The sequence below is a fragment of the Quercus lobata genome, chromosome 6 (genome assembly GCF_001633185.2).
Source record: "Quercus lobata isolate SW786 chromosome 6, ValleyOak3.0 Primary Assembly, whole genome shotgun sequence".
Taxonomy (NCBI): domain Eukaryota; kingdom Viridiplantae; phylum Streptophyta; class Magnoliopsida; order Fagales; family Fagaceae; genus Quercus; species Quercus lobata.
In genome coordinates, this window is record NC_044909.1 from 7,868,889 (window position 1) to 7,940,977 (window position 72,089).

Sequence of the window (72,089 nt, forward strand, 5' to 3'; positions counted from 1 at the left end):
TTGTTTTTTTTTTTTTTTTGTTTATAAAAGAAAAGTTTCATTTTTTCCATAAAAAAAAATATTTTCTTTTTTCTTTCTATTAAGACATATGAATGTTAGGAATATATGTCAACATTTTATGTAATTGGCTAATCCTTTAACAAAACGCACTTTACTTGTAATTGGGTAGATCTAGGATGTATTTAATGCTTCAAGAAACAAGGTTTCAAGTTCAAGTTTTAAAGACATGCAAGTCTGTCCAAGAATTTAGTAATGAAGTGTTGGATTTTAAAGCTCGATAGCTATCATCTATCGAGGTTTAAAAGCTGCTGAAACCCATGGCTTGACAACTAGTTCGATAGATGGTTATCTATCGAGGTAAACTTAGTTTTTCAAAATTGTTTTTCATCAAATCTGTGGGTATATGTTTGGGCTTTCTTTTCTCACAACCCTAAACATAAATAAGGATTATTTTGAGGGCCGTAAAAGGTTACACAAGTTGCACTAGAGTACAATTCCACAAGTGTGAAGAAAAGTGTAATCGGAAATCTAGTTTGTCCTAGTTAATCTTTTTCTTGAAGAAGTTGCTGTGTTTGTATACCGTAAGATTTTGTAACCAAGGAGCTTCTTGATCTTCATCATGTGATGAACTAAAGAACTTTGCAGTGTGATGAACTGAAGAACTTTGCAACCAACATTCTTCTCAAGTTGGTGATTAAGTCGCGTATTAGGATCTGCATAGCTATTGGTTAGTCACGTACTAGGAGCCGTGCATTGAAAGGAGAGATTGTCACTACAGAACAAGTACAATTGGGTATTGGGGTAAGGGTTCAACTATAGGTTGATATAAGGTACTGAGATTCCTTTACTTGTAACCGTTTGTTTTGATAATAGTGGATTCTTGGGAGTGATGACCTTAAAATCACTCGGTGGGGTTTTTGTCGTGTAGGTTTTCCCCATTCGTAAACAAATCATTGTGTCAATTTATTTTCTGCTGCATACTTAGTTTAATTGGTGATTTGTTTGTGCTACCATGCATCTTGCATGTTAATTTGATTAATTAATAAACTTGGCTAATTAATCAATTAATTCATCACAAGGGGTCAATACATTCTTGGCCTATCACTTTCTATTCATATGACTTTTTTTTTTTAATCCACCTTTTATGGGATTTATGAGATAGCAACAAACAAATTGATTAGAAATCTTAATTCCAATAGGATTTAAATTCTATATCAAATGAAACTCCACCTATATATATATATATATATATATATATATATTCTTTTTGAAGTGAAGTTTATTCCAATATGTGAATGCCTAAATCCCATGACAGGTGTGCATTCTTTCTTCATTATTATTTTTTCATTTTGTTTAAGTTATTTTTCTTTAACTTCAAAAAAATCAATAAAAACTTCTCACATATGTTTTAACCCAATTCATAATATTAAACTCTTGTACTCATTTATTCTCTTCTACAATAATTGGTTCAAGTTTTAGTTACATACTCACACTTTCATCTCTCAAAGTGATAAAGAAAATAAATAGGTTTGTTTTTTGTTCTTTTTCTAAATTTATATCTTAATTTATAATTTGTGTTAATTTCTTAATTTAAAATTATGAACAAGTTTGATTATATTCTTTATATTGAATGTAAATTGTTGTATATAGGTTTTTGGTTGTGCTATATTCTTTGGAAAAAAAGAAATAAAAAGATTTTATATAAATTTGGCAACAAAACTAAATAGATAAGCCTAAGAAATGTTTACTAATAATAGTTTTTTTAGTAACTTTTTATTAACATGATTTAAAAAAAAAAAAAAATTGAATATAAAGATAATTTATTAACATGATTTAAACTCCACAAAATTTTTTTTAAGGGATTGGTTTAAAAAACTTTCAAATAATTTTCTAATTATTAACTACTATGCGCTAATTTCTAAATACCAAAACCCACAATAGAAATACTGATCTGTATGAGATACCACTTTCAAAGATTAATATCTTAGCTATTATTTATTATACGCTGACTTTTTTTTTTCTTTCAAAAGAAGGGTTTCTCTCTCTCCCTGCAAAATAAAGGGATTGTAACAAAAATTAGCTAGACAGGGGTAACACTACACTACCTCTATTGTACAATAAATGTTAAATTTAGATCATTTTTTATGCATATACGCTACACGGAGGGATTAGAACAAGAATTAGCTAGACATGAGTAAGACTAAACCACCTCTTTTCTACAATAAATGTTAAATTCAGATCATTTTTGATGCATATACACACACTACACAAAGGGATTATAACAAGAATTAGCTAGACAGGCGTAAAACTACACCACCTCTTTTCTACAATAAATGTTAAATTTATATAATTTTTCATGCACATATACACACATGTAGCATGCAATGCGCAAGACTTAAACTTGGGTAGGGTGAAACTCACTCAAGTTTCAGTGCCTTCTTCCATGCTTTCAAGGACGAAAATTAAGTTCTCATGTGAGTCTCTCTGTACTTCAAATTTTTAAATATTTAATAATTTAGATTGTTCTTAATTATTGAATTGAGATTTCACTTAAACATGATTTCAATTATTGTTTTGGATAGTTTTTAACTATTAAATTCAAGGGTTTTCCATTTAAATATATATGTGATTAATTGAGTCTTAAAGTTCAATATATTATTGAAAATCATTATATATATATATATATATATATTTTAGGTACCTCTACCATCTTCCATTCAATTATATATATATGGGTGAGGATTTTGTTCCACGCCCCGCAAGCTTATTGTCCTCTTTGGGGAGCCAAGCCCGCAAGGTTTTGTCTCTTGGCCCCGAGTATGGAAGTCTAGGATTTTCACCTCAGGCCAAGGGCTTTGCCTTGTAGCCATTTTGGCTTGACACCTTTGTCCCACATCGGTTGGAGATGCGGCCCACTCATGGCTTATAAGCCCTTGGAGGAATCATGAGTGTACCACTACCACACATGAGTGAGGCGCATCTCCAACCAATGTGGGACAAAGGTGTCAAGCCAAAATGGCTACAAGGCAAAGCCCTTGGCCTGAGGTGAAAATCCTGGACTTCCATACTCGGGGGTCGAGAAACAAAACCTTGCGGGCTTGGCTCCCCAAAGAGGACAATAAGCTTGTGGGGCGTGGAACAAAATCCTCCCCCACAATATATATATATATATATATATATTATGATACCTTAGTTTCACACAATATGCATTCATTATGTAACTTAAAAGTAAAATATTCATTTGTTTTTATTATTTATTTTAAGTAAATTAAAAAAAAATTATTTACATATAAATTTTGATTAACCTAGGCATCGCACGGGTATAATGTTAATATTATATATTTTAATGTGTTGTATGATAAAATAAAAGTTGAGATATTAAATATATTGTTAAATAATATAGTATAATAAATAAAATAGTTTTTAAAACGGTAAAATAAGAGAGATTCTAAATACCGGATGCTAATGCTCAAATCATGGGCTTGAAAAATATTTTTAAAGCCTTTCACCGCTTCCATTCGGCCTCAAAGTAGGCTCTAACTCTTGCCCAATACAATGCCACGTCAAACACGATGCCATCGCCCATCGGGTGAAGAAAACTAGTGCTTTAGATGCGCGCATGCATCCAGGAGATACGAGTTGGATGGATCACGTATTCTTATTAAAATTTGCATCGACCGACTAGTCCTTGTCGTTTATAATGAAAACATCAAGAAGAATAAATTAAATCACCAAGCCCCACCTAATTCTCCAAATCGTCACCGCAAACGTTGTTAATACTCTTTCCCAGTCCACTTTAGTGCGTATTTTTTAATATTATAAAAAATTTCACAATTTTTGCTATAATTATTTTACATTATCACTGATTGCCTATCATTTTTTTATGAATTCAGTAATTACTTTTTCTCTATTACTTATAGTTTATTATGTGTACGATTCTGATGAAAGTTGTGACTTAAAAGCTAAAAAATTCTGCTCCATTTTTAAGCGTTGCCCATCCTCACATGCATTGGTCCTTCTATATAAATCTCACAGATCTAAAGTACAAAACAACTATTCTGTTTTTGTTTAGACTATTTACAACCCATATCGAATATCAAATAATCATGTTGAAGCAACAATTTGTCATAGTCACATTTCCTGCGCAAGGCCATATAAACCCTGCCTTCCAATTCGCAGAACACCTCATTCGCTTGGGAGTTCATGTCACATTCTTCACTACCATTGGCGCCCACCGTCGAGGCATGATCAAAAGCCCTCCTACTGATGGCTTGTCGTTCACCACCTTCTCTGATGGCTATGATGATGGAGTTGTACCTATGGACGATGCCAAAAAACAATGGGATCAGCTCAAGCGTAATGGCTCCAAAGCTCTCACTGACCTCATTGTCTCCACCGCCAATAAACAGTGCATAATCTACACAATGCTTTTGCCTTGGGTTGCTGATGTGGCTCGAGAGCTTCATCTTCCTTCTGCCCTTCTTTGGATTCAGCCTGCAATGGTTTTCGACATATACTACTACTATTACAATGGTTTTGCTGATGTTATTGGGAACGAAAGCGATGACCGGCCCTTTTGTTCGATACAGTTACCAGGTTTGCCATTACTTGCTACTCGTGACCTTCCCTCCTTCTTGCTTGCTTCAAACCCATATGCTCTTGTACTCCCTCAATTCCAAGCCCAACTTGAAGCTCTTGAAAAGGAGAGCAATCCTAGAGTTCTAATGAATACCTTTGATGCACTAGAGCCCGAGGCTTTAAAAGCGCTCGAAAAACTTAACTTGGTTTCAATTGGACCGCTAGTTCCATATTCTATTTTGGATGGAAGAGATCCGTCTAATGGCTCCAAAAATTACATCAAATGGCTCAACTCGAAATCTGAATCATCAGTCATTTACGTTTCATTTGGAAGCTTATTGGTGTTAAAAAAGCAACAAATGGAGGAAATTGCACGCGGATTGTTGGATTGTGGGAGGCCCTTCTTGTGGGTCATAAGAGCTAAGGAAAGTGGGGAAGAAGAGGAGTTGAGTTGTAGAGAGGAATTGGAACAAATGGGAATGATAGTGCCATGGTGTTCCCAAGTGGAGGTTCTGTCACATCCTTCACTAGGATGCTTTGTGACACATTGTGGTTGGAATTCAACTTTGGAGAGTTTGGTTTTAGGGGTGCCAATGGTAGCATTTCCACAGTGGTCTGATCAAGGGACGAATGCGAAGCTAATTGAAGATGTGTGGAAGACAGGAGTGAGGGTGACAGTGAATAAGGATGGGATTGTTGAAGGTGATGAGATTAAGAGATGCTTGGAATTGGCTGTGGGAGATGGAAAAAGAAGGGAAGCAATTAGAAGGAATGCCAAGAAATGGAAGGAGTTGGCTATAGAGGCTGCCAAAGAAGTTGGTTCTTCCTATAACAATCTCAAAGCTTTTGTGGATGAGATTGGTGAAGTTAATGTCGCTGTTAAAAGAGTATAGGTTTGCTGATGTGAAGCATCATAATAAGCTACAAGACTTGAGTGCCCATAAAATTGCTAATAAGAGTGTATGTTTGCTGATGAAATAAAAGAGTAATTATAGAAAGTGATTCCAAGACATGTATAGATTCCCTCTCATCTACTAAGGACAGTAATTCTTGGGGACTATATCATTTTGTAGAGGCTATCTACGTGGTATGTTCCTTGCTAGTTTCAGTTTCTTTTAGTTGGATTTATGATGAGGCAAATATGGCTGCTCATAAATTAGCTATAGGGAGGTTGTCTTTTTTGTTTCCTTGTAATTTGCTTTCTATTGAGTAACATTTTCAGTTCTTTATAAATAAAAAATGTTTGTTTTACATCCATAATTTTGTATATTAAAACGTGTAATTTTTTGCATTAATTCTGTGTATTAATATAAAATAGTAGAGATAAACAAGTGTAACAAGATATTTTGTATGCACGGTTGATTTATGTTTTTTTGCCTTTGTCTTATCTTGTCTTTCTTTATTGTTGCTAGGTTGGCAAATCAACTAAACAGTATGGAAAATATATAATTATGGTTTGGTTTGTCCAGTAGCTATATGCTTATTACGTCTTCTAAGCATTTGTGGACCTCACATTGTGTAATATAAAATTGGTCGATAGCAATTAGCAAATTACATCTTAATGAAATTTCTTGTACTTCACTATCTAAAACTAAGCAAAACCTGTTTCTATCCCAAAAATTAAAAAAAATTATAATAATAAAAGATTAAGCAAATCCTACTTGTGATTTTTTTAATGGCAATTGTCACTTTTAAGTTTGAACATACTAATACATAAAAAAGTTTCTGATGGTTGAATAAAAGATCTAGAGTTCAATTTCTACCTACACCGAAAACCGATTAATGTCTTGGTCTAATGATAAAAAATATAATTACCAAAAGCGGATGGTTGAAACTCTATAAAAATAATTTTTTTTTTTAAAAGTGCAAATGCAAATAAACAACTGAAGCCAGTAACACACAAGTGTGTTTTATATGTTGTATGGACAAAGGTCATTTGTTCATATTTGTATGGCAAAAGAAAGAGAAAATAATTACTTGCATATTATTGTTTTATATGCCGTATGTACAAAGGTCATTAGTTCATATTTGTATAGAATAAGAAAGAGGAAGATAACTACTTGCATAGGTTTATTGCTGGTTTTTTTCCTCTCTCTCTCTCTATAGATTTTTGGGGTATGAACTATGAAGAGTTTATATGTGTGAAACTTCCTCTCTCTCTTCAATTTTTTTTTTCCTTTTATTGTTAATCAACTTCTTTTTTACAAATTCAGGAAAAAAAAAATAACAATAACAATAAACTCCGTTTTAACAAAAACATCCACAGTCCACAGACCATCAGAAATTCAAGACATATCGCACTAGAGAAATTTAAGCTTGCTAAGTTCCACTATTTTCTTTAGTATAGAACTCACCAAGAATATCATCCTTTGTGGATAAATAATGATAGTCAGAAAAAATTCCAACAACAAAAATCCATGGGCATCTCATAAATTAGCCTTTTCTTCCCTTTCTGCTGAGCATGGAGGCATTCATAGCTCATTTGTCAAATGTTTTGTTGTGAAATAGATGTCATATTTAGTAATGCTATAGTTTTTTGTTTCACAATTTACAAATTAATAAGTTGTATTTGAATCCAGCAAAAAAAAAAAAAAATTGTGATTGATGAATAATAAATACCTACTCACAACTCATATTAAGTACCAATTACCTCATATTATCTCAATAATTAATTGTAGAAAAAATAATTAATAGCAACTAATTAATGACCATACATATATGGAATGCCTTGACACGCAGAAAGATTCATTTGCTATGCGAACAGGTTTAAGTTGGCTTATTCACAATGCCAAGTAAAACACGATAGGTGAAGAAACCCATTTTGTTTTGATATTGGGGCTATTACGTACCAACTACCATATCAGATTTGGTTCTTGCTTTTGAATTTTCTTAGGAGTTTATCTTTATCTTAGCGATTGATTGTTATCTAATATTTCAAGTATTTGTTATTTATTGGGATAACAATTGCCTTTATCCTTATCAGATTAGTAGGCTAGATTGTAGGAATTGTTTCTATCGTTTAGGTGTTGGGTTTGTTTTTACGTTCAGTTGTAAGCCTATATAAGGCCTATTATGATTAATAAAGGTGTATGAGAATATTTTAGTAAAAACCAAGCTTTGCTTGTTAAGGAGGTCTCGGTTATCCCTCGAAGTATAACCATAAATTTCCTCTTGTCTATTGTTTATTTCTGAAAATCCTTAGATCTAACCATAGCCCCTTGAGGGAAAAGAGGATTTGCACGCGGCCGTGGAGGGGGTCATATCAAATTGGTATTAGAGCAGGTTATGGTTGAGGATCATGTGGACAAATTGGAGGGTGAGGTTAACAACCTACTTCCATGGTTTCAGAACAACAGAAGATGATGAAGGAGATACAGGGAATGCTTGCTACAATGCATACTCGTTTTGACAACCTTTAGAGTAATCATAGCAGTGAGAATTCTCACAAGCATGGTGAGGGGGAAAGGTCTTCAAGTAGATTCAACTTTGGACCATCCGGCTCACATAGTGCTGTCATTCCAAGGGTGACAAAACTAGATTTCCCTCGCTTCAACGAAAATGAAGATCCAATTAGGTGAATCTGCCATGCAGAGCAATTTTTTGAATTCCAAAATATTGCTGAGGAAGAAAAAATTTCATTGGCTGCTTACCATTTAGAGGGGGAAGCATAATTATGGTATCCATTACTAAAGGAAGAAGAGAAAGTGATCGCTTGGCCTCTCCTCAAAGAAGGCTTGTACACACGTTATGGCCCAACAGAGTTTGATGACTTCTTTGGTGATCTAACGAAGCTTAAGCAAATGGGATATGTGAGAGAGTATCATAGCCAATTTGAAAGATTGCTTAGCAAAGTAGGAAAATTACCACTGGCACAACAAGTGGGTTGCTTCATTAGTGGCCTTAAAGAACATCTACAAATTGATGTTCAAGCCCTCAAACCAGCTTCCTTATCTGCTGCAGTGGGCTTAGCTCGCCTCTATGAAGCCAAGTCCCAAATTCAACATCAACAACCTCCATCTAAAGAAAATGAAGAGCCTTTGCCTCTATCTCTTAGCAAAGTGAGTCCTACTACTAAGACTATCAAGAAACTTAAACTTATTGAACTCAAAGAAAGGCAAGACAAGGGCTTGTGCTTTAATTGTGATGAGAAATTTGCACCACGACATCAATGTAAGAAGCTATTTTTTATTGAGGTGGGTTGGCCGGATGAGCATGGAGAAGGATCCCTTGAGGACAAGGGATGATTTTAAGGGAGTGTTACGTACTAGCTGCCACATCAGATTTGGTTCTTGCTTTTGAATTTGCTTAGGAGTTTATCTTTATCTTAGCTATTGATTGTTATCTAATATTTCAAGTATTTGTTATTTATTGGGATAACAACTACCTTTATCCTTATCAGATTAGTAGGCTAGATTGTAGGAATTGTTTCTATCGTTTAGGTGTTGGATTTGTTTTTACGTTCAGTTGTAAGCCTATATAAGGCCTATTATGATTAATAAAGAGGTATGAGAATATTTTAGTAAAAATCAAGTTTTGCTTGTTAAGGAGGTCTCAGTTATCCCTCAAAGTATAGCCACACATTTCCTCTTGTCTACTATTTATTTATGAAAATCCTTAGATCTAACCATAGCCCCTCGAGGGAAAAGAGGATTTGCACGTGGCCATGGAGGGGGTCATATCAAGGGCCCACATAGAAACTAGTGCTGTAGATTCATCCACAAGAAACAAGTTGGACAAATCATATATTCATATTGCGTGCATAATGAATTGGATTGTTTTTGTTAGACCAACTTAAACCCTTAAGCCAATAGTCCTTGTCGTCTCTAAACTTATTTAATGAAAACAACGAGAAGAAGAAATTGCAAATCACAAAGTACCACTTCTCCAAATTGTCACCACAAACGTCATTAAGAGCAACCACATCAATTCTTGCAAAGTCTTACAAAATACAAAAAGTAGCTTATTTTACACATTTTGACCAAAAAGGACCCACATAAGTGATGTGTAAAATTGTGATAAATGCACAAGTGCTACAATAACTGTGCATATATTCATGGTTACAGTAACTCTTTTATACATTATTTTAGTATTATTTCTCTCCCTTCACATTCTCTCTTCCATTTACTCTCTCTCTCTTCAACTCATAAAAATATTATTTATATAAAATATAGTGTATAATAGATGAACTAATGTGGGTGTTTTGTAAAAATGATAGTGTAAAATAGAAAAAAGTAGGTTTTTTGTGTAAAATAGATAGAATCTTTTAGAATAGTTGATGTGGTTGCTCTTACACCATTCCTTCTATTTTGAGTAATTCTAGTACTATATAAAATGTCACAAATTTTGCCACAATTAGCTAACATGGAAAACTGTAATCGACTGTCTATCACTTTCAAATAAATTCACTACTCACAGTTTGTCACATAGATAATTGTAGCAAAAGTTCTTATTTTAGTTGTGCTCCTAAAATTTTTCGCTCCATTTTTTAAGCCTTTCCCATCCTCACATGTACTAGTCCTTCTATATATATCTCAATGATTCCAAGCACAAAACATCTACTTTGTTTTTACTTTAGAATATTCACAACCCATATCAAAGTATCAAATAATTTTGGCAAAGCAGCAGCAAAGCCACTTTGTCATCGTCACATATCCCGCGCAGGGCCATATAAACCCTGCCATCCAATTCGCCGAATGCCTTATTCGCTTGGGTGTGAATGTCACCTTCTTCACCACCGTTGGCGCCCACCGTCGATGCATGATCAAAAGCCCTCCTCCTGACAGCTTGTTGTTCTCCACCTTCTCTGACGGCTATGATGACGAAGTTGTACCTATGGACGATGCTGAAAAACAATGGGATCAACTCAAGTGCAACGGCTTCGAAGCTCTCATTGACCTCATTGTCTCCACTGCCAATAAACAGTACATAGTCTACACAATGCTTCTACCTTGGGTTGTTGCCGTGGCTTGTGAGCTTCATCTTCCTTCTGCCCCTCTTTGGATTCATCCTGTAATGTTTTTGGACATATACTACTACTATTACAATGGTTTTGCCAATGTTATTGGGAATGACAGCGAAGGTTCGATACAATTACGGGGTTTGCCATTATTACTTGCTACTTGTGACCTTCCCTCTTTCTTGCTTGCTTCAAACCCATATGCTTTTGTACACCCTAAATTCCAAGCCCAACTTGAAGCGCTTGAAAAAGAGAGCAATCCTAGAGTTCTTGTTAATACCTTTGATGAACTAGAGCCTGAGGCTTTAAAAGCGCTCGAAAAACATAATTTGGTTGCAGTTGGACCGCTAGTTCCATATGCTATTTTGGATGGAAGAGATCTGTCTAATGGCTCCAAAAATTACATCAAATGGCTCAACTTGAAGTCCAAATCATTAGTCATTTACGTTTCATTTGGAAGCTTATTGGTGTTAAAAAAGCAACAAATGGAGGAAATTGCATGCGGATTGTTGGATTTTGGGAGGCCCTTCTTGTGGGTCATAAAAGCTAAGGAAAATGGAGAAGAAGAGAAGTTGAGTTGTGGAGAAGAATCGGAACAAATGGGAATGATAGTGCCATGGTGTTCCCAAGTGGAGGTTTTGTCACATCCTTCACTAGGATGCTTTGTGACACATTGTGGGTGGAATTCAACTTTGAAGAGTTTGGTTTTAGGGGTGCCAATGGTAGCATTTCCATAGTGGTTTGATCAAGGGACGAATGCGAAGCTAATTGAAGATGTGTGGAAGACAGGAGTGAGGGTGACAATGAATAAGGATGGGATTGTTGAAGGTGATGAGATTAAGAGATGCTTGGAATTGGTTGTGGGAGATGGAGAAAGAAGGGAAGCAAGTAAAAGGAACGCCAAGAAATGGAAGGAGTTGGCTATGAAGGCTGCCAACGAAGTTGGTTCTTCTTCCTATAACAATCTCAAAGCTTTTGTGGATGGGATTGATGAAGTTAATGTTGTTGTTAAAAGAGTGTAGGTTTGATGATGTTAAGTGATGATGCCAAGATCGTCAGTCGAGATGATCGTCCAATAGGATTGCTGACCAAGATCATCTAAAAGCCTTGCAAGAACAAATGAAAAGAGGGAACACTAGTGTGGTGCCTACCACAGAGCCTCCGATGGTTAAGTCAAATAATTGAGAGAGGAAGGAGAGTTTGGATACCAAAATATTAGAGTTTCTGTATTAGAATTTCGTACCCTTTAGGTCTTGAGATACTTGTATATATACCTACTTCCTTTCCTAGCCGTTGGAGGTGCTCTAATGGTGGTTTAAATGTGGTATTTGTAACACTTCTTGAGGTGTTAATGAGAGGATCTTCGTCTCTCGAACGGTAAGGAGAGTTATTGCAGTTGTGTAACGTATTGCCATTATTTATGAACTAGTGGCCCTTCCTTCGTCCAATGGATTTGGATAAAGATGGAGATTGATGGAATGGTTCCTTCATCCATTGGCTCCTCTCCTAGACGAGAAGGTTGCCCAAGGGAGTTGTGTCAAGTCCATCATGAAGCATCATAATAAGCTACAAGACTAAGTGCCCATAACATTGCTAATGAGATTGTATGTTTGCTGATGAAATAAAAGGGTAATTATAGAAACTGATTCTAACACATGTATAGATTCCTTCTCATCTACTAAGGACAGTATTCCTTGGGGACTAAATCATTTTGTAGAGGCTATCTATGTGGCATGTTCCTCGCCAGAGTCAATTTCTTTTAGTTGAAGTTATCGTGAGACAAATATGGTTGCTCATAAATGAGCTATAAAGAGGTTGTCTTTTTTGTTTCCTTGTAATTTGCTTTATATTGAATAACATTTTTAGCTTTTCAAAAAAAAAAAGTGTTTGTTTTTACATCCATACTTTCGTATATTAAAATGTGTAATTTTTGCATTAATTGTGTGTGTGAGGGATTTCACAATTTGCTCCAATACCAATAGGCTTGATCTGCGATCGAATGCTATAAAAGATTTGTACCCCCTCATCCTTCACCAATTAGTCGTTGGATGGATCGATAAGGCACGCGGTCCGACAATGTGTATTAATATAAAATAGGAGAGATAAACAAGTGTAACAAGATATTTTGTATGCACAGTTTATTTATGTTTTTTTGCTTGTTATCTTGTCTTTCTTTATTGTTGCTAGGTTGGCAAATCAGCTCAGCAATTTGGAAAATATATAATTATGGTTTGGTTTGTCCAGTAGCTATATGCTTATTACGTCTTCTAAACATTTGTGGATCACATTCTATAATATAAAATTGGTCAATAGCAACTAGCAAATTACATCTTAATGAAATTTCTTGTACTTCACTATCTAAAACTAAGCAAACCTGTTTCTATCCCAAAAATTAAAAAATTACAATAATAAAAAATTAATCAAATCCTACTTGTGATTTTTTTTTAATGGAAAATGTCACTTCCAAGTTTGAACATACTAATACATAAGAAAGTTTCTAATAGTTAAATAAAAGATTTGAAGTTTAATTTCTGCCTACACCAAAAACCAAGTAGTGCCTTGGTCTGATAATAAATACTGCAATTATCAAAAGTGGACAGTTGAAACTCTATAAAAATAAATTTTTTTTTTTAAAAGTGCTAATGCAAATAAACAACTGAAGCCAGTAACACACACAAGCGTGTTTCATATATTGTATGCACAAAGGTCATTCATTCACCTTTGTATGGAAAAAGAAAGAGAAGATAATTACTTGCATATTATTGTTTTACTAGTGTTTAACCCGCGCAATGCGCGGGATCATTTTACATATTAATGATCTTTGCATCCAGCATATACTTAGTTCTCATACTTCTACTACATACATTCGAATCTAAATAATTTAGTATATTTAACCATATAGTATCCAATATCCCCTAAAAAATTTAAACATTACTCTCTTCAATTCACATCACGTATGTACTTCCATTCTCCAATAGACCATTCTTCAAAGCAATTAAAACTTTACTTACTTTGACATCATAACTTACTTAGAAATAAGGGGAAACAAATAATAACAATTTATTAAAGTGGAAATCATTTATCCAAATGAGTTGGTATAACATCATTGTCTAAACATTTGGGACTAATCTTCAAAGTTGAGTCAGTACATTGAGGAGGATATTCATCAAGGGTTTGTTGAAAATAATATTGGTGTAAATGCTCTTTTCGTCCCTACATTTTGGGGTCATTTCTATTTTGGTCCCTACATTTCTATTTTACCATTTTTAGTCTCTAATCCAATTAACGCTTGTTATTTTAGTTCTTTCTGTCACTCAACTAACAGAAAAAGCTGATGTGGCAAATGGAGTGCACTGTTGACACAATAAATGCTGACGTGGCGAATAAAATAATAATAAAAAAATTATTTATTATTTAATAAATGCCAAGTCAGCATAAAATAATAATAATAAAAATATTTTTTTCATTTTTTTTCTAAATTCTTTTAAAATAAAATAAGATAATTAAATTAAAAAAATTTATTTCTTTCATTATTTTTTTCTGAAGAACATGTTCATGTTCCTTGGGTTCATCCCCATAAATTTTCTTGAGAAACAAACACACAAAGAAACCCAAAAAATTCAGCTCAAAAAAGAAATCATAAGCTCAAAAAAGAAATTCAGTCCTCATTTTCAATCCCAGCAAAATCATCAAATCCCTAGGCCATAAGCCCAAAAAGTTCAAAACTAGAAAATCATCAAATCCTAGAAGCCAAAACCCACACTTCTTCAATCACCAAACTCACATTGAAACCCAGAACTCGACCAGGACAACTTCGTCACCGCAGAACCCATAACCTAGCAACCACTTCAACAACTTCATCCTCTCGCACACCATCTCCGCCACCGCAGGCTTCACCTCCACTAGATTCTCCACCGTCGTGAGCGTGCTATACACCGCAGCCATCTCATCGGGATCGAAATCCATCTCATTGGGATCGGAAGCCATCTCATCGAGATCGAGATGGTGGGTGCTGGGTTCGACTAGGTTTGTTGGGATTTGGCCTTTCTCTTCGGCTTTGATCGATGATCGTTGGTGGGTTTGACTGGGTTTGATCGGATCTAGATTTAGAGAAAGAGATGGCTTCTCCGCCTCTATCACGTAAAGCGAAGCCGAAACGATCGGCGAAAACCCCTCAGTCCTCGTCGTGTTCGAGGCCTGCCGTCGCGAGCTTCACACCACTCCGTCTCCTTAGTTTCTCGGCCTTAGGAATTAGCGCAGTCTTTGGTCCAATTCTGGTTACGGCTCTGATGTCATTATTGGTCTTCTTGATACCGAAATCTGGCAAGAGCGGCGTAGCTTTTTCGATAGGAATCTCAGAGCTTGCTGGTGGGTGTTGGGTTCGACTGGGTTCGTTGGTTGGGATTGCAAGGTTTGTTGTTGTTGTTGGTCTGATTGATGCTCTTTGATTTGGTGATTTTTTTTTCTTTTTTTTTTTCTTTCTGTAGGTTTGATGTTCATGTTCTTTGATGTTCATGCTCTTTGACTCTGGGTTTGCTCTTTGGTTCTAGGTTTGATGTCGTTGCTAGGTTTATTTCTTGATTTAAGAAGAACATTGAAGAACAAGTTCTTATGTTCTTAGATCTGTAATTTTTTGTTTTTAATTTTTTTATTTAATTAAAATTAATTTAGATGTTGATGTGGCATTTTTTAATATCAAAATAGATTTTTTTAATTATTATTTTAATGTGCCGTTAGCTACGTTAGCTTTTTCTGTTAGTTGAGTGACGGAAAAGACTAAAATAACAAGCGTTAATTGGATTAGGGACTAAAAGTGGTAAAATAGAAATGTAGGGACCAAAATAGAAATGACCCCAAAATGTAAGGACGAAAAGAGCATTTACGCCAATAATATTATGATAGGACATTTGTTCTTAATCTTTGAGGGCCTATTTCTAATAAGCCACCTAAAAATTAAGCGAATCCAAAATATCACGGTAAGAAATAGTTATAGCACCGAATTTGTTAGGAGTTTGATGAAACCTAACACAAAAAATGAACACAATGATTACAAAATGGCAAGATAATAGGCATGTAATTTAGATAATATATAAGCCATCAAGAAATTATATTAAAAGGCAACCTTTATAAAGAATAGTCCATTTCGACTCATCTCTATTCAGTATTAATAGTATTATTACAAACTCATATAATGTGTCCTCTCCTGTAATTCCAATTCACATGAAAATTACTCTAGGTATTGTAAATTCTATTGCAATTTTGTTACAAACCGATTTGGAAGTTGAATTATGATGCCAAACATAAACGGTCGGCAAGTCCACATCAATTCACAGCAGAAATGTACTTAATGTCTAATAGTATAGATCGTTGTGAATTAAGTTCAATGCATAATTAACCTTTATTCCTCACTAAAACAACCACAATAAACAGGACCCAAAAAGATCTAACCTTGGCAACTGAATCCAATACAATTGACATAAAAAAGTGTAGATAACATTAGATATCCATGCCCATCATTGTAAATTCAGTTCAATATATAATTAATCAAACACCCATTAACCATTATTCCTCACATAAACAAACCCAATAAAATACCAAAAAAAAAAAAAAACCACATTTATAAAATTTATATCTAGACTATGGCTTGCATAGTACACTCTGCAATGGAGTGCTCTATGGTTTTGGCTTTCAATAGTCCACCCTTTACTAATCTCACTAACAATCTGCAAAGGTCATTTTATTTTTAAAGCATTTACTAATTTGTTCCAAGCAAGAACCTACAAAAATGATACACAAAAACAAACTAACCTAAGTAAAAAAATTTACAAACCACATAAAAGCTTGAAACACACAAATCTAAAACTTACATGACAATTTCAAACGCCATATTTGCTATTCCAAGGAACCACAGTGAATCACACCAAAGTAAAACTTAAATGACAATATTAGTTAGAGCCTTTAAGGTATGTATCATAATTTGTGTGAGTGTATGAAGGAGAATATAAAAAGTTAAAATAAAAGAAATATCTCTTATTGTTTCTGTAGATTAAACCCAATTTATCACCACTTAGCCCCATTCCCCCCCTTTTCTCTTTTGGGTATTACGAAAAGTATTGGAAAATTTTAGCTCACAAACATTCTCATAAACTAAACATAATTTCACAAATGATGATTTAAAAAATAGAATATTATTCAGGAATTCCTTATATTACCTAATTGTGCTAAGTGCTAACATATCCTAGATTGTACAATAACTCAAAACAATATATTAAAGCAATCACAATATAATGCACACACAATGAACATGATAAATCAACTCTAAGATTTGTGAAATCACCCAACAAGAAAAACTCACGGATTTGTGTAAAATCAAGTCTTGATAGTCACAAATTTACAATCAATATTGTGGTATCCAAAACCATTGTCACTGTCCCATATGCTAACACATTCAAAATAGTAAGAGCTTCTGTGTCCACATGGTCTTTTCTGCATTAAGTAACATGGTCTTTCATTTTTCATCCTCTCATAACTAACACGATTTAAAATAATGAAAATCTTCTTCAATTTTCATCCAATTATGACTGCTAAGCTTTAATAAATGATTTTATAAATTATTCAAAGGATTAATTAACAAGCAAATATTTTCTACATTAGATACCATATCCATATGCTGGACTTAAATTTAGAAATACCCTTTCCCTTAGTAGATCTTATTTATACAATTAAAATATAATTACTTCAAATTCGTTAGACTACAAAGTACAAAGAGGCCAAACACAAATATGAATAAGGATTTCCTAAACTCTACACCACAAAACGCAATACCACTTCCAAAATGACAATAAAAAGTGACATGCCAGTTAGGAATGAAAAAAATAAAAAAAAAATAAAAAAAAACTGATTTATCTCTTTTAATATGTACATGTGTCAGAATTCTAAGCGTGGTTTTCTCCTAACTTGGCAGCACCTCCTCCTATTACCTATGCTATGCATGGGGTACCCTTTTATTCAAAGAAGCCATCTCTAGATAGATGCTAAGATTTGAAAATATTTGACCCAATACACTAACATATTCCATAAAGTTTCAATTCCTATGAAAATCAAATACCTTTATCTAAAATCTAAAATTCCCAGGAAGAGAGAGAGAAAGGATAGATACAGCTAGTTTATGGTATATTAATAAACATCCAATTCCATGCAAACCAAGAAAAGAAGACATACTGGACTTCAACCAAAAGGTTCTCTCCATTACACTAAGCAGGAAAAGAAATGATAAAAAACAGCTATTCACATGTTTTTAATCATGACATATTTAGTAATCATGTGCCTTGTGTAAATGATTTAATGAATAATACAATTTAATAGATGTAGGTGGTCATCTAAATCGCTATGTAATGTAATTGATTGGCAGAGATTCCTTCAAAGAAATTTGGTAGAAAAGTTGTCCAAGAAAGAAGGCAGCATATTCTAGCAAATACAATTGCAAAGAGAGCACCAGAACAGATGAAAAGCTTTGCAGTTCTCCACTATTGAGAAACTGAAGCACCACTTCAAAAACCAACAAAAGATTTTTAATTTCTCAAAGCTTTTCTAATCAATCTAATGAATCACAAAGTCAAGCAAAAAACAAAAGTTAGCATCTTGTTATATTTTAATAATTTTCCTCGCACTTTTAATAGCAATTGAGAGACTACAAATGCCTACTTTTGGATCAGCACAGCATCAATGTAAGAAAAGGGAAAATGGAAAGTTTGAAGGGAGGATTTTTAGGCTTGTCATGATTCTTCTCATAGCAATTAGTTTTTAAATGATCAAATGTGTTAGTCCAACTCAAAGACAACATAACTTCAAGTTAAATAATATGATGGTAATTTTATTACCAATAAGAACTACCTTAAACATTAAGAACTTCCAAACAAACTCAATGGTATTGGACATCCTTCGAAATGACCACATCCTTCAAATGACTTATATTTATTATTTAAGAAAACTTGCTAATAAAGTTATTATGATTTATGAAACCACTAGCAATTATGATAGCATCACACAATAAATTTTAAAATTTCAATAATAATTGATAGAAATGATCATCAAAAAAAAAAAAAGAAGCCTATTCGGACAAATTCTAGCAAGGGAATTCCATAGTTGGCTTGAGTTTCGATCGTCCATCTAAAACATACATGGGAAGAAAAATACAAATTTTCTCCCATTTCCATTGAAAAATCAATACATAAAAATTAAAAAAAGAGGGTTAAAAAATTGAACAAATCTAACCTAGATTCTTCAATTGAGATATGATTCCAATATCTTCAATCACCTATCCCGATGATTGCTAACCCTTTTGAAGCAATGGACAAACAAACACTACCTGTTCCTTTATGCAGCCAAACTCTCTGCATAAAGCCAATTTTTCAACAAATCCATTAGAAACAAATCCATATCAAGAAAATCATATAATATGAATAATCCAAACAGGAAATAAGCCAAAGAACCATATCTGGGAGGTACCAAAACTTTACCACAACAAAACCAAATAATTTTATTCCCCTCTCAATTAATTAAAATAAAGTCTAAGATTTCTAAGTTAAAATTTATTTTCTACCCCTCATTTTCTCAAAACCTAATAGACGAAAACCCCATCATAGGGCCGTATTTATTTCCTAATAAAAGAAAGCCCCATCACAACCAATCAAAAACCATATCTAAAAACTCGAAACTTTTAATTTTCCCATACTTTCTCAGCAATCAGCACCCAAACAAAAAACAAACAGATACACAGAGATAGAGAGAGCAATAACTTAGTACAATCATCGAACACTTTCCGAAGAAGAACTTCATAATTGGAGGGCAACTTCAATTCCCAGAATCAAAGACCCAGAAAAAAAAAAAATGAACGCAGATATTAGAAAACAAGGAAAGGCTTAGTGATTTCTATAATCCAAAAAAGGAAAAAAAATATCAAAAAATTGAGAAAACAAACATTTTCATGGAGAACCCAAAAACCCAGAGCAAAAAGGAATCAAAACCAAGATGAAAAGCCAAAACTAAAATCAATTGTTTTTTTTTTTTTTTTATAATTTCTGTAAGTTATAAAAAGAAAAAAAAAAAGAAAAAGAAAAAACCTATCCTATCAAAGATTTTTTTTTTTTTTTTTAAATTTCATACCTAAATGTTATAAAAAAAAAAATTCATACCTAAATCTAAAAGGGGGAAAGAATGTACCGGCGCCAGTTCTGATAATCTGATAGTGGCAACGACATTCACGAACACTATCTCTGTATCCCTCTAAATTCTCAATCATTATGCGTTTTAAAAACCTGAAACAAAAACAAGTCAAATCTAAAATTATCCAATAGGAAAACTTAAATAAAAGTAACGTTTCATAGCCAAATCTTAAAAAAATTTACCAGTGTTGATGGGCCATAGATTTTTCTTTCTATGTGCTTGTGGTTTCGGTGGTCTGATTTTGCCTCTTTCTCTATTTCTTTCTTCGTGCCTCAGGCCTCATCGCCTCTCTCCATTTCTATCTTTGTGTAAATCGTATCTCTCTTGGCACCATACAAACTCTTCGAATCCTCACCGTACTTCGCATCGAAATCAACAACGGTTACAGAAGGCTGATCGGAAGCCTCTCATCAGTTGGTTCTTCCTCTTCTTCCACTTCGAGGCGATCTAGTGGGCATGACAGCATTAGTAGTAGTGTCATCGTCTAGGGTTTGTTTAGGGTTTTCTTCTGTAGCAGTAGTAGGGTTGAGGTTGAGTTGGTCTGATGAATCGGTGGCCATTGTGTGAGAGAATCAGAGATTGTGTGAGAATGGCACCTTTGATCGCTTACTTCTTTCTCATCTAAGTTTTGGATTTTGATTTTGGGGGAAGGAGATGGTTTTGATTTTTGGGTTTTTGAGAAGACAGAGGAGTTATGGGTTTTAATTTCAGTTTTTAGAAGAGAATTAGGTTTTGTTTTGCAATAAATGGTGTTTTGGGTCTGCAAAATCATTTTTTGAAGCTTTTTGATTTCATTGCCTCACTTTTTCTCTGTTACTCTCCATGTCCTCATCGCTCCTCTCTATTTCTATCTTGGTACACATCTAATTTTAACCGGTTAATTTTTTGATATTTCTAATGAGAGGCTTTTAAACAGTGTGTAGCATTGCCAAACAATATAATGTATCGCTTTTTAAACTTAAACGTGTCTGAATTTTAGATAGATAATTATCCTATCTGTCAGCACCTCCTTAATTGTAGAAATCAACTTTCTCTCAGCTTCTGCTATAATATATAGTATATGATATGATATATGATATGATATGTTGTATGCACAAAGGTCCTCTGTTCATATTTGTATAGCATAAGAAAGAGGAAGATAATTACTTGCATAGGTTTATTGCTGGTTTTTTTCCTCTCTCTCTCTCTCCAGATTTTCGGAGTATGAACTATGAAGAGTTTATGTGTGTGAAACTTCCTCTCTTTCTCTTGATTTTTTTTTCCTTTTATTGTTAATCATCTTCATTTTTACAAATTCACAAAATGATAAAACTCCATTTTAATAAAAACAACCACAAACCATCAGAAATTCAAGACATATCACACTAGAGAAATTTAAGCTTGCTAAGTTCCACTATTTTCTTTAGTATAGAACTCACCAAGAATATTATCCTTTGTGGATAAATAATGCCAGTCACAAAAAATGCCAACAACAAAAATCCATGGGCATCTCATAAATTAGCCTTTTCTTCCCTTTCTACTGAGCATGGAGGCACTCACAACTCATTTGTCAAATGTTTTGTTGTGAAATAGATGTCATATTTAGTAATGCTATAATTTTTTGTTTCACAATTTACAAATTAATAAGTTGTATTTGAATCCAGCAAAAAAAAAAAAAAAAAATTGTGATGGATGAATAATAAATCCTTGCTCGGAACTCCTATTAAGTACCAATGACCTCATGTTATCTGAATTAGGAATGGCAATTTTTTCCCGCCCCGCTTAACCCGCCCCTCCCCACTTTGCCCCACGCTGGTTTTCCCCGCCCCGCAAAGGCGGTGGGGCGGGGATGGGGCAAGATTTTAGCCCCGCACCACAGGGCGGGGTGGGGATGGGTTTAGAATTTTTAGACCCACCCCGCCCCGCCCCTCCCTGTCCCCACCCCGCCTCGCCCCACGTTACTAAGGGCTGGGGATGGGTTTAGACTTTTTAGACCCACCCTGCCCCGCCCCGCCCCGCCCAGCCCAGCCCAGCGTTACTAAGGGTTATAATTGTAAATTTTTCATACCCTAAAACCCTACTATTTAAACAAACATATTAATATTAGCATATTTTATTCTACCCAATGTGATTCTCTGCCTTTATTTTGTTATATGTTATACTATAAGATTTTTATTTTATTTTATTTTATTTTTTTATGATTGTCTTGTTAAACACTTGGATATATTATTCAATTTTTTCTAAAAATTGATTTGATTTGATGAGATAAATTTAGTTCAAATTTCAAGTATATTTTTATTAATGAAATAGGTTTCATTAAAAAAATTGTACTAGTTGTAGGGCAAATTAACAAAAACTAGAGTTTTACGGGGTGGGGCAGGGCTTCGTGGGACCCCAAGGGGCGGGGATGTAGTGAGAAATTATTCCCCGTCATGCGGGGCAGGGCAGGAATGGGGCAAGACAAAACCATGCGGGGCGGGGATGAAGACCTCATCCTTCGGCCCCACCCTGCCCCATTGCCATCCCTAATCTCAATAATTATATAAAAAAAACTATAAAAAATTTCGAGTCAATGATAATTGTTGGGTCCCAAATAATACTATCACAAATATTAGCAATCCAAAATAGCAATCACACACAAGAACACAAATATTTACGTGGAAAACTCTTTTTCTTTGAAGGGAAAAGCCACGGGACAAACTCCAAAAAATTTCACTATTGTCAAATCAATTACAATAATTTTTGTGTATGCCTCACAGCTAAAGAAAAAAAAATCTCTCTTATTTTTCTTTGCTCTCACTCACACAAATTATCTTTCTTAAAGACGGCAATCATTTTTCTCTATTCTTCAATATGTGGAAATCTCTTTCTTTTTCTAATGCGGCTCCTTCAAAACCACATATAAAACCTTATTTAAATAACCCCACCCGCAAACCTATCCTAGTAGCACACAAATACTAAATCCACTTGAACTAGGAATACTAGCTAGCCACGGAATAATAATACAAGCTCATCTGTGGGCTTTTGCTTTGTAGGCTGGACCACTTGCTTTATGCATCGAACAATAATTGTAGAAAAAATAATTAATAGCAACTAATCAATGACCATACATAATGGAATGCCTTGACACCACCAACTTATAGTTAGAATCAGAGACTCATGGAAAGATTTAGTTGCTGCACGAATAGATTTAAGTTAGCTTATTCACAATGCCAAGTAAAACACAATAGGTGAAGAAACCCATTTTGTTTTGATATTGGGGCCACGCAGAAACTAGTGCTTTAGTTGCATCCACAAGAAACAAGTTGGCAAGGCGTAGCCAGGATATTTTGCTTGGGGGCCGAATTATATATTCCTATGTTAAATTTATAAATATATGGTATACAAAATGATCAAATTTAAAATATAATAATATTATTTCTAAACTCAAATTCATCTAAAACTAAAATTAAAATATAAAATTAGCTAGGGAATATATGAGCTGATGACGAAAAGATCAAATTTGTGAAGAAAAAAACTCATAAGTTTGTGTTGCCAATGCACAAAATATACAAAGGAAACATTGTACTTTTTTTTTGGGTAACAATATAGTGTACTTTTGGATTCAAGGAACACAATGCACTACACTTTTGTAAGCTTATAAAAAAGGACACATGGCATCTACGCATTTGTTGTGCTTTGATAAAAGTTTATACTTTATTTGGGTGGGGTTTACTTGATAAACTAACAGTAAGGCAAACTAATTAAATGGGTCATCCTTTGATTTTAAAAGAAAGAATAAGCAAAATGACATAGACTGGGATCTATGAAATTTTTGTGGGGGCCAATCATTACAATTTTAAAAGCCTAACCTATTTTTATATATTATTATAAAGGGATTTCAAACTTTTTCGGGCCACCATGCCCCCAACGTTACATTTGCCAAGTTGGACAGATCATATATTCATATTAAATGCATAAAGAATTGGATTGTTTTGGTCAGACCAACCTAAGCCCTTAAGCCAAAAGTCCTTGTCCTTTCTAAACTTAATTTAATGAAAACAAGAAGAACAAATTACAAATCACAAAGTCCCATCTTCTCCAAATCGTCACTGTAAATGTCATTAATACTCTTATGCAATCCCTTCTATTTTGAGTAATTCTAGTATTATACAAAATGTCACAAATTTTGCTACAATTATCTTATATAGAAAATTGTGATTAACTGTCTATCACTTTCAAATAAATCTACTACTCACAATTTTCCATGTAGACAATTGTGGCAAAAGTTCTGATTTAAGTTGTGCTCCTAATATTTTTTGCTCCATTTTTTGAGCCTTGCCCATCCTCACATGCACTGGTCCTTCTATATATATCTCACTGATCCCAATGCAAAACATCTATTCTGTTTTTACTTTAGAATATTCACAACCCATATCAAAGTATAAAATAATTATGGCAAAGCAATAGCAAAGCCACTTTGTCATCGTTGCATATCCCATGCAAGGCCATATAAACCCTGCCATCCAATTCTCTGAACGCCTCATTCACTTGGGAGTGCATGTCACCTTCTTCACCACCGTTGGTGCCCACCATCAATGCATGATCAAAAGCCCTCCTCCTGACGGCTTGTCGTTCTCCACCTTCTCTGACAGCTATGATGACAGAGTTGTACCTATGGACAACGCTGATAAACGATGGGATCAAATCAAACGTAATGGCTCCAAAGCTCTCACTAACCTCATTGTCTCCACCGCTAATAAACAATGCAAGTCCACACAATGCTTCTACCTTGGGTTGCTGATGTGGCTTATGAGCTTCATCTTCCTTTTGCCCTTCTTTGGATTTAGCTTGCAATGGTTTTGGACATATACTACTACTATTACAATGGTTTTGCCGATGTTATTGGGAACAACAGCGATGACCGGCCTTCCTATTCAATACAGTTACCGGGTCTGTCATTATTACTTGTTACTCATGACCTTCCCTCCTTCTTGCTTGCTTCAAACCCATATGCTCTTGTATACCCTAAATTCCAAGCCCAACTTGAAGCGCTTGAAAAGGAGAGCAATCCTAGAGTTCTAGTGAATACCTTTGATGCATTAAAGCCCAAGGCTTTAAAAGTGCTCGAAAAACTTAACTTGGTTTCAGTTGGACCGCTAGTTCCATATGCTATTTTGGATGGAAGAGATTGCTCCAAAAATTACATCAAATGGCTCAACTTGAACTCTGAATTAATGAAACTCGATTTCACCTCGTTAGTATGTTCCTTGTCAGTTCGATGGACGACATGAGATCCTGTATAGAAAAAAGCACCAAAAAGATAATGGCATCAGTTTGGGTCTTGCTAAGGACCCTCCAATGATGAAGTTAGTTTCAACTTATTTGAGAATCTCAATTTTGGTTTTTGTGTTTCAGTGTGTCCTTTTACCTGTCTTTCTTGGCTTTATATAGCATTAAACTGAGTTAATGCTCAGTCTAACGTTACTCTGTAGCTAGCAGATTTAATGCTCAATGATGGTCATTTAATCCCCATATTTTCTATCCATAACCGACCTTTAAGTGCACATTATTGGATGGGGATAACAGTCCTATGCCTATTTATCATTCGATCATTGAATGCCGTCTGGAATTAATGTGCTCACGCTCGTCTGTACTTTTACTCATTGTTGTTATAGATAGTTTGCAAGTTACAGACGACCATTCATATGATACTCGTCAGTTGCCCCCTTTATTCCTTTGTTGTCCTTTGCTTGGACGAGCAAGGGAATATGGAAAGTTTTTCTCGGGCGCATCATTTTATTCGTGCCCCGAGATTCTTGTCCCATCATATTTATTATGGGGCAACTTTTTCGTCAAATGAGTGCCACGTTTCTCTTCCGTGTTGGCTGCACATGTGTCTCTTCCTTGTGTTTCCCATGCACTGAGTTCGTTTGCTTTCTTAGGAAAAAAACTCCTCCTATTCTCCTTCTTCTTCATTGTTGAACTTGGAGGTTGAGAACAAAAGAAAGCTTCTACACTCTTTGTACGGTAAGACTTTCTTTACTTCTAGATTCCATTAAATGGTTGATTTTACTTTCATTAGGCGAGAGACACCTTCTATATCGTTCTTTTTTGCTAGTCTAGGAGTCTTTCTTGAGTTTTTTGGTGGGCATTGTCCTCAGGTTGGCTTGTTTTTGCCTTGAGATTGTGGAGCTTTCAAACCTATTTTGAAGAGTCTTTTTCCCTTGATTCGCCGTTCTTTGATTGCCTATCACCTCAAGATGACTGCCATAGAGTATGGGGATACTGATGTTAGGTCTAGCGAACTAGAAACCGGTCTGTCCTCAAGTAGCAAGTCTTCTGACAAGGATTTTGAGGTCGTGATGTCGAAGCCTTCATCGTCTTCAAAACCCCATTCTTCTTCAAAACCATCTTCTTCTTCATCTTCAATTCCGTTTCATGCTCTTTCTGAGTCCTGCTCCCTGGAACAAAGGCACCTGAAATCTATACAAAAAAGGTTCCAATTCCTTGTAAGGGTTGTCACAAGACTACCTTGTCCTAATGAAAAAGCTTGTTCCTTTGCCCATGGTGAGGTGAGTTTTTACAAAGCTACCTTTTCATTCTGCCTTCATTTTCTTGTTCATCCTTTTATCATGTAACTCCTTTTTGTTCTCAATGTTGCACCTGATCAACTCGTCCCTAACGCTTGGAGGATGATTATTGGATGTATGTCAATTTGGGTATTTGTCCATGATGGGGACATGATTACCTTAAATGATTTTCTTCACTTATACCGCTTAAAACCCTCTACACATTATGGGTATCTTGAACTTTTGCCTTGGAATAAGGAATCTAGGATTGTCCGTAACTTTCCTACTTCCTTTTGTTACTGGAAATCATGATACTTCTTTGTCTCTGGATCCGGATGGGAAACCATGATCGATGACCTGTGGGGTAAGGTCTTGTGGTTGCTAAGGAAATGGGAAATTCCCTCACTTGGTGCGTCTCTATATCTTTTCATTAAATCAGTTATTTTAACTTGTCATTCTCTGACCATTCCTTGTTGACATGTCTTGCAGTTTCTGATCATCCTACGTTAAAGGAGCGTTACCAAGGGCTAATTGAAGCTGCTCTCAAGTTTGCCCTCACCATTGACAACTTCGACGATCTCGTGGATCCTCATCATTTGTACGATTGTTGTTTTGGACCTGAACCTTCGGCATTTGTCTTAAAAAAGATCGCTCGTGAAGAGAAAAGTAGGTTTGACTTAGCTTACCTCTTTATTTCTCTCTTCTTTATAAGGGTTGAGTCTTCTAACCTTCCACTTTGTAGAAATGTCCACCTCGTACAGTAAGGATAAGTATGCTCGTGTGAAGAGTTTGAAGAACGAACCTTTATCGTTGCTCACTCCTAGATCATAGAAGCGTAAGTTGGAAGAGGGAAAGGACGAAACCCCTGCCCCCACGCCTTCTCTTGAGATGATGACCTTCTACAAAGAGAGATTACCTACTTTGAACAATAGTAATGCTGATAATATTAGAAACGACGATGTTCAAGTTGGTTTCAGCCAAATAGGTAATCAACATCGAAGGTGAGTAATTTTGAGATTTGTGTATATATTGCTGTTTGATTTCCTAGAAAGTGTAGGAAAAAGAAAAGGAATTTGACTTTTGAATAAAAGAAAAAAGTTGATAATTTGTGAATTAGTCTCAATATAGTTGTGGTGTTTTTTAGCTTAAAATTTGGATTAAAGTTGATGTTAGCCGAATAGATAATTGAAAGTGATTTTCAAAATAAATATTTGTTTCTCTGTTTTGTTGCTGAGGAAAGTGTAAGAAAAAGAAAAGAAATTTATGTTTTGGAATAGGAAAAAAAATGGAATGAAAGAAAATGAAAAACTAGACTTTTTAGTTTGTGAAATAGGCTCAGTAAGAGTTAAGTGATAGCGGCGTTCTTTTTTATTTATTTAGCTTAAAATTCAGATTGAAATTGGTTTAAAAAGAGTAGAGCCTCGAAGTTGAGTTTTTATTATATTTGTTTGTGTTTGGCTGCTGAGAAAGTGTAAGGTAAAAGAGAGAAATAGAGTGTTTTGTTTCTTTTGTTTTGTATTGAATTGAGTTCATTGTTGTTTGTATATATGATTTTGTTAGAATTGGGATTTTGAAATGAAATATTACCTTTGCCCAACTTTATATAGGAGTATTCGTAGAATAAGGAATGAATTAAATAGCCTTAGCTGGCAACCAAGGTCATTGCCGTGGCGGAGATCTTTTGGAGCCAGGATCTGTGTCTCTTGATGTTATTGCTGAAAGAAAACTTCAATGGCGTGCCAGGTACCTTATCTAAAATACAAATTATGAATATTATTTTGGCATTTGGGCTATGACATGTACATAGACTTACATATTAAGCAACGGTCTTGAATTTTTCTTGTTAACAGATCTGGTCATTTTTCTAATAGCTCCCACGGTTCTTGCTAATTTTGGCATTTGGCTTATGAACATACACACACACACAAAGCAACAGGCTTAAATTTTTCTTGTGTTTTTCCTTGTTCCTAAAGGCATTTATCTGATAGCTCTGATTGTTTTTGTGCTAATTTTGGCATTTGGGCTATGATTTTGTGCAGCATTTATAGCCGACGTTTGCGGGCTGTTTCTTCACCTTCCCAAAATTGCCGTGAGCAGGTATGATTACTTATTTCTCGCCTTTGAAGCATGGAGGATCATTGTTTTTGCATTATTCGGAACACAATTGTTATCACCAATTGAATAAACAGATTGCTTTGTTATCCATTCACGTTATTCTTTCTAGCATCCATAGCTCTACGAACCTTTTTTTTCCCTCTTCAATGGGTTGATTTATAATGCATTTATTAGTGTTTGATCTTGATGTGATGCCTGTTTGTAATGAAAGTCATTGTCAAAGGATCTGATTATCGATTAATACAAAACTATTTTATTGAATTATAATTACAATCTGAAAGAAGGGTTGAGTTTAACCTGATCTAATTCGTTTTTCATCTTTGAAATTTCAGAATGTATCAGGAAATATTGGTGCAAAGGAAAGAATAGTGCAAGGAATAGGACCATGGATTTGGAGGGAGCTACAGGCTATCCTTGGGGACCCAGATCCATCTGTTATTGTTCATGTAGCCTTCTCACTTTTCATTGCAAGCCTTGAAAACAATATTAGTGTCCATTCGGAACAGCTTAATGTTGAAGATGAATCCATTGCTCCTTTGCATCGTTTCTTGGATGACAGAACCAGTATATTTGGCATGAATTAAGGTACAGAATCTGCATACAATTGATAGCCTCAAAAGCTTCACTAATTTAGACAACCCAGAACACATTATGTTTGGGAATCTGTCAAAATAATTTGGCAAACTGTTGCATTTTCAGTTGGGAAAGAATTTTTGGCTGTCTGAACAAGAAATTTAGTTGATCACTATGTTGGCAAGCCTGGCATCCTTGCAATTTTGTGCAGCGTTAGTAAAAAGAGTTAGCAGCGGTCTACATTAGCACACTACTAGCAGTCTAGCACTCCACTACACTAATTGAGGTTAATTAGATTCCTACGTTTCATTCTTTTAATTATTTTTATAAAAATATTTTCCTTTACGCTGTATATGGATGGAGTGAATGAGCTTTGTCTTATTATATTGTCGTCTGTTGTGACTTTTTTTAACTATAAAAAACTTTCCTTTCAGATGTTTTGCAGAGAGTTCATTAAACATGGAGACATATGATGTGGTAGTTGAATATGAGTAGTTGGGTTGAGCACGGAAAAAGGCTTATCAGTTTGTCTTAATTATCAACAACCTTTTCCTTTATTTCACCTGATGATGCCATGTTGGAAACTTGAGGTACCCCTTCTTTCTAAACTTGCCTTCTGGTTTAAAGAAGTCGGTCTTCTCACCAAGGTTCCAGGAGCTGCTTTCATGTATATTACGTGAGGTAGCTTAGCTTGGCTACTGGAAGCAAAAATAATATATATATATATATATATATATATATGGAGTTGACATGGATTTAAGCCCAAATCATGCTTGTGATGAAGCATGGATAAAAGATTGCTGCGACAAGGGCTGATCTGATAATGAGACTGACATTTTTCTGTAAGAAGATGTTGGTTTGGGAGAGGTGCTGGTTTGCTTTGGGGCAGCCAAAGATTATTGACGCAATGGTTTTGAGCATTGAAGTGGCTTAGATATCTCAATTTCACAATTTTCCAAAGCCCCAAAGATTATCAAGGCAATAGTTTTGAGCCTTGAAGTGGCTTAGATCTTTGAATTTCATAATTTTTCAAAGCATCATCAAAATCGAAGGTGTTATGTTGTGTCGTAAATTAGTCATTTTTCAGAATTCAACAAAACCTTATGGTATTGTAGATTTAATTAATTTTTAACCCATGGTAGTTGTTTTTATTTTGCTGATAATTTATGTTGGTTTAAGATTTTAATGTGTACAAAAGGACTCCTAGCATTTGGCCTATCAACCAATATAAAAGCATTATTCTGCACATATACGCCAGGTTGTGCTTACATGTAACACAGGGTTTACTTTAATTCTTTTCATGCCCACATCACCTGATCTTTAATTTTGGAAGCAAGGAAATATAAATCAAATAGAATTGTTTCTCTTTTTCTTTTTCTTTTTTTTGATAATAAAATTGTTTCTCATTTGTAATCAGTAAACAAGAGATTTAAAATATCTTTCGTTTTGAGGTTCAGATTGGCCTGCTACTAATCTTTAACAATGTACAGTGGAGGATTTGAAGCCAATATACACTCCATGTATATCAATAAAACTGGTGTAAAACCAGGAACTATAGTGGCGTTTGTAAAACGCTGCTATAGACCCAATGTTTTATGATGCCACTATAAAGCCCCCTAAACGTTGCTATAGCCTATAGATATGCTTATAGTAGTGTTTTGGAAAACGCTGCTATAGGCAGCTTTTTTTGTAATGTGATCAAAATTTATATTGCAACTCATGGCGGGTGGATTGATGTTAAGTTTAGTACTTTATGTATTTTCTTATTTATTTTGGTGGTGTTGAAGTTGAGATTATGCCGTGTTCAGTTCTTTAGCGTGGTGAATCCAACAAAAATTGGTAGTCACATATTAGAAGTTCTTGTGGCCTTCTTGGACCTCTTTTTAAAGTGAATTCGCTTAGTTTTTATAAACTCAATATATGTTCCAACATGAATATATGGTCTGATGGAAATTAAATTGTACTAATTTTTAATAGAAATTGAATTTGAAAAATTGTTGGTATTGTCAAAGACTAATAATAACTGGGTTGATAATATTCTCATGAACTAGCTGGTTGTATCTAGAATACCCTCTAGTCAAGTATGAATATCATCTACTATTATAATTTATAAGTGTTTATGTAGAACATAAAATTATGTCCTTTGTAGCAAAACAAAAATATTGGGTTTTGTGCAGAGTATCAACTATGCAACAAAGAAATAGAAAACAAAATTTTAGCACCTCATGATCATGTTCTAATATATTTTGGTGGTGTTGAATTTGTATAATTTGGTTTAGTATGCAATATTATGTATTGGGTCAGCTTGAGTTTGTGATAATTTAGAGTGGTTAGATGCTAAATACCAAGTAGCTAAGAAAAGAAGAGATATATAAGAAGAGAGCAAAGCTTTGCAAGCATGGACAAGGTCCTATCAATATATAGATAAATAGATTCGCCTCCCTGTATTGGAAACTACAGATTGACATCAAGCTTTAGTAGAAAATTTTTGTTCTATGTGACATTAGTCATTTTCATAGTGGAAACATGTGCATATACATGCTTACATATTCAAACAGGGCCAGCCTAAGGTATTTTGAGGCGTTAAGCAAAACTTTTAAGTGGATCTTTTTTTATTGTTTAAATATCTACTTTATATTATTAACTTTATATAGAATATTTTTATTTAAATTTTATTTTTCTTGCTTGTTAAGATGCAAAATTATTAATTAAGTTTTTGTATTCAACTTCTTTTAAAATATTCTTTTTAATTGATAATAAGAGAAATTATTTCATTATTATCTTCGAACTCTGTTTTATAAATTTATTATTCATTTGTAAGATTTTTAACTGAATTTTTAGTTTTTTTTTTTATAACTAATGACAAATTAATCTAGAGATCTGTTTTGAGATTTGGCTTTAAAAAAATTTTGATAGGGTAAAAATGTATTGACTCCTTGCAAATTAATTAATTACCCAAGTTAATTAGTTAGGTTCAATTACATGTAAAGGTGTGGTAGCACAAACAAATCACCAACTAAACTAAATGCAGCAGAAATTAAATTTGACACGGTGATTTGTTTATGAATGGGTAAAACCACCAAGGCAAAAACCCCACTAGATGATTTTAAGGTCACCACTTCCAAGAATCCACTAATCAATAATCAAATGATTACAAGTAAAAGGAATCTTACCAACTACCATTGGCTTATCCCAAATTACCAACCTACAATTGAATCTTCACTCCAATACCCAATTGGACTTGATCTTGTAGTGGCACTCTTTCCGTTTAATGCACGAATCCTAGTACGCGACTAACCAATGATGCACAGATCCCAATACGTGACTAACTCCAGCAACTTGAAGAAGGTTGTTGGCTACAAAGTTCTTCACTTCATGCACAATGAAGATCAAGAAGCTCCTTAGTTACAAAATCATTTGGCGTAAAAACACAGTAGCTTCTTTTAGAGAGAATAAGGCACTAGGTCACTCAATACATGTGTGACGGCCTTTAAAATAAGCTTTATATATGTCTAGGGTTGTAAGAAAAGAAATCCAACACATACACATCAGCTTGGGTTGAAAATTAGATCTAGAAATTTTGATTCTGTAAGTCTCGATAGAAACAGCTTGTATTGAGCTAGTGTCGAGCTTCAACATTAAATTTCAATAGAAAGGATTCTGTCGAGACTTTTGTCAAGCTTTAGTGAACAACTCTTTCTTAACTTATTTCTTGGTCAGATCTTCATGACTTTAACACTTGACTTGAACTCTTGTTTCTTGAAGTACTATACCCACCCAATATCTACCCAATTACAAGTAAAGTGCATTTTGTCAAAGGATTAGCCAATTACATAAAATATGTCCTTATCAATCTCCCCCTTTGGCAATCCATGACAAAACCACAACAAAACAAATAATCATGAAAGAAGTCTTAAATCACTCAACTCATAACCACTTGTTGTATTACAACGAATTGAGGCACAGAGGTATCGACGCTGTGTATGTTGGAGTAGAACTCCTGTATAAACACGACAGGACAACGCACGAGTTTCTCACATAGAGATTCCCATCCCTGAGTCTGAATGACATCGGGTAGCGTAGTGTCAGAGAAATCCAACAGAATGACCTAGCGTTTCGAATGAACACCACAGTCCTGGAAGTTCTCAAAGAAGTCCGTCTTGGCCTTCTCATCACGGAACTAGATGTAAGATGGAACAGAAGGAAGAGACGAAGAGGATGACCCGGAACCTTGAAGAGGGTTCCAAGCCGAAATGGATGTTCTCTATTTAGGTGCCATAGAGAGGTTCTATTAGAGAGAGAGAGAGAGAGAGAAAAGACAAAACAGAAACACAATCTCAGACAATAAAAAGAGAAAATGAGAAGTACGTATGCATGAAAAGTGCAAGAACATGTGACATGAAAATTTAAGAGCATCATGGGTATAACCCAATCCAAACCTAACAGCACTCACATTAATAATCAAGCACGCATCTAACAAATGCACGAAAAATTGTTATAATGCTAATGGAATGCAATACATGATCATATAGCAACAACATCATAACACCCAACCCAAAAATTTCAAGAGAAACTCAAAAACCCCAAAAATTTTGAAAACCCCCAAAACCTAGGTCTAAATGCATGAAACGCATGAAAAGAAAGAGGATTAGAACACTTACCAAGTGTTTGGAGCAAGATCTAGGCCGAAAATCACTTGGGTATGAAGATTTGAGTGAGAGTCAAGAGTTTGGGTTGAGAGAGAGAGAGATTTCTATTGAGAAAGAGAGTGAAAAAAGAAATCTGAATCACGCCTTACCTTAAAAATAAAAATCGCAACTCGATGGATCGAAGTTTCTATTGAGGATTTGTCGAGCTTTAAATCTCGACAGAAGTGAATCTGTCGAGGTGCTATCAAGGATCTGTCGATGACAAAAAGAAGGTCTCGATGGATTGAGAATCTATTGAGCAGACAGAGAGCAAAGAAATTTGGCTCGATGGATCGAGGAAGCTGTTGAGCTTCTGTTGAGATGAAACCCAGAATGCTCATTAGATCAAGAAATTGTTGAACATCTATTGAGAAATGACCCAGAAATCTCGATGGATCGAAGATCTATCGACGTTTCTATCGAGGCTAAAGAAAGAAGCTTGATAGAAATGGAATCTGTCGAGGATCTGTCGAGAAGCTGTCGAGCTTGAAGAAAAGGAGTTTTTCAAGGAGGAAAAACACAAGGAGATAAAAGCAACAAGCAAGCAACTCAACCAAAGATCAAATCAACATGTTAATCTCTCAAAACATCTCTCAACATATATGCAAGGCATTCATACATCCAACACACACACACTAAACAAGTCTAACCAATTTTATATTTCAAAAACAAGTTAAGACAGTTTAGTGAGCATTTATCAATACATGTATTTCTTGTGATGGCCAAATCACATTGTACCTTCACATGTATCAAGAGTAAAGAATTTGCGTGTTATGTGTGAAACATAGCAAGAGTGCCAAGTGTCTCATATTATAAAGATTTGAGACATGAAAAAATCAAATACATTCACACACAATCATAACTGGTTGATGGAGACTATCATTTTTGAGGTACATCCTATAATTCTCACATCTACTAGAAACACGCTTGTAACTATTTTAGAAGCATTTTGTTTCTTTTTGCTTTTATTTTTTCTTTACATATTTTTCTTTTAAACATAGCATGCATGGGCATATAAGGGTGAGAAGAAATACCCATTTATGTAAGCTAAAACATCCCAATTTTGTTGTGCCTAAGCACACAGATGTTATCCATGATTGACGGTTTTTAGTGTTGAGATGATTATTTATGCCTTTCTCTTAGGATTTTCTAGTCCTTCCCATCAAAAAGAGTTATATGAGCATGAGATATAAGAAATAATCTTAATCATACTCATTATAAACACGAGTCACAAAGCTCACTTGCTTAGTTGTGCATTGAGATGCTCATCTAAGTTACAAGAGATACAAAGTTAAAAAAACTTTGTTTCAAAGGCCATCCAAGGTACACAAGTACCAATATACACATTACACACTGTTTTTGTATTTTTCTGATTTTTCAATTTTTTATTTTATTTTTATGAAAAACAAATAAAGCAAAACTGAAAACAACCAAAACAAAAACATGAAAGAAAACACACAAAGCATAAAAATAGATGCATATGCCTGAGGAGGAGAGTGAGAGAAAGAGATCACTCCTAGGAGATTACACCAATGTTTTGGCGTAGGAATTCAAACCGTTTGCTATCCAAGGGCTTAGTGAATAAGTCCGCCTTTTGATCATCAATATGAATGAATTCAAGGGTGAAAGTGTCAATGTCAACAAGTTCACGAATGAAATGATGTCTAATCTCTATGTGTTTAGTTCGAGAATGTTGAACAGGATTTTTAGAGATATTGATGGCACTGGTATTGTCACAATAAATGGTGAGATGTTCTTGATGAATACCATAATCAGAGAGAAATTTTTGCATCCATAGAAGTTAGGTATAGCAGCTACCAGAAGCAATATATTCAGTCTCATCAGTAGATAAAGAGATGGAATTCTGCTTCTTACTCATCTAGGAGACGAGATTATCACCTACATAGAAACAACCCCCTGATGTGCTCTTTCTATCATCTGCATTCCCAGCTCAGTCAGCATCAGAATATCCAGCTAGGACATCATTTGCGTCCTTACTGTACCACACCCCGAAATCAGCGGTGGACTTGACATATTTTATGATTCTTTTTAAAACAATCATATGAGACTCTTTGGGATTAGCCTAATATCTAGCACACACTCCTACACTGTAACTTATGTCAGGTCTACTAGCAGTAAGGTACAAAAGACTACCTATCATGCTTCTATAGAGAGAAGGATCAACACTTTTTCCTAACAAGTCTACAGTGAGTTTAACATTTGGGCTCATAGGAGTTCTAACAGAACTAGCAGATTCCAAACCAAACTTTTTCACAAGATTTTTGGCATATTTAGATTGAGAGATGAATATACCTGATTCTTGCTGTCAAATCTGTAGCCTAAGAAAGTGAGTCATTTCTCCAATCATGCTCATCTCGAATTCAGCTTGCATCAGCTTTGAGAAGGTGTGAGCAAGATCATCCTTTGTGGAACCAATGATGATATCATCAAAGTATACTTGTGCTATTATCAATTCTCCATCCTCCCTTTTGATGAAGAGCGTTTGATCGGCTTGTCCCCTTATGAATCCATGTGAGATCAAGTATTGTGTAAGCCAATCATACCAAGCTTTGGGTGCTTGCTTCAGTCCATATAAAGCCTTCTTAAGGTACAACACATGATCTGGATAGTGTGGATCAATGAAACCTTTAGGTTGAGCAACATAGGCATCTTCTTTCAAGAATCCATTCAGAAAAGCAATCTTCACATCCATTTAGTATAGCTTGAATTTCTGGTGACAAGCTAGGGCTAGAAGAACTCGAATGGATTCCATTCAAGCTACTAGAGCAAAAGACTCATCAAAATCCACTCCTTCCACTTGGGAATATCCTTGCACCACCAATCGTGCTTTGTTGCTGATCACATTTCCTTCATCATCTGTCTTGTTGCGAAATATCCCCTTTGTGCCTATGATGTGCTCTCCTTCTGGTCTAGGTACCAAGGTCCGGACATCGTTTCTTTGAAACTGGAGCAATTCATCATGCATGGCTTTTTCCCAGCTCTCATCCTGGAGGGCCTCCTCTACCTTCGTGGGCTCAACCTACGACAAGTAGCAAGAATAAGATACAAAGTTAACAACACACTTATCAACTGTACGCTTTTTTAGTGTCAGTTCATTCATGTTTCCAAAAATGACTTCTGGAGGATGGTTTAATTTGATTTTGGAAGATAGTCCTTTTCCTTTTGCAGATTCTGGCTCCAGAGATAAGGTGTTCTCTATAGGGGCTTCCACAGTAGTTGGGGAGTTTGAAGTATCTGAGACTTTTGCGACACTTGGAGTACTCGGTGTACTAGGGGATAAAGGTTCCTCAGCCAGCTTTTCATGATTGACTTGTGGATCTGAGGTAAAAGTCATCTTGGTATCTCCTTAACACTTGTAGATAGATCCGATGAAGATGCTTCATCAATAACAACATTGATTGTTTCCATAACCTTCATAGTTCTTTTGTTGAAAACCCTATAGGCTTTGCTTGTAGAGGAGTATCCCAAAAATATCCCTTCATCACTTCGGGAGTCAAACTTTCCCACATTCTCTCTATCTTTGAGAATGAAGCATGAACTTCCAAATATCCTGAAATACTTCACATTTGGCTTTCTTCCTTTCCACATCTCATAAGGAGTCTTCTTTATGCCAGGTCTGAAGTATACCCTATTAACTGTATGACATGCTGTGTTGACAACTCTGCCCCATAGATTTCTGGCAACATCCTTGTTGTGCAACATGGCTCTAGCCATCTCTTGAATAACTCTGTTTTTCCTTTCTACCACACCGTTTGTTGAGGAGTAATGGGAGCGAAAAATTCTTGAGTTATACTTGAATAACTTTAGACTTAGTGCAAAATGTCTCCATGTAAGAGTTTTCGAATTCTTTACCGTGATCACTGCGAATTCGATCAATCTTCATACCTTCATACCTTTCTCAGACTTGGATCTGAGAAGAACTACATAAATGAATCTAGTGAAGTCATCTACAACAACCATGATGTATCTCTTTCCTCCAAGAGATTCTGTCCTAATCGGACCCATGAGATCAATGTGTAGAAGTTCTAGAGGTCTAGATGTGGTTGAAGTCTGAGTACTAGGATGTTTGGCTTTGGTCTTTTTCCTAAGTAGACATGGACCACACACAACATTGCTTACTCTGCTGAGCTTCGACATTCCTAAAACTGATTCATGCTTGGACACAATTGACAGATGCTTGTAACTAGCATGTCCCATCCTTTGGTGCCACAATTCTTCATTAGGTAGTCGAATACTATTGCACACAATATCTGCATCAGGTACCAAAACATAGCAATTGTCCAAAGTGCGAACCCCACTTATGAGATGCTTTACAGATTCATTTAGTACTATGCACTTCCCTTTGGAGAATAGTACCATGAAGTCTTGATCATAGATTTGACTTATGCTTAGCAAATTTATTCTCAGACCTTCTACATATAATACATTAGTAATGTTAGGCAGTCTAGGCAAGGAGATGGTTCCTTTTCCTTTTATTTGTGATTTGCTACCATCACCAAAAGTAACATTACCACCCTTCTTAGACTCAAAAACCTTAAAGAGAGACCGGTCTCCAATCATATGCCTTGAGCATCCACTGTCAAGATACCATAAACAAGTGTCCATTACTTTGAATGCTGATTTCAACATAAAGCATACTTCATGCTTATTTAAGAGATCACTTGGAATGGTTTTCTCCTTCAACTACCATCTTCTTGTAAGACCTTTGATTTTCACCTTTCTTAGATGAACACCTCTACACATGTGCAATTTGAGATCCTCTTCAATATTTAATAAAAGAGCTTTCAAATAACTTTTAGACTTGCATTTTCTGAAACACTTAAGTAGACAAAGGTAAAAAAAGCAAGATGTACTTGAAACATAAGATCTTTTCTTACTGATTAATGCCATGAGAACAGGGGTCAATGGATTTCACAGCAATGATAAAAACCTAATCAGAGTGTGCCTGCTCTTATACCACTTGACAGGAAAAAAATTTATTGACCCCTTGCAAATTAATTAATTACCCAAGTTAATTAATAAGGTTCAATTACATGCAATGGCATCGTAGCACAAATAAATCACCAACTAAACTAAAAGTAATGAAAATTAAATTTGACACAGTGATTTGTTTACGAATGGGGAAAACCACCAAGACAAAAACCCTACCGGGTGATTTTAAGGTCACCACTCTTAAGAATCTACTAATCAATAATCTACTAATCAATAATCTAGCGATTACAAGTAAAAGCAATCTTACCAACTACCCTTGGCCTATCCTAAATTACCAACCTATAGTTGAATCTTCACTCCAATACCCAATTAGACTTGATCTTGTAGTGGCACTCTTTCCGTTTAATGCACAAATCCCAGTACATGACTAATCAATGATGCACGGATCACAGTACATGACTAACTCTAGCAACTTGAAGAAGGTTGTTGGCTGCAAAGTTCTTCACTTCATGCACAATGAAGATTAGGAAGCTCCTTGGTTACAAAACTCTTTGGCGTAAAAATGCAGTAGCTTCTTTCGGAGAGAATAAGGCATTAGGTCACTCAATACATATGTAACGGCCTTTAAAATAAACCCTATATATGTCTAGGGTTGTGAGAATAGAAACCCAACACATACACATCATTTTAAGCTGAAAATCAGATCCGGAAATTCTAATTCCGTAAGTCTCGACAAAAACAGCTTGTGTGAAGCTTCTGTCGAGCTTCAACATTAAATTTCGATAGAAAGGATTTTGTCGAGACTTCTATTGAGCTTTAGTGAATAGCTATTTTTTCACTTCTTTCGTGGTCAGATGTTCATGGGTTTAACAGTTGACTTGAACTCTTGTTTCTTGAAGTACTAAACCCATCCTAGATCTATCCAATTACAAGTAAAGTGCATTTTGTCAAAGGATTAGCCAATTACATAAAATATGTCATTAACAATTTAAAAAAAAAAAATTATACCAAATTCATAGATTTATTTAATAAAATCAAATAGAATAAATACTTTTCAAAAAATAAAGATTAAATAACGCCTAATTGGACCAAGAAACAACGAATTATGTAGCTAGTGTTAGACTTTTATTTATATTTTTAAATAAGAATTTATGAATTAAAAATAATAATAATAAAAAAGAACAAAACAATAAATCTAGAAGAGTGTAGTCACTGTCTTTACTCTTTACCAAACAGTTGCCTCAAAAGCCCAAAGAACCTCTACCATGTTCTTTAAAAAGAAAAAAAAAATATTGTCTTCTTTTTCCCATTCTTTTCTTAATAACCTAGAGAAAGTAAAATAAGAAAGCTATGTCACAAAAAGGTAGAAAAATTTTTGGAAAAGGAGAGGCTTTGTTTTACCTCTTTAAGGGGCTTAATTAATACTACTCTCCAAGATAATTAATTATCCAAAATTTTCTTCTACCGGTCTTTGTTTTTAAAATATAGTATTGGATAAGTATTAACTAATATTTGAGATTATATTTTTAAATTTTGTTGACCTGGGGCTTGATTTTAAGGGTCTTCTATCACTTGGGAGCCTTAGGCAATGGCATCAGATGCTTTACTATTAAGCTACCCCTGTATTCAAATGGATGAAACGCCAAGAATATATAATGTATCAATTTTTTTTCTCTAAAATATGTCTTTCTTCAATTTTATCACTTATGTACCTAGTGTACTATGGAGCATTGGACATCATATTCATGGTGAAACAAAGATTAAGGAAGTCAAATAAATGTTGAATCTGATCACAGGCATGATCAAAGAGTTACTTATAAAAACATGTCCCCTACACTAACTAGTGAGATTATAATATTGTAGCTGTATAAGGGCATGATTTTCCCACCATATATTTGTAGTTTTCTCATAAAAGTTGTTGAGATATAGATTAACCCTGATTAATTAATTCAATTACTCAAGTTGATTAATTAGATCAAATTACATGCAAATCATGGAGACACCAACAAATCGCCAAATAAATTAAGTGCAGCGGAAATTAAATAGACGTGGTGATTTGTTGACAAATGGGGAAAACCTATCGCAAGGCAAAAACTCCACTAGATGAATTTCAGGTCACCGCTCCCTGGACTATCCCAAAATACCAACTTACAGTTAAACCTTTCCACCAATCCCCAATTGGAATTGTTCTTGTAGAAGACTTCTTTGCATGCACAGATCCTAGTACGTGACTAATTCTAAGCAACTAAAAAATTGTTGTTGGTTACAAAATTCTTAACTTCAAAGCACGTTGAAGATCTGGAAGCACTTGGTTACAAAACCCTAAGGCACACAATAGGCAATAGCTTCTCACAGAGTGTATAAGTTCTCTAATTGAGTTTCTGTATCTTTGATGACTTTAAAATAAGCCTTTTTATATGGTCTAAGGTTGTAGAGAGAGAAACCCTAGCAATCCAAGTTATCATAGGCCGAATTTCAGATCTGTGAATTCTAAAATCGTAGATTTTGATAGATCGAGCCTGTCTCTAGCTTCTCTTCATTAAACCTCAATAGATGCTAGAGTCGAAACTTACTGAAATTGCTTTTCTTCACTTGTTTCTTGGATCAATTTTCATATCTTTAATGATACCACTTAGAATGTAGACTTCACATATTTCTTGATACATTAAATCCAACTTAGATCTACCCAATTACAAATAAAGTGCTTTTTGTCAAAGGATAAGCCAATACATGGAAAATATGACTCTAACAAAAGTATTTATTGTGGTTAGGTTGCAACAACATTCCACCCGCTCATTAGTAATCTGAAACATAGAAAGCCTTCTAATCTAGAAAAGGAACTTAATATCACCACTAATTCTCAAAGCTAAGGTTCCATTATGTATGACCTATTATCTATCCCGTAAAAAGAAAAGGACTATGAAAGGGTTTGGGAGTGATAGAGATTAATGTAAGCATATTTTTATTTTGAAGATTTTTTTTGAAGTTAGATCAAGATATGCACTTATCAAGGTCAAAAAAGGGATCAGGGGTTGCAAATTGTGAAATAGATTCAATCCTAATGTATAATCAAAGAAGAAGAAACAAAGAATCATTTAAATCTTCCTACACAATAGCTTTCCCCTACATCGCAAGTTAGCGACTAGATTTTCAAATATCACAAGAATTGCAAGAAATATCTTGAAACTAACAAATGAGATTCAAGGCAAAGTTAGTAAACCCAAGATTAGTGGGAGGGAGTTTGATGTAAGATCAAGTTTATTAAGACCAATCAGCCAAGATAGTGGGGTTGATTTTGTAGAAAATGGACTATAAATCTATGGGAAATAACCACTACTAAAGAAAATTGATCAGAGTTTTACCAATTGCTGAAAATTAATTTCATAAACCACTAAATAGAAAATATCATTAGACAAGAAAGATTGGAAGCCAAACATAATTGGCCACTCAAATTTAGAGAAACAATAAAATCCCGAAACCCCTTATATACCTAGAGAAATGGTTCTATATATTGTCAATTTATAATTTAATCAATTAGTTTTTAACATTGAATAGAGCGAATTCTGCCATCAAACTAATTAATGTTAACGTAGTGATGTACTCAAGCACAATAATCTACGGAAGCATTACTAAGATACAATTGTTGTGTTGAAGACCATACAAGGACAATTGGAATTGCTGCGACAAAACCTTGGTAGTTTCACTGTGTTTTCTTCCATGGTGGTTGTTCTATTTGGCTGATAATGTATGTTAGTTGAAATTTTTATATGCACAAAAAGACTTGTAATATTCACTATTTGTTAATCAACCAAAACACTAGAAAATCTTATAAACAGAGATTGCATTTGAGCAGAGGGAAAACAATTCAACTTCATGCCAAAACTTTGCTTGTTTATCCTCTGTAGTCTCCCTTTAGGTTAACTTAGCCTTGCTTGTTGTGCGTTTCTATTTCGTTAATGCCAGTAATTTTAATTCTATTAATTGCTTTAATTCCTTGTTCAATTTAGTTTTAAGTATTTTTACCTTTTGTTCAAGTTAGTTCAGTTTAGCATTTAGTTACAGTTAATTTAATCATGCTTGGTCACGTCTAAATAGGAATACATTATCACACTTTGGTTAAAGTCTTCTTTGTAGAGGTAATATCAAGGACGGGACTTCCACATTTGGATTTTGAAGCATGAAATTGCTGCCTTCACATTGCCCCTAACTAGCCTAATTGATACGTTGCTAAGTTATGCAGTTGCTGCTGAGAATTCCATATACAACCGAAATTTACAAGAGACTAATAGCGCTCATTTTTAAAAGTTTAGAAATCAATAATGCTTTGGTGAAACTTTAGAAATCAAAATAACAAAAATGGTTAATTAATAAGCTTCAAAGATAAAAAAACAAAATGTTCAATAGATAGACTTCATGAATTAATAGTATATTTCAACAAAAAATTTATGAAAAATTAGGAGTGCCTTTGTAATATTCATAGGGCATACGATCCATATCAACTAATCGATGCTCAGCCATAGCAAGATGCCTTGACACAATCAGCTAGAGTTAGAGACTCATGAGAAGCAAAAAGTACTCATGAGAAGCAAAAAGTATCTATGCTTCTCTTTCTCACAACATATTATATATCTAGGAAATATATTTTTTCATACTAGCTAGTTCGTTCGCAGCTACTATTGTTGTGAAATTTTAAAGTACTCGCAAGTGTACGAACCGTACCGAAGTATAGTTGGACAAGAACGAGGTCAAACCCACAGAGACTTGTATGAACATAGGAAAATTAATTAAACCTTAACCAAATTAATCCTAATCTAGTTTAATAAAAATTGGTTGTTTGCAATGAAATATACTAAACAAATAATAAAACTAAGCAAATAGTTAAACTAAGCAAAAGATATAAAGCAATAAAAAGATGTAAACAATCAAGAGAAAGAAATTAAGGTTTTGGAATCCGCCTTGTAAATCATATCAACATATATTTATGATCATTAATTTTTCCCAACCACTGCATGATAATCTAGAAATCAATCTTGCCACCATGGAAAATATCATCATTAAAATCCTTATTTTAAAAATCAAAAGCATGTTCTTCTTCTCTTCTTAAGTATAAAATCAAATCATCAATTGTATCCGTAGCCAAACAAATCACAAGATATATCCAATTCTAAAAATCAAATCATAAATTGTATCCATTGACAGACAAATCACAAGCGATATCCAATTTTATAATCAAGAATTAATAAACCAAGCATTCAATTAATTAAGACAAATCCTAAATCATGAGAAAAATATGATTGAACTCATATCTAGAATCTCATCTTAGTCAATTGATATGAAGCAAGAACAATTTAAATCATTAAAGAACAATTATTGTGGGAAAAATCAAATCACATAAATATTACTGATAATCCTTAACAAGGTTTCATCCTCAACCCTAATTATAAATTTAGCTACACATGGTAATTGAAAGAAAACACAAAAATAAAATACTAAACATTAAACTAGACAAATAAAATAAAACTAACTGTCATGAAAGAAAACCAAAGAAGTAGCCGCACTCTCTATACATTCAGCCCTTAGCCCTAGCACTAGCCTCAGCCCCCCTGAATTTTGCCCTAAAGAGCCTTTAAATAGGTCAAGGAATCCTATTACAAGTTGAATTTCTATTTGGAGAAAATCCCAGATTTTTAGGTTTCACTTAACCGACGGTTTTGGCCCATTTAACGTCAGAATTTGGACTTTTGGTAAACTACAAAGTTGTAGCCCTTTAAGTTAACGTTCCAGCCCAACTTGAATCATCTCGATTAGACATCTGAGCCGAAAATTATGCCAAAAATACTAACCGATGTGCAGTCTGGAATCCTAATCTGAATTGGACTTGGATTTGGTGCAAATTTCCTTTGATTCCTTCCTCCAATTGGACTTAAATTTTATTGGGTTGGTCTTTTCTTGAATTCATGCCTGGTTGGATGTAAGTTGGCTTGATTCAATTGGCCTAGCCCCACTTTGCATGTAAAGCCCTTGTTACCTACAACACAAAAATATTATATAATAAGTCACAAAATAACATAAAAGTAAGGCTAAATATGTAGATATGTAAATACTTTATTGTATATATTTCATGCACATCAACTATTTCACATATATTTCCACAACTGATAATGCGGAAATGTTTAATTTTAAATATAAAAAAAAAAAAAAAAAAAAGTCCTCATTTTAACCTATAAATATGAATAAAAAAAAAGTAGATGTATGAGAAAAATTTTTATATATCTATATGACCTAAGGATAAAAGCTATTACACACATTTACACACCACATGTAAAAGTAATATATGTGAACTACTCATAACCAAGTGTATGTAATAACTAATAATCACTAATAACCTAGTTGTACACCTAGTGCTTCCATTCAGGGCTACTCCATATTGAAGTCAAGTTTGTGACCATCCTAAATTTTTTTAGGTTCAATATAATTAAAGTTTGACAACAAACTTGATTATCGATTAAGGCTAAAACTCCACTTAATATTTTTTAATTGGATGTGAATTTTGACAAATCCACCGTTAGATTTTTTTTTTTTTTTTCTTATATCTTCCATGCTTGCAAAATTTCTAGAAGATCAATGATTAATAACAATGTCATCAATTAAATGTTTAAATTTCAAGTTTTTATAGTTTAAAATTATACATAAAAAATAAGTTTATTGATTAAATAGTAAATAATATCCAATTAACATAAAATTTGACTTGTGTTTTAAGAACATTAAGAACAATAAATTCAACGGTTAGATTTTCAAAATGTGTAGTCATGTTAATTTGTTTCATGAGAATTATAGTCTTAGGTTACAACTAAGTTTGTAGCCAAATTTCATGCTTAAACTTTGGTTCCCTTAACAATATATTAGATCCTTACCAAAACAAAACCCAAAAAAAAAAAAAAAAAAAAAAAAAACGCCCAAGAAAATTTTTATCTTACTAATATTTTGAAAGTGATATAACTTCTATCATTGATAATGAAATTATCATACTATAATTTCAAAATAAGAAAACTTGTAAAATGAAATTGAAAGACTTTATGTATTTACATGTTTTTTTTTTGTCAATACATGAAATTATCTCTTTATTAGAATTTATATAATTTAAGTTTCTTAGAACATTAATTGGCATTGGGGATTGTAAACCCCCCCCCCCCCCCAAATTGTAAATTTATAGCGTCCAAACCTTAAAAGTATGCATTATCCAGAACTCTAATTGGAAAAAAATTTACAATTGTGCTACAATACCATCTTATAAATAAGATGGTACTGTAGCAAGATGGTATTTTTTTTTTAAATAATGTTTTATTGGGTTTTATTTGGATATTGGGTTATATTATTTTATTGTGTAGATATATTATTTTAATGTGTTATATAGTAAAATAAAAATTGGGATGTTAAGTGAATTGTAAAATAATATAGTATAATAGATAAAATAGTTTTAAAAATGATAAAATAAGATATTTTCTAAGAGATTGATTCAAATTACACCTGGTTAGAGTTACACATTTTCTAAACCCTTGGATTTAAGTAGATCCAACAGTAAAAAAATACACTCATTAATGTTGATATTCTGATAAGGATCTTATTTATTATCCTTATTTATAACATTCCATATCTATCTCTAATCCCAAAAATAGGTATATTTTTCTCTCTGCTCTCTCTTTCTCATCCACTACACGTTTCTCTCTCCTCTATTGCTCTTCCACCTCCATTTTCATAAGGTTCCACCTCCACAGCCACATAAAATCTGATGAATCAAAAACTCGAACTAATTAAACATAAGGCTGAAGTAAATAACTTAATCATAGGTTGTTGGTTTCCCAGCTTTACTAGGTGCTTGTTAGGCATTATTAATTTATTACTCCGAAATTAACGAATATGCTTATGGTTGGCGAGATTGGGAGTCAATCAAACCTTTGATTTTGTATTGTAGCACTTGTTAGGTTATCTTTCAAATCTGAATGATGTGTTATGTAATAAACTTTGTCCCAAAACTCTTTAGTTTTTAATGCATTTCCTTTCTACCCAAAAAAAAAAACCTTGGTCATATTTTCTATCATAGGCACAGCTTTTAAGCTAATATGTAAGAAAATGACAAATAGTTTTGTCAAATAATTGAAATTGTGTCAGTGCTTTCATTGCAGTAAGACTTATCCAAGTGAAAATCAATAAGACAACTCTAGATCTACGATTCTCCCCCCCCCCCCCCTTTTTTTTTTTTTTTTTTGAGAAAGTTGAATTTTAAATGTTGCAAAGTGAAATTTGACTTCTTTGCCTATATCCCTAATCCTGAGGCCCTAATAAGTCCATAGCATCAACTGCTCCACTGACTAGTCCAGTAGTACCATAAAGGGATATGATTCATATATTATATATATATAAATATATATATATATATATATATATTTATATGAATCATCTATCAGATAGAGTACTACCGATTCATCATACATCAAAGTAATCATTTTAAAGATTAAGGACAATAAATGAGATCTTTATCAGAATATCAGTATTAATGAGTGTATTTTTTTAATTATTAGATTTACTTAAATTTAATGATTTAGAAAATTTGTAACTTTTTCCTAAAAAAAAAAAATGTAACTTTAAAGAGTTACACTAGGTGTAACTTGAAACTATCTTATCTATATATATATATATATATATATATATATATAACCGAAACCTTCGAAACTCCCACAATTTTCCACGTCATCACTTTTTTTTTAAAATTTTATTTTAGATTCTTTTTATTTTAGGTTTTATATCTTATATATTTATTATTAGCTTAAATAAAACTCTACTAGATGTATGTTTTAAGAGCTTGAAAATTCTACTATTTTCCACGTCACCACTTTTTTTTTTAATTTTATTTTAGATTCTTTTTATTTTAGGTTTTATATCTTATATATTTATTATTAGTTTAAATAAAACTCTACTAGATATATGTTTTAAGAGCTTGAAAATTCTACTTCAACTAAAATTTTATAACAAAAATTTCAACAATTATATAATATAAAATCATTATCTATATATATATATATATATATATTAAACCATACGGATTCTGTGTAAAGTCAAGTTGCTCAGGCTTTTACGGCATCTAGATATTGTTGAAATTAAGCGCATCATGTTGCTAATGATGACTTGACTTGTGAACATCGTCAGTTTTTTCTTTATCAGATGCTACGTGCATTGAAATATATGCATACAGGTAATTTTCTTAATATCTTATCTTTCTTTTCTTTTCTTTTCTTTTGTGCTTTTCTTTAGTTTTAGTCTTTGTTTAGCTCCTGTGAAATTTGTGGTACGAAGTATTTAGCATACAGGTACTTAGCCTCTTATTCAAATTTGAGAGAGTCTTCAATGTCAGCTTTGATTATTTTTATTATCAAGTTGAGATTTTAATTGGTTTATCAAGCATGGGTTAGTTGAGAAATCCGATCCTCATATGCAATTGACAGATGATTAATAAGAGAGACAATAACTTATTATAAATAGAGGTTGAGGAGTTTAACAAGATTTTGGGCGTGTGGAAAGCATGGTTTAATGAGTAGCAACATGAGAGAAATCGATGGAGGGGAGGAGACTGGAGAGTTTTTGGACTCTTTTTTTTTTTTTTTTTTGGTGAGAATTTTGTAGTGTATTATTTTGGGTATTGGGTATTTTATTATCCAAGTAGGAAATAGAAAACCTAGGTATAATTGTTGATTTGTTATTTGTTGTTTCATATTTCTAAATTGTTTCTGTAGTTTGTAAGTGTATGGAAGGAATTAGGGTTATATGGAGTGTGGTTTTTGGTGGATAAGGCTAGAAAAATATATAGAGGTAAGGTTTAGAATATATAGCAATGTATAGATCCTATGAAGTGCTATGCATTTTTCTACAAGGAAATATATGAACTTAACTGAAATTTTACATGATGAATAATATTATTCATTTTTTTTTATTTATGGATTGTGGCAAGATGGTTGAGATTTCTATGCAAGATACAGATGGAGTAAAAAAAAAAAAAAAGAAGAAGAAGAAGAAGAAGAAAAGCTAGAGGTAATAAATGCCTGAAATTATTTAACATTTGTTAATTATCCCATGCATCGCACGGGTTAGCGACTAGTTTTCTAAATACCAAATGCTAATGCTCAAATCATTGTCTTGAAAAATATTTTTAAGGTTAAATTTCATTTACAACTTCAGAGGTTTGGACTAATATCAACCAAGTTCAAGACTTTTCAAAATTAACCAATTTGGTCCCTAAAATCAGTTTAGTCCCTAAAATAGTTGAGAAAAAATAACTAACTATTTAAAGATTAAGTTAACTTTAAGGACCCAACTAACTTGTTTTGATAAGTTTTACACCTAATTGGCATTAGTCAAAAACCTATATTCAAAGTCTTGCCCAGTACAATGCCAGGTCAAACACGACGCCATCGGGTGACTAAAACTAGTGCTTTAGATATTGGGGGCCCACGCATTGAAATTTGCCTGCATTGGATTGTTTTTGTCTGACCAACTGGTTCTTGTCGTTTATAATGAAAACAACAGGAAGAAATTGAATCACAAAGCCCCACCTTCTCCAAATCGGCACCGCAAACGTCATTAATACTCTTACCCAGTCCACTTAGTAATAATTTCTAATACCACAAAAAATTAGTCCTTGTTTTATAATGAAAACAACAAGAAGAAGAAATTGAATCACAAAGCCCCACCTTCTCCAACTCGTCAATGCAAATGTCATTAATACTAGTATCACAAAAAATTTCACAATTTTTGTTATAATTATTTTATTTTATGATTGATTGTCTATCACTTTCCTATAAATCCATCAATTACTTTTTTTTTTTCATCACTTATAATTTATTATATGTACGAGCAAAAGTTGTGACTAAAAAGCTACAAAATTTTGCTCCATTTTCTATATAAGTCTCACAAATCTAAAGTACAAAACAACTATATATTCTGTTTTTGTTTAGACTATTCACTACCCATATCAAATATCAAATAATTATGTTGAAGCAGCAGCAGAGCCAATTTGTCATAGTCACATATCCTGCGCAAGGCCATATAAACCCTGCCTTCCAATTCGCAGAACGCCTCATTCGCTTAGGAGTGCAAGTCACTTTCTTCACCACCGTTGGTGCCCACCATCGAGGCATGATCAAAAGCCCTCCTCCTGATGGCTTGTCGTTCGCCACCTTCTCTGACGGCTATGATGACGGAGTTGTACCAATGGACGATGGTGAAAAACAATGGGATCAGCTCAAGCGCAATGGCTCCAAAGCTCTCACTAACCTCATTGTCTCCACCGCCAATAAACATTGCATAGTCTACACAATGCTTCTACCTTGGGTTGCTGACGTGGCTCGTGAGCTTCATCTTCCTTCCGCCGTTCTTTGGAATCAACCTGCAATGGTTTTCGACATATACTACTACTATTACAATGGTTTTGCTGATGTTATTGGGAACGACAGCGATGACCAGCCCTCTTGTTCAATACAGTTACCAGGTTTGCCATCACTCGCTACTCATGACCTTCCCTCCTTCTTGCTTGCTTCAAACCCATATGCTCTTTTTCGCCCTAAATTCCAAGCCCAACTTGAAGCACTTGAAAAGGAGAGCAATCCTAGAGTTCTAGTGAATACCTTTGATGCATTAGAGCCCGAGGCTTTAAAAGCGCTCGAAAAACTTAACTTGGTTTCAGTTGGACCGCTAGTTCCATATGCTATTTTGGATGGAAGAGATTCGTCTAATGGCTCCAAAAATTACATCAAATGGCTCAACTCGAAGTCCAAATCATCGGTCATTTACGTTTCATTTGGAAGCTTATTGGTGTTAAAAAAGCAACAAATGGAGGAAATTGCATGCGGATTGTTGGATTGTGGGAGGCCCTTCTTGTGGGTCATAAGAGCTAAGGAAAATGGAGAAGAAGAGAAGTTGAGTTGTAGAGAGGAATTAGAACAAAGGGGAATGATAGTGCCATGGTGTTCCCAAGTGGAGGTTTTGTCACATCCTTCACTAGGATGCTTTGTGACACATTGTGGGTGGAATTCAACTTTGGAGAGTTTGGTTTCAGGGGTGCCAATGGTAGCATTTCCACAGTGGTCTGATCAAGGGACGAATGCAAAGCTAATTGAAGATGTGTGGAAGATAGGAGTGAGGGTGACGGTGAATAAGGATGGGATTGTTGAAGGTGATGAGATTAAGAGATGTTTGGAATTGGTTGTGGGAGATAGGGAGAGAGGGGAAGCAATTAGAAAGAATGCCAAGAAATGGAAGGAGTTGGCTATGGAGGCTACCAACGAAGTTGGTTCTTCTTCCTATATCAATCTCAAAGCTTTTGTGGATGAGATTGGTGAAGGTAACCTCGTTAAAAGCGTGTAGGTTTGCTGATGAAATAAAAGAAGTGTTCTTTTATTTCATCACTCTCATTAGCAATGTTATAGGCACTCAGTCTTGGTCTTGCAACTTGTTATGATGCTTCACATGTAATTATAGAAAGTGATTCTAAGACATGTATAGATTCCCTCTCGGGGACAGTATTCATTGGAGACTAAATCATTTTGTAGAGGCTGTCCATGTGGCATGGTCCTCTCTGGATTCAGTCTCCTTTAATTGAGTTTATTTTGAGACAAATATGACTGCTCATAAATTAGCTAAATGGCCTAGGATTCAAAGTTTGGTTGGTTCCCTTGGTCTGGGTTGTTGCCCTCCCAGTGTTTAGAGTCATGTAGAAAGGGAGGTTGTCTCTTTTGTTTCCTTGTAATTTGCTTTCCGTTGAATAATATTTTCAGTTCTTCAAAAAAATGCTTTTGTTTTTACATCCATACTTTCATATATTAAAATGTGTATATTTTTACATTAATTGTGAAGATTGAAATAAAATATTAGAGATAAATGAGTGTAACGAGTTATTTTCCATGGGCGGTTGATTTATGTTTTTTGCCTTTGCTTTATCTTGTCATTCTTTATTTGTTACTAGGTTGCGGCAAATCAACTAAAGTAGTTATTAGTCAAAAAAAAAATCTAAGTAGTTTAGAAAATATATAATTATGGTTTGGTTTGTCCAGTTGCTATATGCATATTAGGTCTTCTAAACATATTTGTGTAGCTCACATTCTGTAATATAAAATTGGTCGGTAGCAATTAGCCAATTACATTTTAATGAAATTTCTTGTACTTTACTAATTAAGACTAAGCAAAACCTGTTTCTATCCCAAAATTTAAAAAATAAAATAAAAGTTTAAGCAAATCCTACTTGTCATATTTATATGCATTGGTAAAGGGACACGTGTTATCACTTTGTTTATTCACCTGTTTTCGGAAAAAATATTTTGTATCAAATAATACCACGTCATCTATATCAAAATCTAATAGTCAAGAGACATATGTACAAAAATAACTACTCAATAACACATATCTTTCATTTGTTAGTGGGGTAGTTATTTTTTACTGACATTTCACATTTATTAGATTTTGAAACCGTTAACATGGTATCATTTTATACTAAATACTTTCTCCAATTTTGGAATCCAACTTTTATAATATCTAATATCTAGCTATGATAATTAGATTACAAATATATTACTCAATTAAAGTACTTTTAAACGAAATACTCTTTTTTAGAACAAAATAGTGAAATACTGGAATAACCTTTAGAAGGGGAATGGTTAGGAAAATAAAAAGAAAAGCAAATGACAAATTAAGATTTAATGGTCATAAATAAGAATAAAAATGTTAACTTAAATACCATACTAAAGAAATGTATATTACCGCCGCACACCCTTGGTGCGATGGTCACTCCACAAGTATAAGTGCTTGTGGGGTGTAGGGGGCAAAGGCCGGAATTCAAGTCTCTAGGAGGGAGTTTCACATACATATACACTTAGATTAAATTAGAGTAGAATTTTATCTTGTATTAAAAAAATTGCATTTACTTTACTCAAAATTTTAAATTTTATGCCACGTATGCTAGTATTATAGCAAACATATGTATACATACAAATAATTTGTTGACATGTGACATTGTTTATCCATATCATATTGATTAAATATAGGAAGTTGCTATTTGTTATTGTAGTATGTTTTGAAAATGAATACGTGTTATTGTAATATGCATCTATCAATTTTAAGATCCAAATTTTATAATATATATTATAAATAGATTTTCTTTTTTTAATGGGTTAGATCAAAGACTATTTTTTGTAGAAGAGGAATTGGAAGAAGAATTCCTACGAATAAGAAGAAGATGAGAAGGTTTATTATCCACAACATATAGAATATGTTCATTTTAACGTAGTCCTAATGGTTTTAGTATAGTCTATCTTTAAGGGCACAAATGTAGTAATAAAAAAAATAAATTGAATTAAATTGTGATATGTCCAAATTACAAGATGGTAAATTAGAATTTACTCATCTCTATTTAAGAGTTTAAACCTCTCTTTATATTTGCAAATCAACAGCCTTAGCAATAGTTTGGAAAGTAAATACCAAAAATGGACGGGTTTGTTTGTAGTCATGTAGTCCCTGTCTGACATCTGTGAACCCCACATACCGTGAGATAATTCTCAGAAAATATTTGGCCCTAACTCACTCTAACGAGTTTCATGATTAAATGTAAGAGTCATTCTATCTAAAATAAAATAGTTCAATAGCCATTACATCTTAATAAAATTGCTAGTAATTCGTTGTCTTCGACTAAGTGAAACCTGCTTGTGAACATTTTTTATTTTATTTTATTTTATGGTAAAAATGTCACTTCCAACATAAGAAAACAAAATAAGCACCAATTGCACAAAAGCAATTGAAAGAATTAACAAGCACAGGCGTGTTTTAAATGCCATACCTAGCCCTTGGAAGACCATCTTCCCATTCGCAGTTTGGAGTCTTTGGCTCCACAGAAACAAAATAGTTTTTAAGAGTTCGCGCCCTAATCATGAGCTTCTAAAGGAAGTCCAACCCGCTGCTACTGAATTCCTATTCTGTGCCGCTAGATCTGTCATGAGAAAAAGGAAGCACTCTATTAATGTAAGGTGGAGCAAACCTGACCCCGGCTGGTATTAGCTTAATATGGATGGGTCCTCCCTAAGCAACCCGGTATGGCAGGTGGTGGTGGATTAATCCGGGATGACAAAGGGAATTGGGTGAAAGGCTTTACCCACTCCATATGGGTAACAACCAATGTAGAAGCAGAACTATGGGCTTTAAGGGATGGGCTTATGCCTGTTGGCTGTTGAAATTGAAGTTGATGCTAGAGTTAGTCTTGGGTGGGTGATGGAAGAGTATAATTATAATTTGCATCATGCTTCTCTTATCATGGATTGCAGAACCCTCATCAACCAAATTCCTTAGGTGAAGATGTAGCACTGCTTTTGTGAAGCCAATAAGTGTGCGGACTTACTGGCTAGGAAGGGATTGAGCACTAACCAAGACTTTTGTCTACTTCAAGTCCTCCTGTGGACTTATCTTTACTTCTCCTTTATGATTGTATTGGGTTGTATTATGAGAGGGTATGCCCTCTGAACTTTGTAACTGAATTTCCTCTTCTATATAAGCAGTGGTTTCTACCAAAAAAAATGCCATACCTACAAAAGTCTTTTGGTTGTATGACATAGGGCACAGTAGATAATAAATTGCATAGGTTGCTTATGTTTAGAGTGTTACATCCACAACTTTATTACAACAATTTCATAATAAATTATAGGTGGTAAGTTGTTATTAGCTCCAAGTTAAACCTACTATTAAAATTACTTTTTTGTCTACCAATAACAACCTGCAATAACTTGTTAATTATAATTTTTTTGTAAAAATATTGTAAAAATGTTGTCGATATAAAATTTCTCTTTTGTTTATTCAAATTCTTTTCTTTTTTTTCACATTTTAGGTGTATGAACTATGAAAAGTGAAAAAGAACAAGGAGACTACAGTGAAAGTGGAGAGAAATGGGAGTGAAAGAGAGAAATGAGGGAAAAACAAAAAATGGGTAGTGAATAGTACTTCTACCGTTGGCGAGTATTATTGCTTTGGCACTTGATGGTGACTTGACTTACGGGTGGGATCCACTTGGCTCTAAAGAATTACAACATTGCCACTGTAACTCATAATCCATGATTCGGAAATACCAAAATTTTGTTCTCATTTTCACTCACTCTAACTCATTTTTTTGAGTTATGAGTGATGAAAAGTGAGAAAAAAAACCAAGCCAAACAAGTAGAAATGATGTGAGACCCACGTGTTTTGAATTATGTGTGATGAAAACTGAGTTATATAACTTAGTGTTCACCTAATCCAAACACTCTCTAAGGCCCTGTTTGGTTCTTTTTTTTTCATCACTCATCACTACTCACTCAATTTTCGTCACTCATCTCTCAAAATACCTCAATTTCTTATACCCACCCGTTTGGCACACATCACTCAATTTGTCATCACTCAAAATTTTCAACTTTTTGTGAACCTCGTACCTGTAACTTGGTCTAAGCAAAGCTGTTAGCCTACCCGTGGAACGTTTCATCCCCATTTTTTCTCTTTTCTCATTTTCCCTTCCCCCTTTAGCCCACATACTCTCCCAAAGCACAAACCCGAACCCATAACTCCAGAAGAAGCTTAAGAAAATACCCAAAAAAAAAAAAAAAAACACAAAATTTTAAGCTGACTTTCTCATTTTACAATCTAAAGCAACACTTTCCTTCACTTTCTCAGTAACCAAACAAAGCCAAAAAAAAATTCATTTAAAAAAAAAAAAAGACTTCATCTTTTTAATTCTTCCATTCCTTTTTAGCCTACAAAACTCAAGGTACCGAAACCACAAATCAATATCGCCTTTAAAACTTGTAACAGCAAGGAGAAAAATCTCAATGATTTTGGTGATGCCGGCGAAGTCCGAATGGTACTGCTTCATCTTCATGTTTCCTTTGGCTTTAAGCTCACGCGCCACCGACTTCTTCCTAAGTCAACCGAGCAAGTCGAGCTGAGTCTCGTACTCGATGTAAGCCAGGTAGTCCTACTTGGCTGTGAATGGAGGAAAATGGAAATGAAGGAACATGGAAAAAACGAAAAATATCAAAATAAAACCCAGCATCTGAATTTGGGTCTCACCGAAAAGCGAAATCGGTGAACGGAGCTGACTTATTAGAGCTTGGTGTTGGGCTGATCAACGTTTTTTGGAGTTGACCTATTGGAGCTTATTTCTCTGCTTTGTGGTGTTGTGGGTTTGGGAGAAGGAAAAGGGAAAGTGAGATGAACTTTGCAAAGCATGGGTAGTTGGGAAAGTTATGACAAAATACTACCTGTTGGAGCATCTGTTGCTGCAGTAATGGAACAACACTCTGCTCCGTGGGACCCAATTGTGCTGTAAATTACGAAAAATGCCACTAAATGAACAAACCCATAACTTGAAAACAAGCTTCCCAAGTTTTTGAAATTGATAACTCACATCTCTTAAAACTCAATTTTGTTAACTGACCCAATTCCCAGCCAAACAATGTTTGTATATGTGGGGCCCACAGTTTTTGGGTTATGAGTTAACAAAACTCTATTTTGTTAACTGAGTTTTGCAAAATCCAAACAACACCTAAACAACTCAAAAGACTATTTTGAAAGAAGAAATAATGGTTTATTATAACCACCAATCCTATGTAGATACCTCAAGAAGTTGGATTTATTATGCAGTACCTTATTATTATTATTATTATTATTATTACTATTATTATTGTATGGTATCAGAGCCATGGATGGTAGATGTATGAATTTTATTTCTTTGCAATTAAGAAGTTACTAGGAACATATATTACTGCATAGCCACTATTTGCTCCTTGTTAGCGTTGGTCAGCCTCAAGACTCGTTGGCGAATCATAGTTTCACGTTGGTCAACCCGTTTTTTGTTAGTCGATGGACAGGCATGTGTTTGGGTGGTCCTACAATGGAGCTTCCCGAGGAGGTGGTCCCAATAGCAAGGATACCAGTGGTTTGTAATAGTTCCACTAGTAATTATTAATTGCTTGGAAATAGAATAAATACGTTTATCAGCTCATCATCTGTTTACTTGTTCACACTTAGGCTAGGCACACACTAATAAGAAACATGGACTATGATGATATAGATTTTGATGAAGATTATAGCATAAGAGATATAGACAATAATAGGTTAAATAGTAATATGGATTATGAGGAAATAGATTCTGATTCTAACAGTGATATAGATGATTATAACTATAATAATAGCACAAATAATTGGAGTACTTTAACAGAAGATAAAATCAATTGACAGACTGATAGTTACAATAATAGTTTATTAGACAGAATTAATAAAAAAATTAGAATCTTTAGAAACTATGGAAAGATCCATAATAAACACTAGAGTAGAAAAGAAAAGTGATAGTTGTTTGGACCTACTTGAAAGAATGAAAGCTTTAAATTCAAAAGGAGAATTTGAACCTCATCATAGATCACCTTTAACAAAGACCATGACAGATAATTGGCATAATGAAAGGAATAATGTAATAGAAAACTAGCATATAAATAGTAATAGAAAAGATGATAGAGAACTAAAAGCAACTAAAAGACCTATAGTCATAACATATAAAGACAATAAGAAAGACTATGAGAAAGATAACAAGAATCATGAGTTGAAAGACTAAAAGACAACTTTCACTGAAAAGAAAGACAATAGCTATAGGCTAGGCACACACTAATAAGAAACATGGACTATGATGATATAGATTTTGATGAAGGTTATAGCATAAGAGATATAGACAATAATTGGTTAAATAGTAATATGGATTATGAGGACACAGATTATAATTCTAACAGTGGAGAGAGCACAGTAGTAATATAGAAACATATATAAACAATGACAAAATAAATGATAAAGAAGAAAATAGCAAAATAGATATATTCAAAATTAGTTAAAACGAAGTATGGAATATGAAAACAGAAACTAGTAAAATCTTACTTGAATTAAACTTCTGTCTTTGATAAAACTTGAAAACAAACTTCTATCTTTGATACAAGCTTTGAAAATAAAACTGTCTAAAGAGTTACAAGATTACAAAGTAAAATCTGTCTTTGAAACTGAAAGGTTACAAGATTCTGTTTGAAGGGAAGGGTTATAGGATTACAAGATTACAAGAGAGGAAGGATTACAAAAGTATTTCTAAGGGAGAGAGGGCTATCTTTTTTTTGAGAATTGGAACCTCGAGAACTAGAACCTTAGAGAATTTGGACCTGAGAATTGAACCTTAATTCTGGACTTGTCTTTTGTCTTCAAAGTCTGTCCTTTTATAGATGAAATGAACCATGGTAAGTCTCCAAAAGTAACCTGAGCTAGTAAAGTTAACTCAAGTTAATCTGTCGGTGAAAACTTGTAGAATATTGTGGAAATTACTATTGATGAGTAGTAGTTTGTCTGGGAATCAGTCTCTTTTCACGCATGCTGGTAAATAGTAGTGACTTATGAACATCTCTCTGTATCTATTTGGAATGTTGGATAGTCTATAGTTCCATCATTATGTCACCATAAGTTAAGCTAGGATATTCTATAGTTCCATCATTATTAGCTATATCAAGTCTAACTTTTTGAGTAAAGAAATAAGGTAAACCAGCAATAAATTTTTCTTTCTAGTAAGATTGTTGACAATCATTTCTACTTAAAACTTTTGAAATAAAAACATCTTTATACCATCTAAAGTCTAAAAGTTGTGGGCATCTTAAATTAATTAAAACATCTTAAACTCTTTCTTTATATTGATTAGGATCCCCAACAAAATGTTTAGTTATAGTAAAAATTAAAGTATTGACTGCATCTTGTGAAGGCTGTCTATCTGTCATTATAACACTTCCATCTATTTCTCTTTTAACAACTATTAATATTTGATTTCTATCATCATTATTTAAATAGTGATCCCACTAGCCTTTCAATTGGCCAGTAAAACTGGTGACAATTAAATGGGCTATCTGGTGGTCTGATTTTCCATGATTCTTATAAACATTAGTGAGCAAAGTCATTTCATGTAAAAGATTTATTATTTCATATTCTAACATTCCATCAATATTCCACTCATATATTAAATCTGGCGAATAAGATGAATTAACAAAAGTATGTCTTTCTTCAAATTGTAAATCAAGGGGAGTAGGTTTAGGATACCAATTCTTTTTGGGGTATATTTCTTCAATCCTTCCTTTTTTGCAATCTTGTGATGAAGATGCTAAAGTTAATTTATTAATTTGTAATTTATCTATAAATTGTGATTCTAAATTATCTATGTCTAATAAGTCTGTCAAATCTGTTAATTGATTGTTTTCTGATTCTTCATCCTCTGAAGACTCGGTTCTTCCTATTGTATTTAACGTCATATTTTTGTTTTTTAGTGGCTCCATGTCTTTTTGTGATTCTAGTTTTATTAAGTCTAACTTTTTATTTATTTCATTAAGTAGATCATTAGTTTTCTCTGTCATAGGTCTCTTTAAAGGTGATCTAAGGTGAGGAGGTATTTCATAAGGGATAAACAAAGGGGTATTGGACTCATTTTCGTTTTTTATGGAAGTAGAAGGTGGCGTTATTCTATCTTCTATGTCTTGTAGCTTTTGATCAATTGATTTTAGACATATATTAGTATAATTATTCTGTTAAATTATACTATCTAGGTTCTTATTATCATCACTTAGACTAGGTCTTTTAATAGGAGTAGCCAACACTTGGACTCCACTACTTTGATTCAATATAACTAATTCAAAGGGTGGATAAGTTTGGTACACCTTCTCATGATTTTCTGTCTTCGTCCATGACAATGTTTTCTCTATTACACTTATCTTTTGTTATAGTAGTCCAAAAAGTCAAAAAAACTAAAGTGTGTCTGCAAGTCTGTTACCATTTCATAATATTTGGTTCTTAAATTATTCCTTTCTTGTTTGTTATAATCTTCAAAAAACTGGTTTTTTAGGTTTTAAGTAAGATTTATATTATTATTATTATTTCAAAATTTTATACTCATCCTAATTCGAGATTTTTGTGTAAAATAAGTAAGATTTATATGTTTGTCAATTACTAAAATAGTTAAGAGTCTAATGAGACCTAGCAATGAAGAATTAACAAATCCATATCCACACCCCCGAAAATAAATAAAAAAATATAAAAAAATAAAAACATATCCAAACATCTAAATCAAAACCAATCAAATCAAATCAAAAAAGAAAAAAAAAAAGGGTAAAATGCAAAACCGGCCCTCTAAGTTTCTTCAGATTTCATTTCAGTCCTCTAACTTTCAAGTTCATTCAATTAAAGCTTTTCCATCAAATTTTTTTATATGTTGTGGTTAATTTTTCAAATTTATAAATTTTTCTTCAAATTTTTTAAATTAAAAAAAATTCAATTAATGATTGAAAATTATTTTCCATATTTTTTTTTTTCAAAAAATTTTAACAAAAATTAACAAAAAGGCCTTAATTGAATAAATTTGAAACTTAGAGGACTAAAATGAATGAAAACAAAGTTAAAGGACTGAAATGAAATCTAAAATTAACACCAAAAAAAAAAAAACTTATCTAATGGTGGGGCAGCTCTCATATAGAATTCTCTCTCTCGCGGTAGCCTCAAATAGCTCTATGCATTAGTAGTTTATATACTCTCTCAGTGATCTCTTAACTTCTCTTGTTCTTTCACTTTTAAGTTTCATCTTTTAACACTTTGGACTTTGACCCCTCGGTATTCACAATTTGAATTTCACAGTAATGTAATTTCCGCAGCAAATATTTTGACCCTTCGGAAACACAATGATTTAAGTATCTATTTGGATCCACGTTTTGGGCTGCATTTCACATTTGCATTTATTATTTGCTGGAACCCACGCTACACAGTAGACAAATAAACGCTGAGGAAACGTAGGAATGAAAAGAGCTGAAACGCAAGCTCAATGCACCGTTTCATTAAACTCCAAACACGTGTTGAAGTATTGTTCATGGACACCAAAGCCAGCAACATTCATGAATGAATTGAAAAGAGCTGAAACACAAAAGAGGCACACCGTTTCATTAAACTCCAAGGCGTGTGCATGTACTGTGAAAAACGGTGCGCTTAACAATCTGATGAAAATGGTGAATGTACTGTTCATTGCACAAGCATAGCTATCATTTGATCAAAACGGTGTGCTCTTCACAACGGCTATTTTCATTCTCTTCAGCTTTCTTCTTTCCTTTCAACTACCGTGGCAGAATGCTTTCAAAGCTCTTCAATGCTCCGTCTGAATCCTCTCCAATGAATGGTACCTACCTACCAACCACAAAACCATCAAAACAGAGCACACACGGTACAAGCAAACCCATTACGTGGAACTCTTTGAAAAGATCCCCTCTATTCTTCATCAATAGCAGCTCACCTTCTCTTCGCTTGGGACATCGTTGTCACCACTGTGGGTCTCTGTATTCACAAGTAAGTTGTGTCTAACTTCTCATGCTCTCTAATCTGTTGGTATGTGGATATATTGTTTTCCATGAGGCTTCATCAATCTGTGGTTTTTGTGTTCAACGTTTGTGTGTGGTTTTTGTGTTCAACATTTGTGTGTGGTTCTTTTGTGTTTTCCATGACACTAGTATGTGGGTTTCTTGATCCTTCATGTAATACCATTGTTTCTCTTCCTACCTCTGTTGTATTTGGATATATATGAGTTTACTTTGCATTTTTCATGTGGGCATGCCTAACTGATTATGATATGTACATGAACTGTTTGTTGAAATGCCTTAATGAGTATAGAAGGAAGTTGTAGCAAAAATTGTTAAGGAGAAATCGAAGGACGGTGGTAGTAATGATCCGAGAGTTGATTGGAAAGACCCTAAGGAACTACAAGCTTTTTGTGAGTTCTGTGCTATTCAAGTATTAGACGGCAAGAGGAAAGGAGGATTTTTTACCAAAACTAGGTTTGATGCAATGATTGAGCAGTTGGGTGCCATGGGAAAAGTGGTGACTTACCTGCAGATTAAAAACAAATGAGATCATCTGAGAAAAGGGTGGAAGCAGTATAACGAGTGTTTTGACAATGAGACTAGGTTGGGTTATGATGCTGGAACTGGGATGCTTGAGGCCAGTGATGAGTGGTAGACCCAAAAGATTGCGGTTAGTTCACTTTACATAATTGTGAAAATCTTTACTGTCTACAACTATATTATTGTGTTCTAACTACTAATTGTCCACATGTAGGCATGTCCCAATGCAAAAACCTTTAAAAATAAAGGTTTGCCAAATCGTGACTTCATGAACATCATGTTTGGAGGCACGGTTGCAACGGGGAAAAATGCATTCTGCACAAGCGGTCAAACCTCAAAGGAAACCACCGAAGGGTCTGAGGACTCCACTGATAGCACAAAATTTGTTGACCCCCAATGTGAACCCTTTGTGAATGTTGACGCAATGGAGGTTGAAGGTCCATCATTGTCGAGGGCAGGACCGGCAGTGACTAAGGGGAAAGGCTTGGCAACCAATGTCCACCTTTTCAAGCCAATTTGCAAGAAATCAAGAAAAAAGTGTTTAGTTACGCAAGAGATGTCCGACTCTTTAAAGAGCATCTCAGATGTTATTGTTGAAAGTAGAAATGTAAGTACCCATACACCATTTGCTTCCACAGCAACTACTCAGGTTAATGCAATTCTTGACATGGTGTTGAGTCTTCCCGGTGTGCACTCGGGTCATATCTTCATCTGTTCAGCACCCTCTACTTCATGGAAAAAAAGCAAGGTAGGCACATGTTTGCAGCACTTCGCGATGACAAGGACGTCCAACTAAAGTGGCTAGAAAAAGAGTACCAAAGGCACCTTGAATTTCATTTTTAGTGAAACTAGTAAACTTTTTCTTTATTTTTTTAAGGTTTCTGTTTAATGTATGCCAGGTTTTATATATATGTTTTTTGCAGTATCTTTGGAGATATTAAGAAACGAATATATTGTATCTTTCTTTACCTATCAGGCACTATTTCATGGCATATCTTGAAATCATTATTGAACTCATGAATAGGCATATTTCAAACAGAATGTGTTTTTGTTTTGTGTAATGCTTTGTTTTTGTGACCTGTCAAGACATCTTATGTGATTAATTTTTCATGAGAATGCAGCATTCAATAATGTAATTGTTTATTCCCTATATAGTATTCTATGTTTTGTATTCTTTTGATGTGGTTTATTATATAACTTGGTGATTTTGTTGATTGTATTTCTAAATTTTTTTCCTATAATGGTTTGGTCTTTTAATTGTGAAGAGGCCAATTGGTTTTATGATGAGTTAACTTGCATGTATACAGGGTTTCTAAACTTATTTTTGTCTTATAAGTGTTGATCATGATATTCAAAAATGCCTTCTGATAATTGCTATATGCATTGATTCTGTATTTTCTTAAAGTTGAGTTTTCTTGGGCCTTCAATCCATGCTTCAATGTGTATGGTTCTCTGAGGGTTGTCTCTCAGGAAAAACAGTTAAAGAACTCCCTCAGATGAAAATAAAATCAAAGTATTATACAAAAACACAAACTCTTTTCCCATTGTGTTCATTCATTGTACCTCTCTCTCTCTCTCTCTCTCTCTCTCTCTCTCCTCCTAGCCTAAGCTAGTTCTACAGGTAAACATTGTTTCTTACAACAATAACTACCACATCTCTGTCTCTTTTTAGAGTTGTTACATTCTCTCTCTCATTCTGCTTCTGGGCTGTGTTTTTGCTTCGCTGTTTGATGTGTTTGTGTCTATGTTTTTATTTAAGGTTGGTCAATCTGTGGCATTTGGTTGATTATAATATAAGGAATAAAAGTAGTGAACGTGCTCTTCTTTGTCGTTTCTAAGTAAAAATTCACACTTTTGATTGGAGTTGGAGAAGAAAACATTATTTGAGATTACACTCTGTACTTTTCTATTCTTTTTTTTTTAATCATTCAAAGGCCTAAGACAGAGAGGAACAGGCCCTTTTGACACACTGTGAGAGAGAGGTTGTTCTTTGGAAAATGAGCCTTTTTTATTTATTAAGTTTTTCCATCTTTTGAGAACCATGCTTGTCTCTCAGAATTGAGTATTCCTCTTTGTTACAGATTAGTTCAGCTTGTTATAACTACAATTTTGTAATAGCAGTTAACCCTGCAACCATCTTTTGGTATGGTAGGTAACTAGTAAGTGTAGTTAATCTTGCATTGTTTGTTACCTACTATCAAAGGCATATTTGTAGTCTAGAACAAGTTTTTATACTGATGTACATGTTCCCTGTGATTAATGCAATTCACTTTCAAATTCATTTTGCTCTTCTCCCAATTCTATCTCTTAGTTTTCTGCGTTCATTTTATGCATAATTGCCATAGCAAAGCTTTCAGGAGCATCAAAATCCAAGTGATGAATGGTGTTTTTATTAGAGGCTCCTTTCTTAAAATTTTGTTTATAGGTTGGGTGACCATTAAAGATAGGTTAACAACCAGGGATAGGAGAAAATGGAGTAGATTAATCTTATGTCTATTAAATCTACGTTCTTTTCTCTCTGACTGAAACTCTCTTTTTTACTTTCAATGCGGGGTGTTGCTAAGTTTAAGGTTCGAGAGTACAAGTCGCTACACAGCTTTAACCACATGTCACCACCCCAGTAAAGCAGAGCAGCGACTCTCAAAGACCCATGTAAAAGAAAGAGAGAAAAAAACAAAGACTTTTTTCCCCCCACAAAATGACTAAAATCTTAAACAAATATTATGATACTTTGCCATAAGCTTCTGAATTTGGAATTCTATAAGGGAAAGTAAATAAATTAAACGCATTGGTGTACATATAGTAGCAGTTTCTTTGGTGTGTTTCTTTCACTATATATCACATTGTTTCTGGTTTGCTTTCTCTTTCTTCTCTTGTCTGTCCATGGAGAATGGTAGAGGGCACAAAGCTTCTTCATCATGGTATGCGTGTGTTCTCCTTCATGTTCTCTCAATAGGGTATGTCTAATATCTTCATTTATATATATATATATATATACAGTTTTTTTTTTTTAATGGTCTATGGGTTGTTGGGTTTGACAATGTGGGTTTTTATGTGTATGTGTAGTACTTGAGCTTGAATAGACAATGTGATGTTTGTGTTTTTCTGATTCTTTTTTTCTATTTTGTTAGTTTTTATTTGGGGTTTCTTAGTTTGAGCTTTTGGGTTTTCAAGATTTTGTATATTTGTTGCAGAATATACTGTATATGTATATAGTGACTGATACTAATTGTGTGATTTCTGGAGTATGTGACCTTTTCTTTTCTTTCCTTTCTTTAAAAAAAAAAAAAAAAAAAAAAAAAATTGTTCTTTTTATGGGTTTGAGCTTGTGGGTGGATTTAGTATATTTGTTGCATAATAGGGGCTTTGATACTATGTATTGTGTGATTTCTAAAGTATTTGAGTTTCTTTTTTCTTTTTTTGAAATTTTTGTTCTTTTTTGAGTTTAAGCTTGTGGGTGGATTTTGTATATTTGTTGAATACAAAGCATATAGAGAGCCTCTGATGTTATATTCTACAAGTTTGTGATATTATGGGTTTTGGGGATTTTATATATGCATGTGATGGCATAATGATTCAAAGGCTTTCATCTTCATCGTGTATGTGATCTTTTGAAAGCTCATTCAGTAAGTCTACCTTTTTTGTTTCATTCATTTGAGTATTGCCTAAGTAGTCTCTAAATTCAATCTATTCTGACACTTAGTGAGTATGTCTTTTTATTCTTATGGATTTTGGATGTTCATGTGACAACAGAGCAAATACAAAATTTCTATTTATGTCTGGTCCTCTTTGTGATATAATTTTAGGCTTATGTGTTATGTGGATTTTGTATATTTGTGTGATAGCAGAGTAAATCTAAAGATTTGACATATGGGTTTAAGATGATTTTATGTTTCCTAATGTTAAAATGTTTAGCTTGTGGTTCTTTTTATGAATATTTCCAGTATTTGCTATAGGAGCAGATTTGAGATTTACATGGCTTATGGTATGCGTTCTGTTTTTATTATTTACTAGTCGTTAACCCGTGCGATGCACGAAATAATTGAACGAAGGTTATATACATTCACTTTTATTGGTACAATCATTTGAAACCAATCAAATTAGATAATTCTAATTCTAAATAATCGTTGAAAATATGTATAAATAGATTAGTCAAATAAACAACATTCATCTAAACACCACTATGATATGGTTCAACCATATTCCAATAAAAAACCATTTCAAATAATTACAACATATCAATTTCTAGAAAGGAACCTAATAAAAAATTGTATTACTTTCTCTTTTTTAAATTATCCACATAAAAAAATAAAATTAAAAAATAAGAGACTCCATACAACCTAGAGATCATTACCAATTATCACAATAAAAAATGATATGACTGAAAATAAAGGTGGATAAATACTAAAAAAATTATATAAATCACAACAGTGAGCTATTATACATTTATAGGATTTGAATCCCACATTATTTAAAAAGAGGTTGAGCTTAAGAGTAAAATAGTGATCCTAGACCAATTAAATATTTTATTAAGCCACTCTACCACTCTCAGTGTCCTCAAATTACTAACAAAGTCCATTAAACACACTAAATTCAAATTCACTAATTCCAAAGAATTTCTAAATATTATTTTCTATACTACAAGCAACATGCAATGCCTTATCTACTTTTGACTTCCATCAAGTGTAACAATTTATATTTTGATAATTATTAAACAAATGCAAGAGAATCAAATTTTGCAAAAATATTTCTTCTTGATAAATTTATTTATATTTATTCCTTTTAAAAAAATCTTTACTATGCAAAAAACTAATCAATTTATACAATGCAAACTATTGGGCTCTCTTAATTGTTAGACAATATGTCTTGCATTTAACTTGTGTAAAGATTCTAATCCCAAACAACATATGTTTGTTTAACGAATAAATTATAGACAACTTTTAGCCTATGAACACGACATCACTTATTCTCATCCCAAACAATATGTATGTTCATAGTCTTGGCATAAATTACAGAAAACTTTTAGCCTTTGAACACAACATCATCTAATGTTAGTTGGTATGAGAGAAGTCTTTTGCTTCAAGAATACAATCAACAAAAAAATATTTCCCACAAAACCATAAGTCTAGAAATAATCAATTATACGTTGAAAAAAATGCATTCGCTCTTTTTTCCTATTCTATCACAATTCTCGCACCAAGAAATAGACGTTGGACCAAATGATCTAGATGAATGTCGTATTCCCATTTTCCTTGTCTCTTTGTTTTTCTCTTGTCAACTATCATTTGGCCAATCCTTGCAATTTGAGTTACTTCTCTAGTCACCTCTTTCTATTTTATTGTATTTAAATTAAAGATTATATAATATTTACAAAGGGAAAAAAATTAAAGATAATATAATATTTACAAAGGGGAAAAATCATATAATGAGCCAATGAGCTTTAGGTTTTAGCTCAAATGACACTTCCTCTTCCTATAAAAGCAAGGTGATGTATAATTTACCAATTAAAAAAAAATGTGAATGGAAATTAAATAAAGAACTTGAAAAACATTGATTCTTTTTTTGAAGAGAAAAATTTTGATTTATGTTAAATAGAGTTCAATACAGCAGTGGCAATTGGGGTTGTAAGAATTGTGGACTGTGACCAATCCAAAAATTCCTATCAACCAAATGAACTAAAAATATAGGTAAAGAATGTGATGTTGTGCTTGTAGCCAGGGATGGCAATGGGGCGGGACGGGGCCGAAGGATGGGGTCTTCATCCCCGCCCCGCATGGTTTTATCTTGCCCCATCCCCGCCCCGCCCCGCATGACGGGGAATACTTTCTCACCCCATCCCCGCCCCTTGGGGCCCCACAAAGCCCTGCCCCACCCCGTAAAACTCTATTTTTTGTTAATTTGCCCTACAACTAGTACAATTTTTTTAATGAAACTTATTTCATTAATAAAAATATATTTGAAATTACAACTAAATTTATCCCATCAAATTAAATCAATTTTTAGAAAAAATTGAATAATATATCCAAGTGTTTAACAAGACAATCATAAAAAAAAAAAAAAAAAAAAAAAAAAAAAAACTTATAGTATAACACAACAAAATAAAGGTAGAGAATCACATTGGGTAGAATAAAATATGCTAATATTAATATATTTATTTAAATAGTAGAGTTTTAGGGTATGAAAATTTACAATTATAACATTTACTAACGCGGGGCGGGGTGGGGCGGGGCGGGGACGGGGAGGGGCGGGGCGGGGTGGGTCTAAAAAGCCTAAACCCATCCCCGCCCCGCCCTATGGTGCGGGGCTAAAATCTTGCCCCATCCCCGCCCCACTGCCTTTGCGGGGCGGGGAAAACCCGCGCGGGGCGAAGCGGGGAGGGGCGGGTTAAGCGGGGCGGGGAAAAATTGCCATCCCTACTTGTAGCTCCATGAACAAAAACTTTAACTGCCTAAACTTTTCAGCTCTCTCTTTAAATGTGCCATTGAAGCTTGTCATCCCCTCAAGTATCACTTGAAATCATCACATATCTCTAGCCAACCTTATAGTTTCCATGGCTGCCATTAATTACCTCCGCTGTGGTTGAATCCTTATCATAACACTTATGCTTACTCAGTGTTGCTACTGTTACTCTCCTTGCATCCAGATGATTACTCTAGGGCTCCCTTAAAGAACACTGCACATTAAAGTTTACCTTTACATACTACATTGAATTTATAAGGTTTCCAACTCGAATTGAATTCAATTTTTAGATGTATAATACTATTGATATATTAGAAATTAGACATTACATGATTTCATTCTTGTGAAGTGTGAAACTGTCTGGAAAATATTTATACCATTTAATCATCTATTTCAACAAATTTTAGAGAGTTAGAAAAATAAAAAATAAAAGGAAACATTTTTAGAAGTTTTTTTTTTTTTTTTTTTTCATTTCATTTTCTCTGAATCAATAACCTATTGCCTTATATCACAAAACAAAAAAGACAAAATCATAATAAATAAAGTAAGAATAGCTACAAACATTGAGAGAAAATATGAGTTTCAATTTTAATATATATTTTTCAAGATTGTAGTTTAATGTTTTAAACAACGCTAATGAGCTAAATCATATAATAACGGGCATAATGCATATCCTTGTCATTGTCAACATTATATTAAAATAATAAAATATTTAATTAGAATGGATAAGAGGAAGCTTGACTATGTTTCACCTAAAAGCTCTCTAGCTTCAGATTGTACATGCTAGTTCAGGAAGAGAAATGAATGAATTGATAGAAAAACAAAGAATCAAGTCAACCCATCAATTGACTTCAAGGGGGGGAATAAAAGGCTGAAGAATTGGAGTTCAATAACATATAATGAGAAAGGATGCTCACAAAACTATTAAAGAATGATCATTTGAAACACAACTCCTACAAAATGATATTAACTCAACAAAGCAATTAAAATATTACTTTTAGTAATATCAGAATTGATGCATTGTTCAAAAGAGTAGCATATATATTTTTTTAATAAGCATGGAGGTGAAAGCTTACAACTATATACTATATTCAACCTTTCTTTTTATTTATTGAAAATGATAGATTTTTATTATGTAAATAACAATGTACAATGGTTCAAACAAATGTGCTAAGAAAGGAGGGCAACCCATCCAAACACCCGCCCCTTTGTCAGCCAGATTTGCACTTGACCTGATGATATATACAAAAGAAAAAGTTCTAAACTAAGAATTGAATGAGTGAATTCAACAACAAAACCAAGGTAGCGACACACCAGAAAGACATATCTGATGGTTTCAATATTCTTGTAGGTCCTTAGAGTCTATAGGGGTCATTTCATTACTGGTTGAAGGTTAACGCCCTTCCCTTTCATGTGCAGGTATGCAAAGTTTTTATTTTTTTTATTTTTTGAAATCAATCTAGAGGTAGATGTTCATATCTATACAAATATAACAACCATCATTAATTAACCAAATCAACTAACATGTGTAACCCAATTCATGAAGGCCCCTGGCTCATGAAAAAGGTGGGGGTTAAAAACCTAATCTTCTTGCACTTTCCATGCTTAATTTATTTCAATATGAGAACATCATATTTTGGTAAAATGAAAAAGATAGAAACAAAAAAATAGAGGAAATCTTACTACGCAAGTGGTGGTAAGCCTTTCACATCATGCAAATCTCTTAGAGGCCTTTGATCGAACACCTAGCAGATATGGGCATTTGATTTTCCACACATAATCTTTCTGCACAAACGGGGTAAGTTTTTAACACCTGCAATCCATGAACCATAGCATTACAATTAAATTCAAAAGGTTAAATGATAAGATTTAAAAAAAAAAAATAAATAAATAAAAAAAAAACACACACACACACACACACGCACACAATGATGTTTGGAGCTTTAGACAACAAAATCCTAACTGTTGTCTTTAAGCTTTTCTTGTCCTACGTTATGTGTTCTTCTTCCTGAGCAATTCCACCAATTTCTCCACATGAACTTGAGTTCAACCCACTTCTAAATATAATATACTGGTTGAAAGTGGAACAATACCACATTTGTGCTGCAATTATGGGAGATGAACACAAAACGACTCTCTAAATTTCTTCAGAGGTAACTGTCGTTTGAAACTCCCTGTCATAATATTGAATTTTCTATGGTTCTACACTTTCAATCCTATTTATTTAGTAACAGAAATTTAAGGGCAAACATCAAGATAGGGAAGGACACTGAAAAGGCACAATCAATACTAAATAGAGAGAGAGAGAAACAGTTACGTTGTGGACTTTAAAATGAAGAAAGAAGACAGAAAGTCCAAGTTGAATTTGAGGTAAAGAAAAAGAGAAAAAAAACACATCAAGCAAAAAAAAAAAGAAGAAGAAGAGAAACTTTCCCCATTTTCTGTTGTAATAAAAGGTTCGCTATATATCAACTATTTATTTTTGTTCTCCATAGCATTACAACTCATTTTCGCACACCTCATTACCACTTCATACACTAAGCTTTGTCTCACTCACAGAGTTTGTGTGGTATTTTAGAGTAAGACAGCATCTTTAGTTAGTGAACATGATCTTCGACTTTATTTGGATATAACTCCTAGTTTTACTGCTACTTTTATATATGTTTCTTTTGAGTTATAAAAATAAATATATGGATAGGTATTTAATCCCTGAAACCAAGAAAAAAAAAACTGTCAAATTGAGCAGAATTCATGTATGTAAAAGTGAAGTAAATGTGAAACTGTAGAACAAAAAGGTGGGGAGAAACAAAATGTGTGGAAGGGGAAGGAGAAGGGGAAGGAATTCGAAACCATGCAACAAAAAGAAACGGAAAACAGAAAGTTTAAAACCGTGAAAAAGGGTTTGACAAAGGGGTTTGTGTGAGAAACAAAAGGTGGGGAAGGGTTTAGGCTGAAAAGGCTTTGAGTTTGGGCTTTATGGTGGAATTAAATTAATAAGAAGTGGTCTTTATGGTGGAGAAAGGGGTGGGAATTAAATTAAAAAGAAGTGGGCTTTATGGTGGAGATATGGGTGGGATTTATTTTATATTTTTTAGTATTTTAAAAACTATTTTTAAATTTTTGAACAGATACAAAAAATATGATAGAAATGACATGGCTGTTGACGTGGCTCAACGTGAGCGTAGCAACATTAAATACTATGCTTCAGCTTTTAGTAATATATAGATTTTCATCGGTGTCTCATGGGCATGGGTTGAAATTGTCTGCCTAAAGGCTAAGACACCACTTTCTATATCAATATATATATATATATATATATATATATATATATAACTTATATTTCTTCAAATTTAGCTGATCATCCTTGTAAAAATTGTATTTTACTGCAAAGAGGTGAGATTTTCAATGGAATTGGTTTTGTATTTGAATGTTTTAAATCAATTTGCTTATGCATTTTGGGAAACTTCTATATGTAAGCAATTAGAGATAATAATTAAATATTTTATACTTTTGAATTCTGAGGTTTTTGTTTATACTTAAAATCTCTTCTAACATTGTGGAGATTTTTCTTGTGTTCCACCTAAGTGTTGAGAGTTTCTTCTGTTGTGTTGGGATATACAAGGAGAAATAGGCTTGTGGGTAGACGCAAATTTTTTTGTTGTATTCAAACAATAACAGAGAAGAAAATGTTTGTTATGACTCAAATCTGTAGTTTTTTTTTTCCTCCTTCTTTGTTGGCAAGTATCTGTAATTGCATTGTTGGTGCAATTGTATTATGGCTTTTTTTATTTGTCCTAGTAGCTAAAAGTTGCTATCTAGATTGCTTTATCCTGTACAAATGCAATCCCTTTACAACTTAAGAGACATTGTTACTTATGACGTTTGTTCCAAGTTGGATGGGACACATGTTAGTGTTCCTCTTATTCCCCTTTGCTGCAGTAACTGACTATCAAATGCACAAGATTACTTCCCTAATAAGAACTTTGTTTCTGCAGAAGAAAAAGTAATTGAA

General features: G+C 33.8%; 3 protein-coding genes, 2 long non-coding RNA genes and 1 pseudogene across 6 annotated transcripts; 5 read left to right on the forward strand and 1 right to left on the reverse strand.

Moving 5' to 3' along the window:
• Positions 1 to 4,106: 4,106 nt before the first annotated feature.
• On the forward strand, positions 4,107 to 5,471 carry LOC115949757 (crocetin glucosyltransferase, chloroplastic-like). The gene has a single exon (XM_031067041.1). The coding sequence runs from the start codon at positions 4,107 to 4,109 to the stop codon at positions 5,469 to 5,471; it is 1,365 nt and encodes a 454-aa protein (XP_030922901.1).
• A 2,907-nt stretch (positions 5,472 to 8,378) lies between these two features.
• LOC115949758 lies at positions 8,379 to 11,556 on the forward strand (annotated as a pseudogene).
• A 12,661-nt stretch (positions 11,557 to 24,217) lies between these two features.
• Positions 24,218 to 25,011, forward strand: LOC115949759 (UDP-glycosyltransferase 75C1-like). Its single transcript, XM_031067043.1, has 2 exons — positions 24,218 to 24,463; positions 24,568 to 25,011. The coding sequence occupies exons 1-2, from the start codon at positions 24,218 to 24,220 to the stop codon at positions 25,009 to 25,011; spliced, it is 690 nt and encodes a 229-aa protein (XP_030922903.1).
• A 1,541-nt stretch (positions 25,012 to 26,552) lies between these two features.
• On the forward strand, positions 26,553 to 30,070 carry LOC115950897. The gene is made up of 8 exons (XR_004083148.1): positions 26,553 to 26,698; positions 26,779 to 26,955; positions 27,032 to 27,290; positions 27,897 to 28,032; positions 28,329 to 28,386; positions 28,737 to 28,989; positions 29,104 to 29,263; positions 29,412 to 30,070. It is a non-coding gene; the product is annotated as an uncharacterized LOC115950897 (long non-coding RNA).
• Positions 30,071 to 49,581: 19,511 nt separating this feature from the next.
• On the forward strand, positions 49,582 to 51,418 carry LOC115949677 (crocetin glucosyltransferase, chloroplastic-like). Its single transcript, XM_031066968.1, has one exon. The coding sequence runs from the start codon at positions 49,659 to 49,661 to the stop codon at positions 51,030 to 51,032; it is 1,374 nt and encodes a 457-aa protein (XP_030922828.1). The 5' UTR covers positions 49,582 to 49,658; the 3' UTR covers positions 51,033 to 51,418.
• A 16,617-nt stretch (positions 51,419 to 68,035) lies between these two features.
• On the reverse strand, positions 68,036 to 70,477 carry LOC115949654. Of its 2 annotated transcripts, none has more exons than XR_004083034.1 (3): positions 70,003 to 70,477; positions 69,761 to 69,890; positions 68,036 to 68,291 (listed from the first exon to the last, which is right to left on the reverse strand). It is a non-coding gene; the product is annotated as an uncharacterized LOC115949654 (long non-coding RNA). The 2 variants fall into 2 exon arrangements; XR_004083035.1 differs by having other exon boundaries at positions 70,041 to 70,476.
• Positions 70,478 to 72,089: the final 1,612 nt, after the last annotated feature.

Coding starts and splice junctions, on each gene's coding strand:
- LOC115949757 (XM_031067041.1), top strand. CDS start 4,107: ATGTTGAAGCAACAATTTGTCATAGTCACATTTCCTGCGCAAGGCCAT.
- LOC115949759 (XM_031067043.1), top strand. CDS start 24,218: ATGCAAGGCCATATAAACCCTGCCATCCAATTCTCTGAACGCCTCATT. Junction 24,464..24,567: donor AAGCTCTCACTAACCTCATT/GTCTCCACCGCT, acceptor CTTTGGATTTAG/CTTGCAATGGTTTTGGACAT.
- LOC115949677 (XM_031066968.1), top strand. CDS start 49,659: ATGTTGAAGCAGCAGCAGAGCCAATTTGTCATAGTCACATATCCTGCG.